Below are 71,731 nucleotides of genomic sequence, written 5' to 3' on the forward strand. Positions count from 1 at the left end.
CCGCTGTTTTGGTGGGAGGAGCGGAAAACGACCGCCGGAGCACCGGAACCCCACCAAATCTTGCTTGTGGGCCTATGCTATGTGTGAAAGTGTGGTGCAAGGTGTAATGGTGCAAAAGTAGCTCCCCTAAACCCTAGACCCTAGCCCTAACCCTACGCCTAACCCTAACCAGTAGATCAGGCACACCGTCGATCTTGTGATAATGGCTCGAGCTGCGGGTGTATGTGCCAAAGGGTCCCAATCTTGGTTATCCATGTGTATATGTCCTAAACAAACCTAAAAGAATTAAAAAGTACATTGGTTCACCCTTGCGCGGAGAAATCTAGGGGGTAGACCCGCCGGGGTACACGTTCCGCTGTTCTGGGGGAGGGGGGAGAACGACCGCCGGAACACCGGAACCCCACCAAATCTTGCATGTAGGCCTATGATATGTTTCAAAGTGTGATGCAATGTGTAATGGTGCAAAAGTAGCTCCCCTAAACCCTAAACCCTAGCCCTAACCCTACACCTAACCCTAACCAGTAGATCAGGCTCACCCTCGATCGTGTGATAATGGCTAGAGCTGCGGGTGTATGTGCCAAAGGGTCCCAATCTTGGTTCTCCATGTGTATATGTTCTAAACAAACCTAAAAGAATGAAAAAGTACATTGGTGCACCCTCGCGTGGAGAAATCTAGGGGGGTAGACCCGCCGGGGCACACGTTTCCCTGTTTTGGGGGGGAGGGTAGAACGACCGCCGGAGCACCGGAACCCCACCAAGTCTTGCATGTGGGCCTATGCTATGTGTGAAAGTGTGGTGCAAGGTGTAATTGTGCAAAACTAGCTCCCCTAAACCCTATACCCTAGCCCTAACCCTACGCCGAACCCTAACCAGTAGATCAGGCACATCCTCGATCGTGTGATAATGGCTCGAGCTGCGTGTGTATGTGCCAAAGGGTCCCAATCTTTTTTCTCCATGTGTATATGTCCTAAACAAACCTAAAAGAATGAAAAAGTACATTTGTGCACCCTCGCGCGGAGAAATCTAGGGGGGTAGACCCGCCGGGGCACACGTTCCGCTGTTTTGGGGGGAGGAGGGGGAGAACGACCGCCGGAACACCGGAACCCCACCAAATCTTGCATATGGGACTATGCTATGTGTGAAAGTGTGGTGCAAGGTGTAATTGTGCAAAAGTAGCTCCCCTAAACCCTAGACCCTAGCCCTAACCCTACGCCGAACACTAACCAGTAGATCAGGCACACCCTCGATCGTGTGATAATGGCTCGAGCTGCGGGTGTATGTGCCAAAGGGTCCCAATATTGGTTCTCCATGTTTATATGTCCTAAAAAAACCTAAAAGAATGAAAAAGTACATTGGTGCACCCTCGCGCGGAGAAATCTAGGGGGTAGACCCGCCGGGGCACACGTTCCGCTGTTTTGGTGGAGGAGGGGGAGAACGACCGCCGGAACACCGGAACCCCACCAAATCTTGAATGTGGGCCTATGATATGTGTCAAAGTGTGATGCAAGGTGTAATGGTGCAAAAGTAGCTCCCCTAAACCCTAAACCCTAGCCCTAACCCTACACCTAACCCTAACCAGTAGATCAGGCTCACCCTCGATCGTGTGATAATGGCTAGAGCTACGGGTGTATGTGCCAAAGGGTCCCAATCTTGGTTCTCCATGTGTATATGTCCTAAACAAACCTAAAAGAATGAAAAAGTACATTGGTGCACCCTCACGCGGAGAAATCTAGGGGGTAGACCCGTCGGGGCACACGTTCCGCTGTTTTGGGGGGAGGAGGGGAAAACGACCGCCGGAGCACTGATACGTCTCCGACGTATTGATAATTTCTTGTGTTCCATGCCACATTATTGATGATATCTACATGTTTTATGCACACTTTATGTCATATTCGTGCATTTTCTGGAACTAACCTATTAACAAGATGCCGAAGTGCCAGTTGCTGTTTTCTGCTGTTTTTGGTTTCAGAAATCCTAGTAACGAAATATTCTCGGAATTGGACGAAATCAACGCCCAGGGTCCTATTTTGCCACGAAGCTTCCAGAAGACCGAAGAGGAGATGAAGTGGGGCCACGAGGTGGCCACACCATAGGGCGGCGCGGCCCAAGCCCTGGCCGCGCCGACCTGTAGTGTGGGGCCCTCGTGTGGCCCCCTGACCTGCCCTTCCGCCTACTTAAAGCCTCCATCGCGAAACCCCCAGTACCGAGAGCCACGATACGGAAAACCTTCCAGAGACGCCGCCGCCGCCAATCCCATCTCGGGGGATTCAGGAGATCGCCTCCGGCACCCTGCCGGAGAGGGGAATCATCTCCCGGAGGACTCTACGCCGCCATGGTCGCCTCCGGAGTGATGAGTGAGTAGTCTACCCCTGGACTATGGGTCCATAGCAGTAGCTAGATGGTTGTCTTCTCCCCATTGTGCTTAATTGTCGGGTCTTGTGAGCTGCCGAACATGATCAAGATCATCTATCTGTAATTCTATATGTTGTGTTTGTTGGGATCCGATGAATAGAGAATACTTGTTATGTTGATTATCAATTTATATCTATGTGTTGTTTATGATCTTGCATGCTCTGCGTTACTAGTAGATGCTCTGGCCAAGTAGATGCTTGTAACTCCAAGAGGGAGTATTTATGCTCGACAGTGGGTTCATGTCTCCGTGAATCTGGGGAAGTGACAGAAATCTCTAAGATTATGGATGTGCTGTTGCCACTAGGGATAAAACATTGGTGCTATGTTCGAGGATGTAGTTACTGATTACATTACGCGCAATACTTAATGCAATTGTCTGTTGTTAGCAACTTAATACCGGAGGGGGTTCGGATGATAACCTGAAGGTGGACTTTTTAGACATAGATGCATGCTGGATAGCGGTCTATGTACTTTGTCGTAATGCCCAATTAAATCTCACTATACTCATCATAATATGTATGTGCATGGTCATGCTCTCTTTATTTGTCAATTGCCCAACTGTAATTTGTTCACCCAACATGCTGTTTATCTTATGGGAGAGACACCTCTAGTGAACTGTGGACCTCGGTCCAATTCTCTATACTGAAATACAATCTACTGCAATACTTGTTTTACTGTTTTCTGCAAACAATCATCTTCCACACAATACGGTTAATCCTTTGTTACAGCAAGCCGGTGAGATTGACAACCTCACTGTTTCGTTGGGGCAAAGTACTTTGGTTGTGTTGTGCAGGTTCCACGTTGGCGCCGGAATCTCTGGTGTTGCGCCGCACTACATCCTGCCGCCATCAACCTTCAACGTGCTTCTTGACTCCTACTGGTTCGATTAAACCTTGGTTTCTTACTGAGGGAAACTTGCCGCTGTGCGCATCACACCTTCCTCTTGGGGTTCCCAACGGACGTGTCAACTACACGCATCAAGCAAATTTCTGGCGCCGTTGCCGGGGAGATCAAGACACGCTGCAAGGGGAGTCTCCACTTCCCAATCTCTTTACTTTGTTTTTGTCTTGCTTTATTTTATTTACTACTTTGTTTGCTGCATTATATCAAAACATAAAAAAATTAGTTGCTAGCTTTACTTTATTTACTGTCTTGCACTCTATATCAAAAACACAAAAAAATTAGTTACTTGCATTTACTTTACTTGATTCATCATGTTTCCTTTTAATTTTACCACGAAAGACATACCGGTAGGACGTGGGTCTATAATTGGGAGAAATAATATAGAAGAATTTTTCAATCATGTCAGTACCGTTGAAGATTTTGAAGATAGACACTTGGTAGAACTTGCTCCTACTTATGAAATTGCCGCTGCTGCTTTAGTTCGTATGATGGAAACTAAATTTGTTAATCTCAATCCTATAATCCAACACATGTTTCTTACATTCGGTGATATGGAAGAAGGGGAAAAGAAAGATTTTGTTTTAGAAACCCTTCTTAGAGAATTTGGTGGTATAGCAAGAGAGGCTAGAAAGGTCTTTGCTAAATATGATATGCTTGGTTCTTATACCAATTTTGTTAGTCTCCTTGAAAAGATGGATATGGATAGAATAAAGTACATTAATAATATTAATGATGGTGGAGAGATCAAAGAGCCGATACCATGTAAGCTCCTAGCGATAAATGAAGCGCTAGAAAATAACTATGCTTGGCTTGTTCCTGAAAATTTGTTTGATGAGAGTAGCAAGCCCAAGACTAATGAAAAGGGGGACGCTAAAACTTATGTATCTAATATACTATGCCTGGTTGAGAAAACTCCGCATCCCGCTGTAGATGCACCATCTCTTGATAATACTTGATACACACTTTCTGCGCCTAGCTGAAAGGCGTTAAAGAAAAGCGCTTATGGGAGACAACCCATAGTTTTTACTACAGTATTTTTGTTTTATATTTGAGTCTTGGAAGTTGTTTACTACTGTAGCAACCTCTCCTTATCTTAGTTTAGTGTTTTGTTGTGCCAAGTAAAGTCGTTGATAGTAAAGTTCATACTAGATTTGGATTACTGCGCAGAAACAGATTTCTTTGCTGTCACGAATCTGGGCTGTTTTCTCTGTAGGTAACTCAGAAAATTATGCCAATTTACGTGCGTGATCCTCAGATATGTACGCAACTTTCATTAAATTTGAGCATTTTCATTTGAGCAAGTCTGGTTCCTCGATAAAATTCGTCAATACGAACTGTTCTGTTTTGACAGATTCTGCCTTTTATTTCGCATTGCCAGTTTTGTTATGTTCGATGGATATTTCGATTCCATTGACTTTCAGTAGCTTTGTGCAATGTCCAGAAGTGTTAAGAATGATTATGTCACCTCTGAACATGTATATTTTGATTGTGCACTAACCCTCTAATGAGTTGTTCTAAGTTTGGTGTGGAGGAAGTTTTCAAGGATCAAGAGAGGAGTATGATGCAATATGATCAAGGAGAGTGAAAGCTCTAAGCTTGGGGATGCCCCGGTGGTTCACCCCTGCATATTCTAAGAAGACTCAAGCGTCTAAGCTTGGGGATGCCCAAGGCATCCCCTTCTTCATCGACAACATTATCAGGTTCCTCCCCTGAAACTATATTTTTATTCCATCACATCTTATGTGCTTTTCTTGGAGCGTCGGTTTGTTTTTGTTTTTGTTTTTGTTTGAATAAATGGATCCTAGCATTCACTGTATGGGAGAGAGACACGCTCCGCTGTAGCATATGGACAAGTATGTCCTTAGGCTTTACTCATAGTATTCATGGCGAAGTTTCTTCTTCGTTAAATTGTTACATGGTTGGAATTGGAAAATGATACATGTAGTAATTGCTATAATGTCTTGGATAATGTGATACTTGGCAATTGTTGTGCTCATGTTTAAGCTCTTGCATCATATACTTTGCACCCATTAATGAAGAAATACATAGAGCATGCTAAAATTTGGTTTGCATATTTGGTCTCTCTAAAGTCTAGATAATTTCTAGTATTGAGTTTGAACAACAAGGAAGATGGTGTAGAGTCTTATAATGTTTACAATATGTCTTTTATGTGAGTTTTGCTGCACCGGTTCATCCTTGTGTTTGTTTCAAATAGCCTTGCTAGCCTAAACCTTGTATCGAGAGGGAATACTTCTCATGCATCCAAAATCCTTGAGCCAACCACTATGCCATTTGTGTCCACCATACCTACCTACTACATGGTATTTCTCCGCCATTCCAAAGTAAATTGCTTGAGTGCTACCTTTAAAAATTCCATCATTCACCTTTACAATATATAGCTCATGGGACAAATAGCTTAAGAACTATTGTGGTATTGAATATGGACTTATGCACTTTATCTCTTATTAAGTTGCTTGTTGTGCGATAACCATGTTTCTGGGGACGCCATCAACTATTCTTTGTTGAATATCATGTGAGTTGCTATGCATGTCCGTCTTGTCTGAAGTAAGAGAGATCTACCACCTTATGGTTAAGCATGCATATTGTTAGAGAAGAACATTGGGCCTCTAACTAAAGCCATGATTCATGGTGGAAGTTTCAGTTTTGGACATATATCCTCAATCTCATATGAGAATAATAATTATTGCCACATGCTTATGCATTAAAGAGGAGTCCATTATCTGTTGTCCATGTTGTCCCGGTATGGATGTCTAAGTTGAGAATAATCAAAAGCGAGAAATCCAAAATGCGAGCTTTCTCCTTAGACCTTTGTACAGGGGGCATGGAGGTACCCCATTGTGACACTTGGTTAAAACATGTGTATTGCGATGATCCGGTAGTCCAAGCTAATTAGGACAAGGTGCGGGCACTATTAGTATACTATGCATGAGGCTTGCAACTTGTAAGATATAATTTACATAACTCATATGCTTTATTACTACCGTTGACAAAATTGTTTCATGTTTTCAAAATCAAAGCTCTAGCACAAATATAGCAATCGATGCTTTTCCTCTATGGAGGACCATTCTTTTTACTTTTATGTTGAGTCAGTTCACCTATTTCTCTCCACCTCAAGAAGCAAACACTTGTGTGAACTGTGCATTGATTCCTACATACTTGCATATTGCACTTATTATATTACTCTATGTTGACAATTATCCATGAGATATACATGTTATAAGTTGAAAGCAACCGCTGAAACTTAATCTTCCTTTATGTTGCTTCAATACCTTTACTTTGATTTATTGCTTTATGAGTTAACTCTTATGCAAGACTTATTGATGCTTGTCTTGAAGTGCTATTCATGAAAAGTCTTTGCTATATGATTCACTTGTTTACTCATGTCATATACATTGTTTTGATCGCTGCATTTACTACATATGCTTTACAAATAGTATGATCAAGGTTATGATGGCATGTCAGTCCAGAAATTATCTTTGTTATCGTTTTACCTGCTCGGGACGAGCAGAACTAAGCTTGGGGATGCTGATACGTCTCCGACGTATCGATAATTTCTTGTGTTCCATGCCACATTATTGATGATATCTACATGTTTTATGCACACTTTATGTCATATTCGTGCATTTTCTGGAACTAACCTATTAACAAGATGCCGAAGTGCCGATTCTTTGTTTTCTGCTGTTTTTGGTTTCAGAAATCCTAGTAACGAAATATTCTCGGAATTGGACGAAATCAACGCCCAGGGTCCTATTTTGCCACGAAGCTTCCAGAAGACCGAAGAGGAGATGAAGTGGGGCCACGAGGTGGCCACACCATAGGGCGGCGCGGCCCAAGCCCTGGCCGCGCCGACCTGTAGTGTGGGGCCCTCGTGTGGCCCCCTGACCTGCCCTTCCGCCTACTTAAAGCCTCCGTCGCGAAACCCCCAGTACCGAGAGCCACGATACGGAAAACCTTCCAGAGACGCCGCCGCCGCCGCCAATCCCATCTCGGGGGATTCAGGAGATCGCCTCCGGCACCCTGCCGGAGAGGGGAATCATCTCCCGGAGGACTCTACGCCGCCATGGTCGCCTCCGGAGTGATGAGTGAGTAGTCTACCCCTGGACTATGGGTCCATAGCAGTAGCTAGATGGTTGTCTTCTCCCCATTGTGCTTAATTGTCGGGTCTTGTGAGCTGCCGAACATGATCAAGATCATCTATCTGTAATTCTATATGTTGTATTTGTTGGGATCCGATGAATAGAGAATACTTGTTATGTTGATTATCAATTTATATCTATGTGTTGTTTATGATCTTGCATGCTCTGCGTTACTAGTAGATGCTCTGGCCAAGTAGATGCTTGTAACTCCAAGAGGGAGTATTTATGCTCGACAGTGGGTTCATGTCTCCGTGAATCTGGGGAAGTGACAGAAATCTCTAAGATTATGGATGTGCTGTTGCCACTAGGGATAAAACATTGGTGCTATGTTCGAGGATGTAGTTACTGATTACATTACGCGCAATACTTAATGCAATTGTCTGTTGTTAGCAACTTAATACTGGAGGGGGTTCGGATGATAACCTGAAGGTGGACTTTTTAGGCATAGATGCATGCTGGATAGCGGTCTATGTACTTTGTCGTAATGCCCAATTAAATCTCACTATACTCATCATAATATGTATGTGCATGGTCATGCTCTCTTTATTTGTCAATTGCCCAACTGTAATTTGTTCACCCAACATGTTGTTTATCTTATGGGAGAGACACCTCTAGTGAACTGTGGACCCCGGTCCAATTCTCTATACTGAAATACAATCTACTGCAATACTTGTTTTACTGTTTTCTGCAAACAATCATCTTCCACACAATACGGTTAATCCTTTGTTACAGCAAGCCGGTGAGATTGACAACCTCACTGTTTCGTTGGGGCAAAGTACTTTGGTTGTGTTGTGCAGGTTCCACGTTGGCGCCGGAATCTCTGGTGTTGCGCCGCACTACATCCCGCCGCCATCAACCTTCAACGTGCTTCTTGACTCCTACTGGTTCGATTAAACCTTGGTTTCTTACTGAGGGAAACTTGCCGTTGTGCGCATCACACCTTCCTCTTGGGGTTCCCAACGGACGTGTCAACTACACGCATCAAGCACTGGAACCCCACCAAATCTTGCTTGTGGGCCTATGCTATGTGTGAAAGTGTGGTTCAAGGTGTAATGGTGCAAAAGTAGCTCCCCTAAACCCTATACCCTAGCCCTAACCCTACGCCGAACCCTAACCAGTAGATCAGGCACACCGTCGATCTTGTGATAATGGCTCGAGCTGCGGGTGTATGTGCCAAAGGGTCCCAATCTTGGTTATCCATGTGTATATGTCCTAAACAAACCTAAAAGAATGAAAAGTACATTGGTGCACCCTCGCGCGGAGAAATCTAGGGGGTAGACCCGTCGGGGCACACGTTCCGCTAGCTGTTCTAGGGGGAGGAGGGGGAGAACGACCGCCGAAACACCGGAACCCCACCAAATCTTGCATGTGGGCCTATGATATGTTTCAAAGTGTGATGCAAGGTGTAATGGTGCAAAAGTAGCTCCCCTAAACCCTAAACCCTAGCCCTAACCCTAACCAGTAGATCAGGCTCACCCTCGATCGTGTGATAATGGCTAGAGCTGCGGGTGTATGTGCCAAAGGGTCCCAATCTTGGTTCTCCATGTGTATATGTCCTAAAGAAACCTAAAAGAATGAAAAAGTACATTGGTGCACCCTCGCGCGGAGAAATCTAGGGGGTAGACCCGCCGAGGCACACGTTCCGCTGTTTTGGGGGGAGGAGGGGGAGAACGACCGCCGGAGCACCGGAAGCCCACCAAATATTGCATGTGGGCCTATGCTATGTGTGAAAGTGTGGTGCAAGGTGTAATGGTGCAAAAGTAGCTCCCCTAAACCCTAGACCCTAGCCCTAACCCTACGCCGAACCCTAACCAGTAGATCAGGCACACCGTCGATCGTGTGATAATGGCTCGAGCTGCGGGTGTGTGTGCCAAAGGGTCCCAATCTTGGTTCTCCATGTGTATATGTCCTAAACAAACCTAAAAGAATTAAAAAGTACATTTGTGCACCCTCGCGCGGATAAATCTAGGGGGGTAGACCCGCCAGGGCACACGTTCCGCTGTTTTGGGGGGAGGAGGGGGAGAACGACCGCCGGAGCACCGGAACCCCACCAAATCTTGCATGTGGGCCTATGCTATGTGTGAAAGTGTGGTGCAAGGTGTGATTCACCAAATGGTGCATGGCATGGATCCCCGGTCTGACATTCCTCACCTTCGGGCGATAACACTTAACAGATTCCTGGACGTGTACGGTGAAGTGTCCCGCCGCGGGTATATCGGGCGCTAGACTGTGCCAAAGGGTGCCACACATGGTTTTCCATATGTCCATGGACTAAACAAACCTAAATCTATGAAAAGGTATATTGGTGGAACCTCGTGCGGAGAAATCTAGGGGGTAGACCATCCGGGGCCCACAGACAGCCGTTTTTAGGGGGGAATGACCCCCGGAGCACCGGAATACCACCAAAACTTGCAAGTGGACCTAAAACCTAACCCTAACAAACCTAAAAGAATGAAAAAGTACATTGTGCACCCTCGCGCGGAGGGGGACGGCCGCCGGAGCACCGGAACCCTGATATATGTGGGGGATGAACATGGAGACTAATTTTGTATTGCACATAGTGTAATAAATAGTCATCAAAAAGAAAAACTAATTAACAAAATAAATATAAGTATTAGATGAAATAAAATAGTTAGAAAAACAAATAAAATGTATATTGGCGCACGGCAAAGTGCGCAGCGCACGGCAAAGGACCCTTTGCCGTGCAACTAGTCTGTCTGCACGGCAAAGGGGCGAGCCACGGCAGTGCCCAGGCCTTTGCCGTGCATTGTTTCTTTGCCGCGCGGCTTGTAGGGCCTTTGCCGTCCGCCTATCATTGTCGTGCGCTGCTCCCAGACTTTGCCGTGAGATATTGCTTTGCCGTGCGCCAAGTCTTTCTTTGCCGTGCTTAGTTTCATTGCCGTGCGCTGCTCCCAGACTTTGCCGTGCGTATTGTCGTTACCGTGCGGTCTGCTTGCTGCGCACGGCAAAGAAATCTTTGCCGTGCAGCGGCGCACGGCAAAGATAGGCTGCACGGCAGCGCCTGATTTTCCCGTAGTGAAAAATTTATTAGGAAAACTAAGCAGAAAACTTTATTATGACCGGAGCATGGCTAGGTCAAAATGCCGCATCGACAAAGCCTTGCGACCAAAGGGATCGAGGAAAACTCTTTGACGAAAGGAACGATGATTGATTGATTGATTGGTGATGTGATCCCACTTCCCTGAGGCTGCAACAACCAGTGCAAGGCTCTAACGCTTGCACCAACAAGCCTCGCAGCACGACAAATAAATCTCCATTGCTCGAAGAGGCCTTCAAGGCGACGCCTCTAAATAGGTTAACAACATTGCAACATGCAATTGTTACCCAATCAGGCAAAACCAGATCTACGGTTTTGATCCACAGAACCAAGACCACGAGATATAACAAATATGCGTTGGCACATCGCCACACTAAATTTGTCATTTTTTTTCTTACCTCCTATAGATTTGAGATGTTGGTTCTACATGACATAGTAATCAGATTCCAAGACACTATGAAACCCCGAGGTTTGCTGATTAAGCACATGTGACATGTACGACAAGCTTGCGTCAGCTTCTTTTGAAGGATGCCACGTAGAAATTTTACTAATCTGGAGGGTAATTTCGGTTTAATTACTATATGATTTTTACACAACTTTTTTCACATTGTATAGATGTTGTTTCTAACTTATCCTCACATATGACAACGACCAAGTATATCCTGTTTATATATAGACAGAATTTTGCAGCGTTGTTCTTAAATGACATAGATGGATACACATTGTCTAGTTTTTTATTTTTTATTTTTGCGGGTTTCCAACGCGTCGGAGCACATCAGCACATTGAACCCGAGACAACTCAACCTCACAGAGTTTCTGCCAAGCACATTGCATACAAGATGTTGGTAGACCATCCACAGACCGCAGAATGCAAACCTTGATTATACTACCAACTAACCGGCAAGATATCCGCTGGACAAGCAACTTGAGCCTAGCTTACTGTAACAACCTTTTTCTGCCGGGATTTCCCCATGACCTGAGATATATTCAAGAGGTTAGAGGATAAGAGAGAGTCATCTCTGAAAGAGACGCTGGTTTATCCTACACGTAGTTCGACTCAAATTCTGACCAAACAAACATCGCGGTCTCCCTGCCCATGTTGTGCCCAGCACCCAATCCGCATGATCCCCGGTGTTGTCCTTCATCATGTAGCAAAGCAAGGACACCCGGTGGTACCCTTCCTGATGCTTCACATGCCTAACTCGTCTAGTAAATCTTGCCGTCTTGCTCTAAGATGTTCCAGTGGCAATTCGTATGTTGAGAAATGTCATTCCTAGTCTCCGTGCCTTTATATATAGAAAGAGAATACGTGAACTGCTTACTAAATGGCCACCAACCATCTAGTCTATATCCCAAATGCGATAACCGCGCAACAAGTGAGCATTACATAGCAATCTCCGTGGCACTATATAAATTTTTCGATAAAGTGGCACTATATAAATAGGAGATCTTATATTATATATTCACTGACCATCTACATTCTCAATTACAAACAACTGTGCAACAAGTGCGCATGCCATTGTAACACCCCCTTGCCGCTGACAATTGCTACGGCCTAAATCGAACAGAACTATGTGGGAATATTGGGAGAGAGACTACGGGGCTGGGAACAGACAAAGGGGGAACAAGATTAGATTTCATTCAATCCATTTATGCCTTACGTAACAGTCTACATACTGCACAATACAAGCAATTACCCCATGCGTGCTTGTTGAGGAAAAAAAGCTTCTGCTATTACAGATGTACACAACTGTTGCAGCGTTCGTTGAGTAGAGCTAGCAGTGTAAAATATACAGTGCATCGACAAAGAGCTGACTATCAGCTTCATAGCACCTCATCAATGGTGACAAAGCGGCCTTTCTCAATCGACAACTGTCCAGCCACGCCGATCGCAACAGATAGTAAACCGTCATCCAAGCTGATAGTTGGGCAACAGGCACCTTGACCTCTGATGGCAAAAAAGAAATTGAGATGCTCCAAGTAGCTAGATCCATGGTGGAGCCCCTGGTACCTAAACAATGTACAGGTCGTCAGATATATACATGAAAATTTGATGCAGAACCATGGTAAATCACTCATCTTGAAGTATAGAAGCGAGATTTTATTGAAAGCTAGTAGAAGGTCTCAACTCTAAGCCAGTTGATTCTCTTGAACAACTACAGGCGACGTGTCTATAAAAAGAATCTGATATTTTGTTGTTGAAATGTTAAGATCAACAAAATGTTGATAGTATATTGTTGCAAAGTAGAACATACTTGATTCGGTCATCTTCAGCCTTTACCGTTTCCACTCCATCTCTGCCTCCTGCTCGTTTCCCAACCCTCACAATGCTCTGTGGAACAAAAGCCTCACCCTGTTCGGGAATTTCTATTACAAACGGAGACTAGAATTTCATAAATTGAATTGATATACAAGCCTCACATATCTGTATTGGAGTGCCTAAAGTATGACTCTTTTAGCCTAAGCATGCAATTAAAATTCTTTTATCCTACACATGCAATTAAAATTGTAAGAGGTTATGAATAGCATATGTGTTGGAGGACAGGCAGATCCATTGATCTGACAAAAACAAACACGCAGAATGCTTTCCCCTTGCTCCGGTTGCAATGCACCAACTAAATAACCTTGGTCTTTCAGCGAGAAGCAAGTTTTCTGAAATCCTAATGATGAGAGAAACGGAGCATCAGCTTCATGTACAACTTGAAGTTCATTTCATGATGCCTCCCTTTCTCATCTGATTCCACCATGTAATTATTCTTTCATGGCTCATGACATTATCTCCTTGCATGCTCTTGGTTCTACACAAAGTCAATCTTTTGTGTGGTGCTACAGTGTAGAGATGCATGTGATTTATTTTCAAGGGTTGTGGTAACCATTGATGATTCATTCATAATAGATTCACCGGTGAGCTGCAGCCTTTATGAAGACTTGAGCATGCACAATGGCTACTCTAGAAGATGCAATATTACCCTGGCAGACCCCCACATTTGATACAGTTTGTACTACGTCTGATATGCATCAAATGTAGCGATGCATATGCATGTGATATATGACAAAGGAATGGGGTCACCTTTGATGATCCTTTCGTAATAGATTCACCGGTGAACTGCAGCCTTTCTGAAAAGCTGAGCATGCACTATGCCTCACCTAGAGATGCAGTATTATCCAGACAGGCCCCGCATTTGATACAGTTCTTACTACAGCTGATATATATGCATCTATTATGGATGGTTTATAGGTAGGCCAGCCCGTTTATAGCATAAGTATTGATAGGGTGTTAGCAATTAATAATCATAATGGCGTTAGGAGATAGAGATAAGTTAATTGGGAAGAATTGTCGTATTAGGCAAGACCAATTTAGTTAGTTAGATAAAGATAAAGTTTGTGTCTTGCGAGACAAGTGGAGTTGCCAATATGAAGAGCTACCTTGTACCTCTTTGAACTAAGTGATGAAACAGAAAAAAAATTAAGCCTCGGAACCTCTCTTCCTCGTCAGGGACGAGCCATGTCGCTGGATTTTTGAGAGTGAATGGCTTATTCCCAGTCTTCGGACCTTTACCCTACCCAAGTTATCTCCTTGTAGATCCAGGTTCATAATAGCATCAGTGACTGAGATCATGCTGAACAAATATTTGCAAATCTTGCAGCACGGTATAAACCAGGTAGGCTGCTAGCACCAGGAGGATGTCAAACAGAAATTACTGTGTTGTGAGTTGGCAAAGATGTCAAACAGAGATTACCGTGTTGTGAGTTGGCAAAGCCTATGTACAGCTACGATAGCAAACGGTGTAATCGTTATTTGGCTATAACATTGTGCAAACCTAGTAACCTACACATTTCATGGCTAGGAAACGTATTATGTGTCTCCAACATCCATATAACAAATTGTTTCTGTTTCCTTAAATGTGACTGTGTCGAAATTTAGCAAAGTAAGCTGGTAATCAGTAGTTCAATCATATGCACAAAACATACATGTCATATTTACAGATGTTTTTCTTCTTTCAATAGAATTTATTATGTAGATTCAGAAATGCTATTCATAATCTCTGAATCATTAAGTTTCTTAGAAATGGATTAGTGTAATTTGAGGAGTATCTACCTGTAGTTATTATTAGACATATAAAAAATTCATATGATTTACCTGGAGTTCAATTGCCTTTAAACGAAAATCATAAATATGTAAATTTTTCTATAAACTATACATACTCCCTACCAAATACATATCGTTAAAGAAATATGGGGGTGAAAAAGAAATATGATAAATGACACCAGACCGCAAACTGGCCAGACCAGACAACACATATCTAGAGTTATTTCATATATGCATCTAATTTAAAATATTTAAATAGCAAAAGCATCTGGTTCTACCTTTCCAATGTCACCAACAACAGAAATTTCCTGCTCATTTTTACTACCTTCTGCAAACATGCAGAGATCAAGCATGCCACGACAGCCATTATCAAATTCTACGATTACATATGCATTATCAATTATATCTGGCACCTGCATCCAGAGAGAAAATTTTAGAAACCAAGTTACAACTGTTTTAACTTTAGTGTGCCTACTATAATCAGAACTTCAAAAGAGCTCAAAGATTGCTTGATAGCTTAAAAATCTATATATCATGGTCACTTGTTGAATTCGAATCCCATCCAGTATTCCATAAATCAGACAGAAAATATTAATAAGGAAATTCTCCTTTTTAACTTGGTTTTAAGGTGGAATAAAAAGATGCGGTTCGCAAACACCTTTCTGGATGGGCAAGTCATATAGCTGGTATTCTTAAAAAGGAGAAGCTTTGTCTATCATCTATCATATATGAGTTAGAAGCGCTTACTGAAGTGAGACCGCTAACGAGCATCGAATTGGATTTGAAAAATCAATCTAATACTCATTTAGCGGGTCTCCGCCGGGAAGAAGAGTTGAAATGGTACCAACGTTCAAAATCCCAATTCATTCTGGAAGGAGATTCAAATACGAGATATTGGCCGGAAAAAACGTATACAATCTCTAGTACAAGATGGGGGTCTGATCGAAGGCCATGAGCAACTCAAATCTTACATTACTAATTATTATAAGGGTCTATTTGGTCCACCAGATGAGAGTTCCTTCTCTGTGGATGAGTCCCTAGCAGATATACCCCAAGTGTCTCAGGAGGAGAATGTTGTTTTAACGGCTCCTTACTCGGAGGAGGAAGTTAACAAGGCTATTTTTCAAATGGAACATAACAAAGCCCCGGGTCCAGATGGTTTCCGTGCTGAATTTTATCAGACTTTTTGGGGTACTATCAAAGATGACCTTCTACAAATGTTCAGTGTTTTACACGCTGAACAGCTAGAATTATTCCTTCTAAATTTTGGTGAGGTTATCTTGTTACCCAAAGTTAAAGAAGCGGAAAGGTTCCAACAATATAGACCCATTTGCCTCTTAAATGTAAGTTTCAAGATATTCACGAAAGTGGCCACCATTAGACTGAATACCGTGGCTGATCATGTGGTAAGACCGTCGCACACCGCTTTCATGCAAGGACGCAATATCCTAGATGGGGTTGTGGTTCTACATGAGGCGGTTCATGAACTGCATACGAAAAAGATGAATGGGGTAATCTTAAAACTTGATTTTGAGAAAGCTTATGATAAAGTCGGGATGAAAGGTTTTTCACCAGAGTGGAGAGCGTTGATCGATAATTTTGTGTATGGAGGAAGTGTTGCGATTCATGCCAATGATGATACGGGACGCTTCTTCCAGACACGAAAAGGTTTACGCCAAGGCGACCCTCTATCACCACTTTTATTCAACATTGTGGCGGATATGCTCGCTATATTAATCGAACGAGCTGAATCTGATGGTCAAATTGAAGGAGTGATCCCACATCTTGTTGATGGGGGTTTATCAATCCTTCACTATGCCGACGATACAATTTTATTTATGGAACACGATCTCGATAAAGCTCGAAATCTAAAGCTGATTTTGGCTGCTTTTGAGCATTTATCGGGTCTCGAAATAAACTTCCATAAAAGTGAACTGTTCTGTTTTGGCGACGCACAGGACTCAGTCGCCGAATATTCGGAACTGATTGGTTGTGGGCAAGGCCAGTTTCCTATCAACTATCTGGCTATCCCGATTCATTATCGGAGATTAACGATGGCTGAGTGGAAACTAGTCCAGGAAAGACTTCAGAAGAGACTTAGTAGCTGGAAAGGTAAAATGCTATCCCTTGGAGGAAGATTGGTTCTCATTAATTCAGTACTCACCAATATGGTGTTGTATATGATATCTTTCTTCATATTGCCAAAAGGTGTTTTACACAAGCTCGATTATTATAGATCGAGTTTTTTTGGCAAGGGGATAGTGAAAAAAAAAATATTGACTGGTCAAGTGGTATGTCGTATGCCGACCTAAAGATATGGATGGGCTAGGAGTTCACGATCTTGAAATCAAGAACTCAGCCTTATTAGGTAAGTGGCTTTTTAAGCTACTAACCGAAGATGGCGTATGGAAAACCATGGTTAGAAGAAAGTACATCGGCGACAAAGCGCTATCCCAGATCCTTTGAAAACCGGGAGATTCACATTTTTGGGCTGGCCTAATGGCAACGAAGAAATTTTTCTTCAGATATGGTACTTTTATTATTAAGGATGGATCGTAGATACGGTTGTGGAAGGATACATGGCTAGGGAATAGGTCTCTCTCTCTGAACAATATCCAGCGTTATATAGTATTGTTCGTCGTAAAAGTGATACCATTGCATTAGTAATGGCATCCTCACCTCTGACTGTGACGTTTAGACGAGATTTAATCGGTCCGAGATTCTTGCATGGAACGCCTTACTGGTGCGTTTGGAATCCATCCAGTTGTCTGAAGGGCAAGATGAATTTCGTTGGAACTTACAATCCAATGGAAAATTCTGTGTAAGTTCATTGTACAATGCCATTATCCAACCGAAAATACCAGTTGAGAAAAACAAGAAGATTTGGAAGATGAAGATACGGCTCAAAATTAAGATTTTTGGCTGGTATTTACGTCGAGGAGTAACCCTAACCAAAGATAATCTTGTGAAACGCAATTGACATGGGAGCACGCAGTGTGTTTTTTGTCAACATGATGATACGATTAAACACTTGTTCTTCCAATGTCGCTTTGCCAGATCTATATGGTCATGCATCCAAGTAGCTTCTGATCTGTATCCCCCAACTAGTGTGGCCAACATCTTCGGTAATTGGCTTCACGGGATCGATCACAGATTTAGAACGTTTATTAGGGTGGGAGCGCTTGCCATTCTATGGTTGCTATGGCTGTGTAGAAATAACAAAGTTTTTAATGATAAGAATTGTTCTCTCTTGCAGGTTATCTACAGATGTACCGCTACTCTCCGTTCGTGATTTGCGCCGCTGAAGGTGGAGAACCGCGACCTGTTTACGGAGGTCTGTACACGGTTGGAGGACACGGCGAGGAATACGTTTTCCGTACATGGGTGGCAGCATAATCTACGGATTGGGCCTTCACCTTCACTTTAGGCGTTTTACATTTGCGCATATCTCATATGTAATTCGCCTTTTTTAGCACTCCAGACTTTTGAGACTCTTTGAACGGCTATGTGCATCTTAGCTATGCAGAGGTCGGGTGTAATTACTTTTTATGAGTAATAAAGCGCCATTATCAAAAAAAAAGGAATCACTATCACTGCACTATTAGTTCAGCACACATACTTTTTAACTTGCAAGACCATAATGAGTAGCACTGTGCAAGGAGAGCGCTTGAAGTCAATGAACCTGACCTTTCCATCATAAATCTCATCTTTGTGGTTAACATCAATAGCTCCAGAGGCCATCACACGAATAGGGTTCGCATCTGCAAACAATCTCAACAAATCAAAAAAGTGGCAGCACTTCTCAACCAGAGTCCCCCCACTGTTGCAATTAAACCTATTCCAGTTGTTCACCTGCAAGAGGTTTAGGAGTTAAAGACACAAGAAAATTATTAATTACCACAAGTGTCACAGTTTTGGGTCTCGTACCTTAACAAGGAAAGGAAATCGGTGCTCACGGATAGCCACCATTCTGACATGCCCTAGTGTACCACTTTTAACAATATCTATCAGCTTAGCCACCGGAGGCATATACCTGTACTCTAATCCAACTTGCACAAGTATGTCCGGTCTCTGTTTAGCAGCTTCTATGACCTATACATGAGAATAAGAAGTTTCAGATATCCAAAGAATAAGGTTGAAGAAATTTAGAGGAGTCGCAAATCGTAATCATTGGTTGATAAGAGAACAAATGAACATCACCTAAGGTCTGTAGCACTTCATGACAGATAAACAAATACACAAGATCGATCCATGTGGATTCAATACCAAATACCATGAAATCAGTGTGTTCGGCAATGTGGCTAGCCCACTTTCTCTCATATTTCTCTGGGAATGATACTCATTTCTCTTAATTTACTCTTTCTGCTATCACAGTTAAGTTGTTCAACAAATGTCTAAGATTATTAAAAAAAAGGTAGTAAAAGTCTACAAGATTCAGATGGAACAGTCTTCCAAGAAAGTATGAGATGTTTGCTGGTAGAAGGAAAAAATATTTCAAATAAGTATTTACAACAGGTTTCTAGGGTTCTTGAATTTCTTTCTTGGGAGAAAAGCTAGTATCCCTGGATGTAGTTTAACTATTGGAATTGATGTGCATACCACCATTCTTTATATGATACTGTTACGATCAGACACATTGCTGTTTCACCTTACGTATAGCAGCTCTCTTTAATTATTTAGTCAACAACATGTGCGTCACTATACGTTATGATCAGATCTGAATTAATTAAAGGCAACAAAGTACCCAGCTACACATCTACAGTATTCCAATAGTAACACTGGTCTCTCTAGTTAGGACAATGAGAAACTATACAGCAACAAACAAAAGACATTGAGATGATATCCTGCTCCCTTCATGGTCGCCACTTCAGCGTATGGAAGATCGAGATCTCTTTACGGAGGTGTCTACACGGTTGGAGAACACGGCCACGGAGTTTATTTCTCAATATGGGTGGCTGCATAGTCGGAGGATTGAAGCCAACGGAGTTTTATAGTAGTTGGCTTTTTACATCGTTCTTGCTATCTCTTTTTTATTGATACTGGACTACTAAACGGCTGTGTGCATCCTAATTATGCAGAGACTGGGTGTAATGCTTAAAACTATTTTGAGTAATAAAGCGCCCCTTATCGAAAAATTGAGATGATATCCATAAAAAGTAGGAAAGTTAAAATTCATCAGCAGCACTTGTTATTCTAATATTATTGCTTTGATGTTTTACTCAAGATCGAATGGAACTTTTCTTTTGAGATGTTTTTGATGTACGCTTGAGCAGGCTATGTCACTAGGCATTTTTGTAAATTACTTTTTAGTTCCTGTAAAGGTTTCTTATGCCTCCCTTACACAGTTAAAATATACCAGAGTTTCCCCTCCTCTATCAAAAATGTATTTTACATTTACAGCAGTTAATGAGTGCATTGCATCGCACAACCCTGACAAGAATGTGGCCTCACCTTCTTACAGTCCTGTACCGTGGTGCACAAAGGCTTCTCAACAAGAACATGGTGTGGCCTGGCGCAACCAATGATATCCATGAGTATTTCACAGTGTGTCATGTTTGGCGACGACACAACAACGGCGTCACATAGCCCGCTGTCCAACAACTCGCGGTGACCTGAAAATGTCTTGAAAACTTCTGCTTTTTAAGGATTTGGTGATAGACCGAAACATGGCACAAATGCACGGTAAATATACAGTCTATCATTAGTGATGTCAGTAATTGTGGAACAGCTAGACTTTGTATACTGTTTCCATACATCTAGTACGATTCAGATGGATCGAAGTACCAACGGGAGATTACAGAACCTAGCTGGTTATGTATGACTGGCTCGTACAGCGAGCAAGGCAGCGATGGTACCATATTCATGTGACTAGAGGCTGTGTCATGTACCTGCGGAGCTGGGAGGCCAAGCTCGGCGGCGAGGCGGAGGCCGAGGAGGAGGGACTCCGGGTGGGGGTCCGCGAGGCAGGTGACCCGGACGCGGACGGACTGCTCCCGCTCGACTTCTCCGGCGAGGTGGGCGAGGTTTTGGAGGTGCTCTCTACCCATCATCCCCACCCCAACTATGCCGTACCTCACCACCGCCGCCGCCATGGCTGCCTCTCTCCCTCCCACTTGCGTCTCTCCGAAAGAATCTGGACGGGGTTTCGACTTTCGAGTGACAAGTAAGGAGTGGATGCGTGGTGGGAACCCGTTTTTGATGAACGGCCGTTGGTAGTTGGTAGTTGGTAGTAATACTCCGTACCTACTTCGCTGAGTATCAAAATGTGCGAACAGGTTTTGCTTCCAGCGGTTGGATCGTGGATGAGAGTCATATCTCCGTCCATAAGAGCATCTCTAGGAGAGCTCGTAAATTGGCTAAAACCGAATAATAACCATAAGTTTAGGGGATTCGTTTCAAAAATTGGCGCAGATTAGCGATCGTATACTAGTCAAAACTGAAAAAAATCGACATTGAAACCCCAACTTGGCATGTATTTGTAGGGGTCAAACGAGCGAACCGAACGCAACCCGAACGAAACCCTAGTTTGCGCGCGACGGAACTTTCACCTCCTCCCAACTGCCGCCGCCGCCGATCTGCGCGCCCTCACCATCCTCTGCGCTATCGTCGCTCGATCTCGCCGGCATGAGTCTCGAATCGACCCCGTTGGCCGCCGAAGCTAGCTCGTAGGCCCCGCCACCCTCTCCCGTGGCCGCCGGAGCTCCCGCCACCCCCGCCGACGTCGCGAGCTTCCTCAAGCGGTGGCGCGCGGGAACGCACGTGGTCCCGCTAACTGGTGTCGCGGCCACCGATAGTACGGCCACCGGTGATGTCCCAGCTGTCGCCAAAGGGGCCACCACAGCTAAGCCGACGGTGAAGACATCCCGCGCCAAATCGAAGACTTCGACGCCGAAGAGAACGAAGTCAAAGACGACGACGAGACGTGGCGCCCCGCCCCCGCTCCCATCCCCGTTGCTGTCGCCGGTTGCCAACGCGAACGACGCCCAGGACGTGCTCGACGACGGGTCAACAAGGTAAAAATTTCAACTCCAATTCATTTTAAACTGCGAACAGAAATTGAGGCTAATTATTGGTAGGAACGGCAACACCTCGTACATGGAGATGTTAGACGAGGTAAACATTGCTCCACTCGCTCCGTTCGACGTTGAAATGGGCGCAGATGGGATGGAAGACGAGGAAGAAGGGGAAGAAGGGGACGATGGGGAAGAAGATGAAGGTGTGATTGAGGTCGAGGCCAATGGAAAGAAGAAGAAAAGAAAGTCCAACAACTACAAGGTAGAAGACGCAACATTGTGCCGAGCTTGGGCCGCCGTGAGGATACATGCAGTCTCCAGCACCGATCAAATCGGGAAGCGATACTGGCAACGCATCGAGGACAAATTCCATAAATTGATGCCTCGCATTTGTCATCCTGTCGATCGCACGTACCGATCCATCCAAGGGTGTTCGGACGCGATCAAATCGGTATGCAGACGGTGGACGGCGGCACTAGATCAAGTGGTGTCGAATCCTCCTAGCGGCGCAACTGTGGATGGATATGTGAGTGAATTTGCTTGCTTTCTGTTTGCGCAATTTTTTTTGTTTGGTGACCACACCTAGACGAGTTCATCTTTATTTTGCAAATGTAGGACCGCATTGCCGATGCTAGGTATAGAGACATGGCCAGCAGCAAGGAAAAGAGCTTTACAATGAGACATTGCTTTGATGTGCTTCAACACCTCCCCAAGTGGTAATTGAGGGACGAAAAAACAACACCCAAGAAAGCTGCAATGGTTGCGTTGGACGATACCAAAATGAGAAGGAGGGCTGGAACAATGACAAGCCGGAGGGAAACAAGACGACCAAAGAGAGGCTGAAGCTCGAGGGCGGAGGCAGCATTTTTGAGGGACAAATTTGATCAAATGATGAAGTCGAAGGAGGTGATAGCGGCCAAGATTTTGGAGACCAAGCTTGTCATCATCGAGAAGAAGAAATAGGGAGTCTCGCCAAGGTTGAAGCCAGCCGAAAGGAAGCAAGGAACAAGGCCAAGTTGGAGGAGATGAGGATTAATGTGAACAAAGCCAAAGCAATGAAGCAACTATTGGCCGAATAGAGGGAGATCATGATGATAAACACAAAGGACATGAATGAGCAATAAATGGAGTGGTGAAAGGACGCCTCGGCGGAGACCATGGAGCGACGAAGACTAGCTCATGAAGGGGCAAATGGTGGTGCATCGGTGACGCATGGAGGTGGTGGCAATGATGGTGACGATGTTCCTACCTCCCTTTGATGCCGGTGGTGAGAGGAGATCGTGAGGAGACTGAGCAACTTTGTGCCATGAACTGTGAACGATTTGCTATGATTGTGTCATTTGTTGTAAAACTATGAACTATGCATGAGTTGTTTGTATTTGGTAGTTTCATCATATGCCAATCCTGTGATAAACCCTACCTTTACAGATTTGGAAGCTGTTGTTCCACACCAACTCTTTCTATTTTAAAGTTTTGGTTTACGGGCTCTGTTCTGCACCACCTCTTTCTCGACCCATAAACACAAGATCGGTGAATCAAACTCCCACTTTTCGGTTTTGCTATTTACGGGATCTGTTAGAGATGCTCTAAATATATATAAGACCTGAACTTCTGGTAGCTTAATTAGACTAAAAATACTAGTGAATTTATGTTTAGGAACAAAGATTGTACTAGTTGTCTTACCTTTGTCTAGTACCTGTTAGATTATTAGGCAATTTTCGAGTAATTTTAATCACCGAAAGCAACATTATAGATGCACTAGCATATTTAACTATATACACCATACCAAGCACATCTGAACATGAAACAAGTAGCAGTGCAAGGTAAAACAGGAAAAGTACGTACATCGCGACCGGGAAGCTCGCTCCAGCAGCAGCACCACAACCTTCATTGATGTCGCCCATGGTGCAGTCAGATTTGTGGAGGAAGCAGTCAAACCGGTGAAGAAGAACACGAACAGCAGCGAGCGATCGCGCCGGGACACTCCCTAAAAATCTTATCCCCCGCCTCCCGGTGCAGGATCTCAACGAAAGGAATTTCGGAGGCCTGCTCTCCCGGACGACCGTGCGCGCGGTCGCCGGGATGGGAAAGACTAGAGAGTAACACTGAAAGTGCATGGAGACCCCATGTGTGGTTTTGGTAATTAATGACAATCCCTATGGACTAATGTTTGCATTGAGTTATATTTGTAGGAGTTGTCCATAGGCAATGCTTGAACCATATGTTGGCTTCAAGGTTGCAATAAGAAGAAATTGGTGAAGGATATCAAGTGTCAAGTATGTCTTGAAGATGAAGATGAAGTGAGCCCTCAAGTTACTTCAAGACATCAACATGATGAAGAATGAAGAAATGGAGTGCAAGTTCAAGATGAGCCAACTCGGAGAGATCATATGCTTGAATCTTGCCATCCATATGGTGATCATGATTATGTGAAGATGCATCGAAGAAGAAGCTCTCCCGTAGTGGAGTATGGGGGAGAGCTCTCCCATAGTGGAGTATGGGGGAGCATTTCGCATGTGTTCATCAAGCAAGCACAATGAAGAAAGGCGTTCCATCTTGTTGAGGTCAAGACCGTCATCATCAAGCTCAAGTGGAATGCGCAACGTTAAGATTTGCTCTTGATAGGGTTTCTTTCTCATCGGTCTCATGGTGTAGTTGGAGACCGGTTTATAGTTTAGTTGCCGTACTATCAAGAGGGCTCTCGAGTGAGTAACTCGATCGTATCCTTCGGAGAGGTTAAACCTTTGCATCCTTGCATCATCTTTCTTGGTTGTTATTTGGATCTTATCCATGTGATGTTTTAGAGCTTGTGCGTATTCTCATGACAAGCTCTAGTTTATCAAGAATGGTTTTTGCATGGGCAACTTGTTGCATTTTTGAGGTTGGAGGTTTCACCGGTATGTCTTTCTTAGATAGGTCAAACCTTTCATCATTTGTTTCTATAATCCTTTGCTGGACTATGATGGTTCCCTGCATGATCTTGTAGAGCTTGTTACTAGCTTCGAAACGAGTCCAAGATCATCAAAATCGGAGTCCGGATACTCAAGTTATGTTTTTTCTAAGTATGCCCAAAGAGAGGAGTTTGGACTGGCCGGTAGTACCGCCCGAGCACAGCCAGTAGTACCGCCCGTGCACGGCCGGTAGTACCGCCCGAGGTACCGCCCGCGGTACCGGAAAACAGGCCGAGCCTCACAGATGGTTTCCAGTGAGGTTGGGGCGCTCGGCGGTACCCCGGCCGGAGGCTCCGGCCTCCCCCTCCCGGCCCGCCGCTCCAATGCCTCGCTCTCCCTCTCGTGGGCAGCTCTCACGGGTGGTAGTACCGCCCCTAGCTGGCCGGTACTACCGGCCCCAAATGGAGGCAGCCCCAACGGGCAGAAAATGTGCCACCCTTTTAAGCTTCTCTTTCTCTCTCTCTTGGCACTCCTTCTTCCTCCTCTCTGAAAGTGCATGGAGCCCCCATGTGTGGTTTTGGTAATTAATGACAATCCCTATGGACTAATGTTTGCATTGAGTTATACTTGTAGGAGTTATCCATAGGCAATGCTTGAACCATATGTTGGCTTCAAGGTTGCAATAAGAAGAAATTGATGAAGGATATCAAGTGTCAAGTATGTATTGGAGATGAAGATGAAGTGAGCCCTCAAGTTATCTCAAGACATCAACATGATGAAGAATGAAGAAATGAAGTGCAAGTTCAAGATGAGCCAACTCGAAGAGATCATATGCTTGAAGCTTGCCATCCATATGATGTTCATGGATTTGTGAAGATGTGCCGGAGAAGAAGCTCTCCCATGATGGATTATGGGGGAGCAATCCACAAGACTTCATCAAGAAAGCACAATCAAGAAAGGCGTTCCATCTTGTTGAGGTCAAGATCGTCATCATCGAGCTCAAGTGGAATGCGCAAGTATAAGGTTTGCTCTTGATAGGGTTTCTTTCTCACCGGTCTCATAGTGTAGTTGGAGACCGGTTTATAGTTTAGTTGCCGTACTATGAAGAGGGCTCTCGAGTGAGTAACTCGATCGTATCGTTCGGAGAGAGCTCAAACCTTTGCATTCTTACATCACCTTTCTTGTTTGTTATTTGGGTATTATCCATGTGATGTTTTAGAGCTTGTGCTTATTCTCATGACAAGCTCTAGTTCATCGAAAACGGATTTTGCATAGATCTCTTGTTGCGTTTTCGAGTTTGGAGATTTTCTCGGTTTCTCATGTTGAGGTGTTGCACCTCTAAAATTAATAGAAAATCACCCCCAACTAGTTTCCATATTTGGTGTAGCTCTTGTCGTCTTCTTTCCAACAAAATTGGTTTCGTCTTGATCCGAGTTTCCAAACTCTAGATATTGTCTTTTGAAGTTTGTCTTTATATTTGGGTTTAAAAGAAAGAAAAGTAAAAGAAAGGAAAAGGAGAGGAGGGGCAGCCGCCGGAGGCACGGGCGGTACCACCGGCCTCACCATGGCCGGAGCCTCCGGGCTCGGTACCGCCCGCGGTACCGCTAAGGCGCCGAGTGCCACAGTGAAGCTCCAGGGCTATGGGGAGGTTCGGCGGTACCCCGGCCGGTACCATGGCCGGAGGCTCCGGCCTCCCCCTCCCTGCCCGCTGCTCGCCTCCTCCGCCGCCTCCTGCCATCTCTGGCCGGTAGTACCGGCCACCAAGGGCCGGTACTACCGGTCCCCTTCTTCCCCGCGCGCAGCACTCCAACGGGCAGAAATTGGGGCATCCTTTTAAGCCCCCTCTCTCTCCTGTTTTTTTACTACTTGCTCCTTCTTCTTCCTCCTCTCTCTCAAGCCTCTCTCTCCTCCATTGTTGTTGACATTTTGAAGCTTGAGATCTTTCTCCCCTTCCCATGATTCTTGCATCTATTTGAGAGAAAGATTGAGGGGATCTAGATCCACACTTTGACCAAACCAAATCATCTCTTTGTGAGTGAATCTTTGGGATCTAGATCTTGGAGAATTTTGTATTCTCCTCTTTGTTCTTCCTCTCTTATTCCCCCAATAGCTTTTGTAGCTTTGTTGGAATTTGAGAGAGAAGGACTTGAGCATCTTTGTGGTGTTCTTGCCATTGCATTTGGTGCATCGGTTTGAGTTCTCCACGGTGATTCGTGGTGGTGAAAGCAAGAAGGTTGTTACTCTTGGGTTCTTGGAATCCTAGACGGATTCTAGGCCTTTGTGGCGATTTGTTGGGAGCCTCCAATTAAGTTGTGGAAGTGTGCCCCAACCTTTGTGTAAGGCCCGGTTTCCGCCTCGAAGGAAATCCCTTAGTGGAACCGTGACCTAGGCCTTCGTGGCGAGGGTCACCGGAGATTTAGGTGAGGCGCCTTCGTGGCGTTCGGTGTGTGGTGTGAGTACCGCATCTTGGGGTGAGGCCTTTGTGGCGTTGGTGTGCATCGAGCAACCACACCTCAAGGTGAGCCTCTTGTGGCGTTCGGGAGCACTAAGCAACCGCACCTCTCCACCGGAGATTAGCACTCGCAAGAGTGTGAACTCCGGGATAAATCATCGTCTCCCGCGTGCCTCGGTTAACTCTATACCCGAGCTCTTTACTTATGCACTTTACCTTGTGATAGCCATCGTGCTTGAAGTTATATATATCTTGCTATCACATACTTGCTTGTATTGCTTAGCATAAGTTGTTGGTGCACATAGGTGAACCATTGCTTAGAATAAGTTGTTGGTGCACATAGGTGAACCATAGTATATAGGCTTTGGGCTTGACAAAGTAAACGCTAGTTTTATTCCGCATTTGTTAAGCCCATCTCGTAAAAGTTTTAAATCGCCTATTCACCCCCCCCCCCCCTCTAGGCGACATCCGTGTCCTTTCACTCTCTCTCTCAAGCCTCTCTCCTCCATTGTTGTTGACCTTTTGAAGCTTGAGATCTTTCTCCCCTTCCCATGATTCTTGCATCTATTTGAGAGAAAGGTTGAGGAGATCTAGATCCACTCTTTGACCAAACAAAATCATCTCTTTGTGAGTGAATCTTTGGGATCTAGGTCTTGGGGAACTTTGTGTTCTTCTCTTGTTCTTCCTCTCCTATTCCACCAACAGCTTTAGTAGCTTTGTTGAAATTTGAGAGTGAAGGATTGGATCATCTTTGTGGTGTTCTTGCCATTGCATTTGGTGCATCGGTTTGAGTTCTCCACGGTGATTCGTGGAAGTGAAAGCAAGAAGGTTGTTACTCTTGGGTCTTTGGACCCTAGACGGCTTAGTGGCTTTTGTGGCATCTTTGTGGTGTTCTTGGGGACTCCAATTAAGTTGTGGAGATTCTTAAAGGGCAAGGCCTTAGTGGCATCTTAGTGGTGTTCTTGGGGACTCCAATTTAGTTGTGGAGATTCTTCAAGGGCAAGGCCTTTGTGGCAATTTGTTGGCAGCCTCCAATTAAGTTGTGGAGATAGCCCCAAGCTTTGTGCGGGTTCGGTAACCTCCCTAAGGTTACATAGTGGATCGAGGACATCCCTCTTGGTGGGAATTCTCGAGGAGAATACGGTGGCCCTCGTGCATTTGGAGTGACTTGTCCTCCACACCGCTCCAACGGAGAGTAGCACTCGCAAGAGTGTGAACTTCGGGCTACATCGTCGTCTCCCGCGTGCCTCGGTTATCTCTATACCCGAGCTCTTTACTTATGCACTTTACCTTGTGATAGCCATCGTGCTTGAAGTTATATATATATATCTTGCTATCACATAAGTTTCTTGCATTGCTTAGCATAAGTTGTTGGTGCACATAGGTGAACCATTGCTTAGAATAAGTTGTTGGTGCACATAGGTGAACCATAGAATATAGGCTTTGGGATTGACAAAGTAAATACTAGTTTTATTCCGCATTTGTTAAGCCCATCTCGTAAAAGTTTTAAATCGCCTATTCACCCCCCCTCTAGGCGACATCCGTGTCCTTTCAAACACAACAAAAGAAACTTCGCGAGAGAGACGAAGAAGAGTGTAGCGTTCTACATCTGTTCTGTCTCTCGTCTCCTGGTATAATCTGGGAGGAGACCCGACAGAACCGCATCGCCATGTGTAGGAAGCCAGGGACACGCGACGAGCATGCGCACGCACGGTCGACACGTACCCAGGGACACGCGATGAGCGTACACAATGCACGCTGACACTTACCCAACTCAAGTCACGAAGCGCGACGTGACACGTGTCGGTCGGTGGAGGAGGAGGAGTGTGTGAGGGCTCCTTCTCTTCTCACTCACTTGGAAGGACTTGAAGAGCAGCGCTTATAAACCACTCCAACTCCCTCTCAAGTAGTAATGTGGGACTAAAATTTGTCCCCAAACTGCCAACGTGATGAGCATGAAGATTTCAGAAATTGTAGGCTATATGGGCTGACTTATTGGGCTGCAGCCTTTCTACATGGAACATTACTTAGACACACTTTAGTTATAGATACATCTGCATTTCAAACTCTGAAAAAAAACTGCATTTAGAAAAAGTTGAGAGATCTATTTTTAGATGGAGGAGTAGATGATTGAAAAAAACATATTTAACAATAATAGTGAATATTCTTCTATAAAATTGATACAACATACATTACCATGTCACAAATTTCACATACAAATTGGACTCACGGCTAAAGGAATGAAAATGAAAAATATGTCCTTGAATAGTATCGATGTGAGACTATTCGTTCAAATTTGAGTTTGGCATTGTTTATTTATAGTCAGATTTGTCCATTTGGGTTTTAAGGAATGAGAGGAATTTGAACATGGAAATTCAAACGCGGTATAGCGTGGATACGGTATTGCATCTGTCTTGATTTTCTTCAAATCAAAATATCATGTCTCTTTTAAACAAAAGGAGACCAACTAGAAGTCTAGAACTAGCCCTTGTTGGCATGTTTTTAATGGAGAAAGTATTCATTAGCGAGAATTTTAGAAATTCCTTTCGATGAGAGTGGAAATTCATAAGCAAATTTAGTGAGTTGGACATTTAGTTACTAGTGAAGTTACTCCCACTATGAGCAATCTTACCATCATATCACACATTCCAATGAAGAATGGGTCTACAAAGTAATAAATATGACATTCTATGTTACTATATCTATGATAATACCCAATATGAAAGTAGTAGCAAGTGAACTTCACTAGTAACTTTCGTTGAGATCCTTAATAACATTAATAGGGTAGTAGCAAGTGCATGTTACTACCTAACACTGGCGGAGCTACGTAGGGGCCGAACCGGGCCACGGCCCGCCCAGGATTTTGGCAAAACAAAAATGATCTACTATGCATCAGATGTACAAACCCAACTGCAGCCCACGAGATGACCACCACGAGTCTAGATTCCAGAACGTGCACCATCTCTGCCTCCTTGACTCGCAGTCACAGACTCACAGTATCTCTGCCTCCTTGACTCGCAGTCACAGTTACTCAAGTAGTCGACCAACACCACGAGTCGTTCCTCGACAGGAACAATGGAGACACCTCGGCAGAGCTAGGTTGAGAAATTAGAAGAGCAAGACCGGGGAAAAGGAGCGGAGGCGGAGCAGGGCGGCACAATAGCAGCATCGCTGGACCGCCGCCCGCAGCCAGGGACACGCACAGGTTGCTGCTCCTCCAGCCGGCGAGTTGTGGCCGTCCAGCAATCCCAAGCCAGCGGCAGGCGGCCAAGCAGCTAGCTATAGTCCTCTATCTGCTCCAAATTCCATGCTCACCTGCTGCAGTTTTTCCAGGCAAATAGAGGACATGCGCACGCTATTGAATCATCTCAACCACATGAACCTTATCCTACAACAGCTTTGTTTGAAAGTAAAATCATGTGGATCTGACCTGATTTTCAACTATTGTGAACCACACAAGTAGTTTTGAATGTATGTCTTACTATGTAATTTGGATTTTTTTGTGCTCTGAGTTAGCTTGGCCCGCCCAACATTTTGCTTGAAGCTCCGCCACTGCTACCTAACATTACTCTCCACTATGACTAGTCTGAGAGGGATATATGGTGAGTGATATGTGGGCCCCACCTCCTACCGCCCAGTAGCCATGATTCAAAATTTCAAAGTCACACTTGAAAAGGTAGGTGTTCCATATGTCCCTTGCTTGCCCAACTTCTTTAGGCCCTATTTCATTCACATGATTCTACAGATAGAAAATTAGGAAAAATATAGGATTGTAGTGGCATGCCCACTTTAATCCTATAATTTCATATGCACCAAAGTTTGCTTGAGTCCACCATAGAAAAAACAAAATATTCTAGTAAAAAAAAAGTGTGTTAGATTTCCTAAAAAAAAATCTACTGTGAAGGATTTCTTAAGAAAGTTTCAAATAGAATTCAATCCTACCTATCAAACAAACACAATAGTATAAAAAAATAGTGATAAGAATTTAAATACTCAAAAAAATCTAATATTAATTCAAAGAGGCCCTTAGTAGGGCGGGTAGCTTTGGATTCCAGTTCAAGGAGCTAGTGCACTGACGTCTACGTCTGCATAAGGGCAGGGTTGGGTGGATATTACCAGCCGTGAACAGAGTTGTTTTTTCGACAAATAAAGATAAGACATAAACCACATCTTTTGTCTACATCTCGCATATATATTCTACCTATATCTCAACATTTTCATCCCCGAATCTCAATAGATTAATTCTGTAGATCAGACAAGACATGTATGAGTGGGCAAACAAAATCATCAGATGTGAATCTAGAAAACTAATGCATGGCTGCACAACTTGCTGCACGCCTTGGCGTAAGTCTTGACAGTGCTGATTGCTGAACAAGTGGAACCACTCGTAAACATTTTGTCACGCTTGGAGTTGACATTCTACATAAAACCAAAAGCCTGTGCGAACCATGGCAATTGCAGCAGGAAGATAGTACATTCTTGCAGAACATTTGCAAGGGCAGGTAGGAGCAGTCAGTGAAGACTGTGCGAACAATGGCAATTACAGTAGGAAGATAGTACAGCATTTGCAAGTGCAGGTAGGAACAGTCAGTAGTCATCAGGATATCATCTTCTCTGCATCTTCTCTGCATCTTTTTCTTTACTCAGCATCTGCAGCTTCAGCAGCTGCGATCTCCGAGTCCAGTAGAGAGATGAACCGTTGGCTTACATGCTTGGCCACAGATATCATATCGAAAATAACGCTTGGATCCAACCCTGCGCCTCCCCTCTTGGTCATCCCACATATTTGGCCAAGCCTGTTGACTGAAACTGAAACCGCAGAACTCATCTGGGATTCCTCCTCCGAAGTGGCATCGACAATATAGTGCTTACCAACCTGGCATAAAAAAGGTACTTTACAAAAGCAGAAAAGAAAATACAGATAGACAAGATTATACTTACAAACATACGATTAAAGTTGTGAACACAATCAAATAATGAGGGAAATTATTCAATGCAATCCAAATTTTAACACAGTAACAGTTTACAAACACTGGTGCCACATGACAGTTTTAAACATTTACTACCTCCGTCCCAAGGAATAAGGCGCACGCGTATTCCAAGATGAACTTTGACTATAAAAATTGAGCAACAAAATCTTGGTTATATTATATGTAATTAGTATCGTTGGATTCGTATTGAAAAACAATTTCTAATGATGTTAATTTTATACGAACAATCTTTATATATTTGAAGTAATACTTAGTCAAATGAAAAGCACGTAAAACGAGGACGCCTTATTCCTTGAATCGGAGGTAGTACTTGGTAGGTGGTGGATCATTGATTTAAGTGAACTAAAAAAAAGCTGGTGCCACATGACAGTTTTAAACATCAGGTGGTGGATCATTGATTTAAGTGAACTATAAAAAATAGACCTAACTTTGGATGACCATCATGTTCCTGTCCATTCACATTAATGCCACGGCATTTCTAAACAAATCGATTATTCCTTCTTGGCACAGATGCATAAAAGTTACTCAAAGGGAAAATAAACACACAGACCTTGGTCAATGTAACTATAACAGGCACACTGGAAGTGTCGAATTGCAAAAAATCTTCATCACTGATATCAAACTCAGGCTCCCCATCCGTTTCAGCATTCAGGGAAACATTAACTTTTGGAATACCTGTATCACTCAAAGCAACCTGCAATAAGCATATAGATTATTAGCACCCAACAATTGCACCGCTCTTTTGTCCTAATTATGTCAACAATGCAATGTACACTAGACAGCACACCACAATCACGGATCATAACATGAATAGTTGATACTGATAATAACATGTGTACAAGAAAACGCTAAAATTTTTTAGCAATAACCAGTGGTTCCTTGATATCCCAGCAACAGCTCAAATTTGGCTGTCAAGTGTCAACAGGCATCAAAATATCACCAATCCATCCAAAATTTATAAAGTACATCCAATTTATGCCTGATTACTGATTCCTACCTTGCTCTGTGTTTTACATTCTAAAAATCCCATTTGTTCCAAATATCACAATTCGGGAATCTACCGAGAAATTCAAGTAGTGTAGCGTCTGAACTTGTCCATTTGACAGGATCTTAGGCATAAGAGTTTCCGCCCCGAAGAATTATGCAACAGTAGAAACTATAATGGCTGGCATCAACAAACTAATGATTTATCTTTCGTAGATTTGTTTTGCTGCTATGCCAGCAAATAACACAAAATAAGATAACCATTTATTACTATTTGGTGCCCAACTCATCTGGTATTGATAAGCTCTGCCTGCTAGTATAAGATCCAGAACACAGAAGTAGATATATGAACAAAGTTTTCATTCTTGTTTTTATTTTAAGAGGACTGGGGAAGTATAACAGCCTTCCATTAGTTGATTTTATGTATTTCTCAGCAATGGCAAATAGGATCTTAATTTGAATAACCATTACAGTGGACTATAATAAGAAAAAAAATGATGACACTTCTTATAACCAATAAATATGCTGACTTCCAAGTTAATATGGCATCACCAACACTTGCACCAAAAGATATAACTTGAAATTACAAGGGATGCATCTGCTGAATCAATAGAAACCACAGATTACCTTTATCGCAGCAGCTAGTGCATCAAGCAAATTACCATCAGAACTGACGACAAGTCCATCAATGTACAGATCCCAGCAAGCTTTTCCCTCAATGACGATTAGGGACGACAAATCAATTGCAGCCCCTGCAATATAGTTCGTTAAATTTGGGTCAATAAGTGGAAAAAATTACTGATAGCAAGAGTGATAATCTACTTTTGTGGAGGTTTACTGAAGCAAGAAGAGGGCATCAGAAACGGAGCTGAATTTGGTTAAATCACTAAATTCTAAATGAGATCTCTCTTGACGGTTACACAGGAATTGACCAGACACAACTTTGGCGCATTGGAAGGCTAAAAGGAACCTACAGGTAGGGTATTCATTCTGGAACAAATTACCATGCTGCTTTCCATTGGTCGATAACCCCCTGATATTTCCAAAGCAAGCTTAACTTTGAGGAATAATCGTTAATTGCCTGAAACATCGGAGTATTCATTCGAATATGACTCGCTATCCACACCTATTTCCTACCAGCTAACCAATGAAAACCCTTGCCAGCAGACAGGCAGCAATGGGAAAAGTGTGGAAAATTCATATGGAATATAAATTGTAGTTTTTGTATCTTAGGAAATTCAGATTGGTGCACCTAAATTCCAAACACCAATTCACTCGATAACACAAGTTTAACGTAATAAAGTTACAGACGTGTAATTTTACTTCCAATTGTCAGCAAATGTATAGTTCAAATGAGTTTAAATCAATTTTCCAGTAGGCATAGTTGAAACGAACAAGAAAATGTAATAAGACTACATGAAGCTTTGGAAAATATTCAAATACAGAAGAAAAAATGATTACAAGTATAAAACTGCATGAAATCAGTGTGCATAGCAATCCTAACGAAGCTTCATCAGACACTGGTTATATTCAGTGAAGGATGCAAACAAAAAAAAGAGGCTTGCAGTATTTGTTTCTTGAGCCACAAACCAACAACTATAAGCAATAAAGTAGGTCCCAGCAAATACCAAAACGAGATATTGGGCACATGCTAAAATGCGATATGAAACACAAAGATAAGTGGGAATTAACAAATTATATTTCACCTGCCCCACTTTTACCACCCAGTAAACATCTTTGCAGCGCAACAGAGAGTTCAGCCGACAATTCTTCAGAACCTCTACCCTAGAAATTTCAATTAATGAACATAAGTCAATCATTGTGCACAAAAAACTTCCAATGGAATACGATCAGAAAGGGAACAAATGAAATGCAGCCAATGGGTTTAATAAAGCAAATCTAGCAGTGTTTTAAAGTCAAGGCTGGTCAGTCAGCTTCTTCTCTTGCATAGCAGTCCAGTGCTCTGCTGTGCAACCCTGCCCTATGAGTTTGTGCTTTTAGCTAACAAAAATAGTAAACAGATATCATGGTATACATGCTTGTACTTATAACAAGCTTACATGTCATTCGACTATCGTAACGAGGGCATGGTTAAGGCTTAAGAGGAGACCGATCAACAAGGCTGTCTTCTAATAATAAAATATCAAATAGCTTAAAGAGTTTCTTCACATTATTGCTAATGATCACATTACTCTACATGGCGAACAATCCCATGATTCATCATCAGATTGCCGGTATCCATTATTCAATGAACAAAAAAAATGTGTAAACTGATTCATGTCTAGAAGGTCTAGATGACATAACCTAGGTAACACAGAAATAATAGCTGATTTAGATTAATACTAATCCAATGCGAAAGATCATTGGGTTTTTTGAGTCTGATCCAAGTAGAAGGAATTGCCAACCTCAAACATAGGCGCAGCAGTTGGACTGCAATCAACATAAATGGAAACTTTTCCTTTGCCAGGGTGAAGAATTGTGGGTTTCCCCAACTCAGCCTGCAGGTGAGTAATCACAGTAAGAAAAAAAAGAGTAAAATAGAACGAAAACAGAAGAATAACTAGACTGGCACATGCCAATGGTTTCTAACAAACTCTAAGCTCTCTACATGAACATATTTATCAATAAAAATCACATCAGAACAATATTAGAAGCAATATTAACTTGGCAACATAGGTCTTGCTGGGTTATAGTCAGTTAATTGTTAAGCTCAATGCCGGAGGACACAAGAACCTTTTTCAATTTTTGCTAGTATAATTTTCGAAACAGGAAAGCGTAGTACTCCAAGATTTCTTCATTAGGGCACGGCTTATGGTAGACAAATACAGAATATGGCATAGCTCAAAGGCCAGTCAAGTGCAAGGAACCAAGGAAGCATACCTTGACGCTGGCGATGACTTCGGTCGCACCCATCCTAACACGCGCCGAGCCGTTCGCCTGCGACCACCAGTTGGGAGAAAAATTAGGGCACGGACGGTGGCAGCGCGTAAGGAACGCGTGAGGGTTCTTGACGTACCTGGGGGATGATTCCGGTCTCGACGGTGACGGCCCGGAACTGCAGCCGCGTGCGGCCGTCTGCCCGGAGGTCCTGCGCGATGCCGCCGCGGATGAAGTGCTTCTCCCCCTCCGAGAGCCCCACCATCGTATCGGGCGGGCGCGGCGCGGCGCGGCGCGGCGCAGGAGATCCTGGCGGCGGCGGCGCGGCGGGAGGGACGGAGCGGGTGGAAGAGGGAAGGTAGGGTACTGCCGGGGTTTAGGTAGGTCCCCGGAGATTGGAGAGGAGGAAGCGGCGGCGGGTGCGTAGGACGCTGGTGACTCTGTCTGAAGGCCCGAACAGAACAAGGTGGCCGCTCGAATAAAGGCCCACGGTCTCTTTCCTTGCGCGCGCTGACGAGCGAGTGTGGGCCAAGTTGAACACGGGCCGAATACATGATGCTTGCCTCCCCGACTGTACGAGGTCCTTCCCGAGAAACTTGGGCCCCAGCCTACCTTCGTTTGTGTGACTCAAGTCAAATAAAGGTCTGCCTTCATCCAAAAAAAAAAAAGTTGTCCTAAAAAAAAAATCTAAAAAAAAGTCTGTCTAAATTTGAATATATCTAGACGTAATTTAGTATATAGATACATCTAAATTTAAATGAAACTGACACATCCTTAATTGGCCAGAGGGAGTACATTCGATTAAAGCCTAACGGAGATGCTAAATATAGAAATAAAAAAAATCATCTACACAACACATTCTTAGTAGAAAGCTCTATATATTTTTGCGCCAACGAGAAATTTGGTATCTCTCTCCATCTTTCCATGGTACTTGTTTCGAGGTGGAACTTTAAAAAAAAAATTTGATCCAAAAAAAAGGCGTGTCACATGGTACAAAATTAATACAATTATATTTATATTTCAATATTTATTCAATGGTATAACTTTTTTAAAGCATGCCATGTATGTTATTGGTCAAACGAATGATCAAAATGAAAACACGTAGAAAAAAACGCCACGGTAAATAAGGTAGTACAAATTAAGGAGATCGGCTACGGTGCAATGTTGGGCGTAAGAATGGGGTTTACTCGACTCATGTTCCACCTTTATCCATAGTTTACGGAAGGGTGAGGGCTCATCTAGAGGTTGGTCTTCTAGAATAGTGGATTTAGTTATGTCTTCGTGTCTTGGTGTTTCTTCTCAAATCGACTAGGTTTAGCTTCGAGATGGAGCTATTAAGTTTAGAGGGAATATTCATTTAGTGGAAGGCGACATTGCCGTCAACAGCGGGCCGTCTATGGTGACTTCGTCAATTTCAAAATTTGATATGTGGATTAATCTCACAGAGGTGCTCATATAGATAGGGTGTGTGCGCACGTTCATAGGGGTGGGTGTATGCGTGTGTATGTGAGCGTCTGCGTTTGTACTGTGTTTCTCAAAAAAAAAAGTTTAGGCTGAATTTGTCTGGCTAGATCTTGGGCGGTCGTTCATCCCTCTTTATTACATTCTTCTTGGGGACGGCAATATGTTTCTCAGGTGGCCTTGTTACCAATCTGGCCAAAACTGAGGTTTTCGCTGTTAGGTGCGACGACTTGGATCTCCATGACATCCTTACGGACTTCCCCGCCAAAATCGCCACCTTTCCGGGAAAGTATTTAGGGCTGCCTTTACATCACCGTCGTCTTCGCAAAGTGGATCTGCAACCTCTCATCGACAAGATCGCTAGGAAACTTCCGGGATGGTTCGGCAAAAACCTCGCCCGGCCCGGACAGATCACGTTGGCAAAGTCTGTTCTCATGGCAACGGCAACATACCACGCCACGGCCATTCCTCTCTCAAAATGGGCCCGTGACAAGATCAACAAGATCGCCCGTAATTTCTTCTGGGCGGGTGATGATGCCGAACACGCGTCCGGTGGGCACGCTCTGGTGAATTGGAAGACGGTCTGCAGACCTAAGGACTTGGGAGGTCTGGGCATGACGGGCCTCGAACGTTCAGGCCGCGCCCTGCGTCTTAGATGGCCCTGGCTTCAGTGGACCGACCCACATCGCACTTGGGCGGGGTCTAATCTCCCTTGCGATGAAGCTGACATGGATCTCTTTAGGGCCGCCACGAAGATCACTATTGGGAATGGCGAATCCACCAAGTTCTGGTCTGACCCATGGACGGAGAGGGGGCCGATCCGGCTTTGGGCACCTGACCTTTATAAGATGGCCTCAAGAAAAGGCAGAACGGTGGCCAAGGAGATGCTCAACGACAACTGGATTCGCTCCGTCGCTAGGTTGTCAACGCCGGTACAGCTGGACCAATACCTGCAGGTCTGGGAGGTCATTGCGGGTACGCATCTCACCCCGACGATCGCGGATACCATTTCTTGGAAGATCAACACTCAAGGTGTCTACTCCGCCAGCTCCGCTTACCACATTCAGTTCTTGGGTTGCTACCCCAAGTTCGATGCCAAGAAGATTTGGTCAACGCACGCCGAACCCAAATGCAAGCTTTTCGCTTGGCTCGCCCTACACCGGAAGCTCCTCACTGCGGACATGCTTGCCATTCGAGGATGGCCTCATGATCCGGTCTGCCCCCTCTGTTTGTCGGCTCCGGAAACCGCTGATCACCTCTGCAAGGACTGCCCCTTCACCTCGGCCATCTGGACTTGTATACAACAGGATTACCCTGACGTCCCCGTCACGCATGGATAAACTTTCGGTTCCACCTCCGACTGGTGGGACGAGATCATTGCTGGGAAGCCCATGGACTACAAACGCCGGCATAGCGGACGTCTCCTATATGTCCTTTGGAACGCCTGGAAGGAGAGAAACAGACGCATTTTCACGGGTCGGCGCCTGACCTTCCTTGAGGTGGCTTCACTCGCAAGGGACGACATCGCGCAAAAAAATCTTGCCTTCGCCGCCTTCAGGCAGAATATCCCGGCTGAGCCGGATTAGGGTTTTATTTTTGCCTCTTTCGGTGATTTCTCGCATGTTTACACCTTAACACAAACATGCAACCCCTTTGTACAGTTGTATAATTTTCCCTCTTGCTTAATGAAAAGGCAGTGCTCCTGCCGGTTGCTCCAAAAAAAAAATATGTTTCTCACATCATTGACATTGACGTCTCATGGCTTCTATCGGCTACTTCCTAGATGATATACATTTACAATGTTTGCCTGGCTCTGGCATTGTTCGGAGGTCCAAAGGCAGCATTGAACTTCGCTCACGCCGAATCACCGGCGAGTGCAGGAGATAAGATGTCGATTTCCCCATGGCCCTGCGTAATCTTCGTTTTCTTGATGGATTTTCCTCTAAGAGTTTGTTGTTCCTAATAGAGTGAATTCCACCTTTTCTTCTAGTTGTTCATTTATGAGTTATGACACATATTGCTTCATTTGCTGAAAATTCTACCAAAAATACCTCCATATAGGAAATTTTGAACACGGTTTTACCCCTGTTTTAGCATTCACTATGTTTTGTTAGATAAGACCAGCTTGTTAGGTTGATATGGCACGAAAAAATGTAAAGATGGGCATGTGTAACCTTTCTTCACCATTTCTTTCATTTCTCGTTGTCGTCCTGATATTTTGAGCCTCAATCTTCACCTCACACATTTGCCCTTTTCAGAAAAAATACTCCAAATTAGGACATATGTAAACCTCTGTCTGATCTTCTTTTCTGAGGTGCACCTCTGTGTGTTCTAATCGAGAGTGGGAGCGCAAGTAAAGAAGCTTCTCCTTTCGTCGGCCGGCCGACTCACTCGAGTCGATCGCTTTCCAACCAAAAAATTCACAAAAGAGAAAGGCGGCGAGATGAGTGCGAAACGATCAATCCGTTGGCACGCACGCGTCCGACAAAACCCAATCCCGCGCGTGTCTCATGCATGATGCGTCCATCCATCCCTAGGTCCGCCTGAAAATGGCGTGATCTTTCCTGCATCTGTGTATGCTGCTATTCTCTCTTCTCCTCTCCTGCTTTTTGGCCACGCCATGCATGCCATGATCCGGCCACTCGATTCACTCCTATCTGGGGGTCCAAAGGCTGCAAAATTAACATCATTCCTCCTAGCTAGCTCGTTCCCAGGACGAAATCAACAGCCTCGTTTTTTCAAACTTCCATCTGCGATCAATCTTGCAAGGCCAAGAAGATGATGCCGTCTATAGGTGGAAAACGGGCCGAGAGTTCTTCGGATAAGAAGGTCGATTGGTTCCAACAAAAAGGTGGGGAAAAAACTCTGTAAAAAGTTCAGAATACTATGCATTTTGTTACTCCTTCGACGATAGAAGTTAATACTAACATATGCTCTCAGCTCTTATGGTGTGTTACATCATGCTTAGCGTTTGTTGCATATCAGAAAGCAATACAGAGCACGATCATCGTGGGTGGTGGCTACTGAATGTAGCAAGGTAGTTAGATCGACATCACTGATGATTATATCTTTCTTATGAGCACTCACTCACCTTGGGAATGAAGATTAATTAGCATAGCCTTTTCCAGATTTGTTTAGTCTTGGCACATAAGGGATTGGAAAGCTGCTGCATGTGAGCTTCTAATAATCATCACCTTTTGCCTAGATGGCCCTGTCATTCAGCTAATCCCTTGCTTGCTACTTTCATCAGTAAAAAGCATTCTGCTAATTAATCAGGCGTTTAATCAAGCTTTACATTTTGAGACTGAGGAGTACATTTTTTTTTAACATGGGGCACTTATTGGCAGTTCGGCACACATACATAGCTAGTACTTGCCTTTCCACCTCTGGAATTAATCTATTGCCATGTAAGAGTTCTTGTTTCCTAGCTATTCCTCCGTTCCATGATGCTGTCGTGTGTTTCAAATTTAAACTAAAAATACGACAAAAATTATGAAACGGAAGGAGTACCGATCTATTTACTCTTAAATAGTATAGGAGTCCAGGAGACCGGTGACAGTTCTCACAGGTTTGCAACGGTTCTTCAGACTCTTGGCTGGTTAACTGAAAACCGTGGTCCAAGAAATGGTGCAATGTTTTGTTATGGCAGCATCTATCTGGTTAACTGAAAACCGTGTTCCAAGAAATGGTGCAATGTTTTGTTATTACAGTATCTATCTGGTTAACTGAAAACCGTGTTCCAAGAAATGGTGCAGTGACTGCCAATCTAATTTTATTTTAAGAACCATAGGCACACACCCAATGTTATCAACAGTTGGATGATATATGTGTTCACGACCCAAACAGGTTAGCAAAATTTTAATACTATGTTGACTACAAGCGCTGATTGTCCAATTAAGCCCAATCATTGGAGGATTAAATATTGAATAATTAATGGGGATGAAAATAATACTAATACAGTATGCATCCAAAGGTTTGAAATAAAGAACTCTGCACCTCCTTTAAACTACTATATAGGTCCACACTATCAGCAAAGCTCTTCCTTCTCTCTGCAGTTTGCTATTTTCTGTCTGCTAGCTGCCGCATGCAGTCGCTGCAGACAGCGCACTGCAAGAACCTACATCAAAATGTGGTCAAATGTGCAGCTTAATATATTTGTTCCAAGTGAAAGAACAAGATGGGTGCTTTGTTTTGGACAGCTTAATCGATCTGATCAGGTTCTTGGATCAGCACTGGCGGGCCGATCTGTTGCTGCATGCGAGCTATGATTAAGCTGCATTGCTTTCTGCACCCAAAATGCATCGAGAAGAACATAGGACGGGTGACAGTTTGTGTACACTTGAGTGCTCGATCTGTCTGCAACGTAAGATGAGTGACTTTCACTTCAACCTATGGCGTGATTACTCTCAGTATCATATATGTGTATGTTGGGTGATGCTTGGGAATGGTGCTTGTTGATCAGATAATCAGTGTGTAGAAGTGATTTTGTTATTGTGTAAAGTTGATCACATCAGTCCAAGTGAACTTGTGATGAATTAGTGAAGTATCCAATATAATTAATTTATCATCACCTCTTGCTGTGTTTCATTGCCCTTCTAACAAGAATAAGATTTATTTCGGTTTATGATTAACTTTTGGTTTATATATGAATAAAAAGGTAAATAGAATTCAGCGGTACCATACGAAGTGGATTTACATGCAACTACTATATTTTCAGTTAAGACATACAATGAAGTACTATTGATTAAGCCGAAGAGAGACAATGCTGACTAAAAGATTCCAGCAAAAATCTTTTAACGCTCCACTTTAGTAATGTTTAAACAACTAGTTCTGTCCAAAAGTTGCTCCATGCAGTCTGGTATTTGTGTCTGCTTGCTTCCGCTCGCATAGAGAGGCTGCCGCATGAAGACACTGCACTGCAGGAAGCCGAGGTCAAATCTGCAGGTTATTTTACTTGGTTCAAGAAGACAAGATGAGAGTTTGTAGTAGCAAGACTTAAGTTCTCGGATCAGCAAGGGGGCTACTAGCAGTATGATGTGCCTTGATTTCTGCACCCAGGATGCATCAGGAACACAAAGGGCAGGTGACAGTTTGTACACTTGAGTGCTCCATCTGGTATATACCTGGAGTAACTTTTACTTAAACCTTTGGCAGCTTGGGAATGGTGCTGGTTGAGCAGAAAATTAGTGCGACAGAAGTCAAGATCTCTGCCACATGATTAAGGTATTATGTGCTGCTGATCACAACAGTACCTAGTTTTAGGATGACAATGTGGTTGTCATTCTAACCATTGTCTTCAAGCAGGCTGTAATTAACATCAGAGAAATAACCTAGCTGTAGGGAGAGTCAGCTGCTAAGTGAGCAGATTAGAACTCACACTAGCTTTCGGACAACAAGACCTGACATGTCAAATGTACAATCGGATGAGCCAAGACAGACAGGGTGTACCAACGTTACAAAAGGAGCACCTGCAGTGTGGAAGGATCAAAACCTTGGCATGGCCATCGAGTACATTCTCCCCATGCCATGCCTCCTCGCACAAAAGCAATCGAAGATGGATCACCACCGTCGCTGCCAATGTGGGCACCCCTCTCGCATGGTCGCCAACAGATCGAGCTCTTTTTCCTTGAGGTGAACTTGCTAACTTTAATTCCGAAAAAGGGAGAGGAGGGGGAGGAAAAGGACGGCAACCCGTAGCTAGATCAATCGATCCATTCATGGAAAAGTGACAGAGACAATTAAATGGGGGACAAGGAGATTGGAGATGTTGCACTGCCGCATACATGAAAGGCTCAAAAGCTCGCATATCCTAAATTCATAACACTAGCTAGCTAGTTATATTCTCCAATATGATCAAATTCTAACTTTCAGCGATAAATCGTCGAGTAGTATTTTGGTCTCTAACCAAATTCGATGCCTGGCGGAAGGAAAAGGACCACAAAACTGCTATTTTTTTCTAAATAATAGGTTTATTTTAATTAAGACCACAAATATTACATAAATCGGCGGTTTGTCAAAAGTAATATGGACTTGGCTAACTATTGGCCGATAGGGCCTTATCGGCTAACTGATGGCCGGGCAGGTGTGCAGCGTTGTCCAATCCTCTGACTTTTGGCGTCTAGATGGCCGATAGTACCTATTGGCCACTAGTTGGCTGAGAAGGTATTATTGGCGTCTAGTTCGCCAACAAGGACTAATTAGCGTTGATAGCTGAAATGTTGCATGATTAATGCACCGTGTCCGAGTTTAGCCTATACAAGCTGTTTTCCCCGCCATATCTCGCCCCAACTTCTTCCGCCATTTCTCATCGCATCTCGCCTAATTCTTCCCCCATTTCTCGATGTTTTGTCTATAAAAGCATCGAAATTGTCGTTGCCTAATCTACGGTACCCCGGAGGAGGGATCCTCACGAAAGGGGAAAAAGTGGGGGCCATAGGGCGGAGAGCTATTGGGAGGGTGGTACGCGGATTACCTAGCTTCGGAACACGCTCCTCGGAGACAGGGCCTGCTGCTGCTTGTCTGGAATTATCTGGTCTCTTTCGCGTTGTTACAATAAGTTGTGGTTGTGCCTCTAGGACTTCCGGGATCCGGCTTATAAAGGCGCCAGGATCTAGGGTTTACACGGAGAGTCCTAGCCGGAATACAATCTTGCCTAGCTACGGAATACTACATTGTCGTGCACGTCAAGGATCCGCCTATTACCTAAAACGGTAGTACCGGATCTGGGTACCTTAATGGGCCTTGCCGGGTCCGACTCCTGGCGCAAGTCGAGCTAGATACGGCTCCTTGTTTCTGGGCTGGACTTCTACCATCTTGATCAACAATAATTGGGCGCCCAGTGAGCCGTAAGCCACCACCACCATCTGTGGGCCACCCGGGCTTGCCGGATCTAGGCACCATCGATGGTACACTCATTATGTATACCCACAACAGTAGCCCCTAGATTTCTCCGAGGTTCACCATATCTTCCGTCTTGCTCATGCCTCTGAATTCTCCGTCTAGCTTCAGGAAGTCCTTGAAATCTTGAAGAACTTCGGCTTCAAAAAATTATCTTTCTAGCTTCTTTGCCAGAAAGTCTTCTCTCCACGGGACATCATCCATCGACCAAATTTTCAAAATTGTTCTCCGGATAACTATCACTTAGATTTCAAACTAAGTACCTTGGAGTTTCCCGGATCCTCTAAAGAGATGATATGGTTCCGCCAACTCAGGCTCCAGTTTCGGGTAATTCCCACTGGTAACTTACTCCTTTTGACGATTTCACCGCTAGGGGTTAGGACATGTGTCCTTCATCCAACGGCGTGACGCTTGCATTCCGACAACAAGATGCGCAGCACAAATCTCATTCACAGGCTACAAATATCACCGCCGTAGGGTTTAACCCTTTAATCCATTCATTTCTCCCCTCACATCGCACTCAGTTCAGCGCCGCCTCCGAGCTCTCATCGCCGCCGCGCCGGAACCTCGTTGGAGTCTCGTCGGAATCTCTCCGCCGTGCTGTGTTAATCGACTGTTCTTAAGTCCGACGAGCCACTGCGCCGAAACCTCGCCGCCGGCAACTTTGACCATCGCGTTTGCCATTACCGGTAAGATCTCCGGCTCCAAGCTTTGATCGGACCTCGCAGGGATGAATGAACTGTTGGAGATATGCCCAAGAGGTAATAATAAAGTGGTTATTATTATATCTTTGTGTTTATGGTAAATGTTTGCATCCCAATGCTATAATTGTATTAACCGGAAACATAAATACTTGTGTGTTATGTAAACATAAAAGAGTCCCTAGTAAGCCCCTTGTTAAACTAGCTTTGATTAATAGATGATCATGGTGTCCTGATCATGAACATTGGATGTTGTTAATAACAAGGTTATGTCATTAGGAGAATGATATAATGGACATACCCATAGTAAGCGTAGCATAAGATCAAGTCATTGAGTTCATCTTGCTATAAGCTTTCGATACATAGTAACTTAATCCTTCGACCATGAGATCATGTAAATCACTTACACTGGATGGGTACTTTGATTACATCAAACGCCACTTCGTAAATGGGTGGTTCTAAAGATGGGATGAAGTATTCGGAAAGTATGAGTTGGGGCATATGGATCAAGAGTGGGATTTGTCCATCCTGATGACGGATAGATATGCTCTGGGTCCTCTCGGTGGAATGTCATCTAATTAGCGTGCAAGCATGTGACAAGGTCACAAGGGATGACATACCACGGTACAAGTAAAGAGTACTTGTCAGTAACGAGGTTGAACTAGGTATAGAGATACCAATGATCAAACCTCGGATAAGTAAAGTATCACGCGACAAAGGGAATCGGTATCGTATGTTAATGGTTCATTCGATCACTAAGTTATTGTTGAATATGTGGGAGCCATTATGGATCTCCAGGTATCGCTATTGTTTATTGATCGGAGCGAAGTCTTGATCATGTCTGCATAGTTCATGAACCGTAGGGTGACACACTTAAGGTTTGATGTCGTTTAGTAGATATGGAATATGAGTTGGAGAACGAATATTCTTTCGGAGTCTCGGATGGGATCCAGGACATCACGAGGTGGTCCGGAGAATAAGATTCATGTAAGGCAAGTTATTTTTCGGGGTTCGGAAAAGTTCGAGATTTTTCCGGTGGAAGATCAGGAAGCTTCTAGAAGGTTCCGGAGGGTCCAACCATGGGCCCACGACCCCGGGAGGGGCCAACTGATCCGAGGGGATGCTGCGTTGCCCTAATGGGCCAGGCGCACCCACCCTCAAGGCCCAGGCCGGCCATACCCCTAGGGTTTAAGGGAACCCTAAATAAGGTAGGCTTTGGGGGAGGAAAGTTCCCCCTCCCCCTTCCGCCGGCCCTAGATGGGTTTGGGCTTGGGGGGGGCAACCCTAGCAGACCTCCCCCTATACAAAGAGGGGAGGGGTGGCCAGCCAAAGCCCCCACCAGAAACCCTAAGTCTGCCACCTCTCCTCCCTCCCAGTTTCTCCTGTTCAGGCTTAGGCGAAGCCCTACAGGAATTCTCCTCCACCACCACAACCACGCCGTCGTGCTGCTAGGATTCCGAGGGTATCTACCACCTCTGCTACTCGATGGAACGGGGATAGGAAGGATGTCATCGACACCGTGCGTGTGATCGAGTACGGAAGTGCTACCGGATTGCAGCACCGAAATGATCGTCTACATCAACCACGAGATCTGATCTCGTTAAGGCTTTGGATCTTCTAGGGTTAGTATCTCTTCTTTCTCGTTGCTCCGATCTCATAGATTAGACCTTGGCTTTTCCATAGATTGGATCTTGGATTTATTCGTCTTTGCGGTAGAATTTTTTTGTTTTCCATGCAATGAACACTGGTATCAGAGTTGTGTCTATGCATAGATCTGTTGCACGAGTAGAACACAGTGGTTTTGTGGGAGTTGATGCTTTTGTTGTCGCTTGCTTTTCGTGTACTTTGCATCTTGCGGGATGGGGGGGTGAAGCGGCTCGGGCTAACCTTACATGACCGCGTTCATGAGACTTGCTCCACGCTTGACATGCAACTAGTATTGCATAAGTGGCTCAGCGGGTGTCAGTTTCTCCCACCATAGTTAAGATCCAATTTACAATCTGCACTTGACAACACTTGTATCAGCGTTGTGGTTCTTGTTCGTAGGTAGATCGGATCTTACTCGAAAGCCCCAAACCACGTAAAACATGCAAACACTTTTTAGAGGCGTCTAACTTGTTTTTGCAGGGGCATGTGATGTGATCTGGCTGTGTGATTGTGACTATATTTTATGTATGAGATGATCATTATTGTATTATGGCAACCGGTAGGAGCCTAATGGTTGTCTTTAAATTTGTTAAGACATGTGTGTCTATTCATCATGTAATAGCTTTATTTCAAGTAGTTGTTATAATTGCTATTAGCGATGGACAACCATGAAGCGGGGCCATTGACCTTGACGCCATGCTGGTGATGATGGAGATCATGTTCGTGCTTTGGAGATGGACATCAAAAGCACAAGAAGAAATACCATATCATATCACATATTATGAATTGCATGTGGTGTTAATCCTTTGTGCATCTTATTTTGGTTAGATCATGACGGTAGCATTATAAGATGATCCCTCTCACTAAATATCAAGATGATAAAGTGTCCATCCTTAGTATGCACCGTTGCTATGACTCGTCGTTTCGAAGCATCACATGATTATCGGGTGTTATAGATTCTACGTGTGCATACAACGGGTGCAAGCCAGATTTGCACATGCGGATACTAAGGTTAAACTTGACGAGCCTAGCATGTACAGACATGGTCTCGGAACACGGGATACCGAAAGGTAGAGCATGAGTCATATGAATGATATGATGAACATGTTGAATATTCGCCTTTGAAACTGCATCTTCTCTCGTGAAGATCGGACTTGGTGTAGTGGATTTGGTTCGTGTTATCACTAAGGCAACGTGAGGGATGTTGCTTTGAGTGGGAGTTCACCTAGTTAATTTAAGAATTAAAATTGAACTCAATTTATCATAAACTTAGTCTAAACTCTTTGCAAATATGTTGTAGATCATGACGGCCCCCACCATCAATTTTAATCAGGTCCTACATAAAGAAAAGCTTAAGAACAATGGAAGCAACTTTACGGACTGGTTCCGTAATTTGAGGATTCTCCTCATTGCTGGACAACTGCAATATGTGGTCGATGCCCCACCTGCATGAATGTTTACCTCACTCGGAAAACTCAATACTCCACAGTTCAGTGCGCCATCTTGTATGGCCTAGAGGTAGAGCTTCAAAAGAGCTTTGGAAACCATGACCCTTGTGAGATAGTCCATGAGCTCAGAGCGATATTTTAAACTCATGCGGCCGTGGAAAACTGTGAAGCCTCAGAACAGTTCTTTGGTTGTAAGATGGAAAAGGGCAGCTCAGTTAGCGAGCACGTGCTCAAGATGTCCGGGCACGCGAAGAAGCACGATGACTTGGGAATAGTGATTCCTAACCAGTTGGGTATTCATCGTTTCCTCCAATCACTGTCACCTAGTTATAAGAACTTCGTGATGAACTATAACATGCAGTGCATGAACAAGGAGTTGCGTGAACTCTTCTCCATGTTGAAAACTGCCGAAGTGGAGATAAAGAAAGAGCATCAAGTGTTGATGGTCAACAAGACCACCAGTTTCAAGAAGCTTGGCAAGCCTAAGGAAAAGGGCAACTACAAGTAGCGCGGCATGAAAGTTGTTGCGCCTCCTAAGAAACCCAAGGCTGACCCTAAGCCTGATATTGTGTGCTATTACTATAAGGGTGATGGGCACTAGAAGCGCAATTTCCCTAAGTACCTGGCTGATCTGAAGAGCGGCCAAGTCAAGAAGAAAGGTATATTTGATATACATGTTATTGATGTCTGATGACCCACAAGTATAGGGGATCGCAACAGTCTTCGAGGGAAGTAAAACCCAATTTATTGATTCGACACAAGGGGAACCAAAGAATATTTGTAAGCCTTAATAGCGGAGTTGTCAATTCAGCTGCACCTGGAAACAGACTTGCTCGCAAGAATTTATCAGTAGCAACAGTTTTATAGCAGTAACAGTAGTGAAATATTAGCAGCAGTGTAACAAAGACAGCAGTAGTGATTATAGTAAACAGCAGGATTAAAATACTGTAGGCACAGGGATGGATGAACGGGCGCTGCATGGATGAGATAACTCATGTAACAATCAAGGCAGGGCATTTGCAGATAGTAATAAAATAGTATCCAAATACTAAACAACCATAGGCATGTGTTCCGTATATAGTCGTACGTGCTCGCAATGAGAAACTTGCACAACATCTTTTGTCCTACCAGCCGGTGGCAGCCGGGCCTCTAGGGAATCTACTGGTAATTAAGTTACTCCTTTTAATAGAGCGCCGGAGCAAAGCATTAACACTCCGTGAACACATGTGATCCTCATATCACCGCCTTCCCCTCCGGTTGTCCCAATTTCTGTCACTTTGGGGCCTCGGGTTCCGGACAGCAATATGTGTATACAACTTGCAGGTAAGATCATTAAGCAATGAATATCATCATGAATTGATAACATGTTCAGATCTGAGATCATGGCACTCGGACCCTAGTGACAAGCATTAAGCATAACAAGTTGCAACAATATCATAAAAGTACCAACTACGGATACTAGGCACTATGCCCTAACAATCTTATGCTATTACATGACCAATCTCATCCAATCCCTACCATCCCCTTCAGCCTACAACGGGGGAATTACTCACACATGGATGGGGGAAGCATGGCTGGTTGATGGAGAGGCGTCGGTGGAGATGATGGCGATGATCTCCTCCAATTCCCCGTCCCGGCGGAGTGCCAGAACGGAGTTTCTGGTCCCGAGACGGAGTTTCGCGATGGCGGCGGAGTTCTGGATGTCTTCTGGAAATTTCGTCTAACCCCCGTGCGTTTTTAGGTCGAAAGCCTTAAGTAGTCAAAAGGGGAGCGTCGGGGGGTGGCCGAGGCGCCGCCTTGTGGTGGGGGAGCCTCGTGGCCCCCATCCGTCTCGTCTTCTGGCTCCGTCAATCTTCTATGAAAATAGGCCTATTGCGAGTATTTCCGGGGGTTTTCCTGAAAGTTGAGTTTCTGCACAAAAATAGGACACCAGGGCAATTCTGCTGAAAACAACGTTAGTCCGTGTTAGTTGTATCCAAAATACACAAATTAGAGGCAAAACAATAGCAAAAGTGTTCGGGAAAGTAGATACGTTTTGGACGTATCAACTCCCCCAATCTTAGCTTATTGCTTGTCCTCAAGCAATTCAGTTAACAACTGAGTGTGATAAAAGAACTTTCACGAACACATGTGTTCATATGATGTAAATATTCTCATGATATGGACAAGTACTTAGGCGATTCATAATAAGATACATGCAAATAAAGTCATCTAATAGCTATGTCAATCATGGAAAAGGTACCAACAAATTAATAATAAGCATCATGAATCATGTCTATCAGCAGGATTGCAATGTTCATAAAAGGATATGATAAAGTGGTATCTTGCTTGCCCGTATTTGTACAGCAAAACATAAATGCTCGGGCACCTTTGAAGTTCATGGAAAGACTGGAAGTAGAGATTATCAAAGATAAAAGCATCAAAGTTATACCACAGTTAATCACATTTTGGGATAAGCATATTATACTAAGAATGCCAGTTGTGCTCTCAAGAAGGTGCTCAAAGAAAGGATGGTGACTCAACATAAAAGTAAAAGATTGGCCCTTCACAGAGGGAAGCAGGGATTAACATGCGCTAGAGCTTTTCATTTTTAAAAACAGAAGTAAAATTATTCTAAGAGGTGTTTGTTGTTGTCAACGAATGGTAGTGGGCACTCCAACTACCTCGTCAACCAGACTTTCAAGAGCGGTGATACGTCTCAAACGTATCTATAATTTCTTATGTTCCATGCTACTTTATTGATGATACCTACATGTTTTATACATACTTTATGTCATATTTATGCATTTTCCAGCACTAACCTATTAACGAGATGCCGAAGAGCCAGTTGCTGTTTTCTACTGTTTTTGGTTTCAGAAATCCTAGTAAGGAAATATTCTCGGAATTGGACGAAATCAACGCCCAGGATCTTATTTTTCCATGAAGCTTCCAGAAGTCCGAAAGGGAAACGAAGTGGGGCGACGAGGCGACGCCACAGTAGGGCGGCGCGGCCCAGGCCCTGGCCGCGCCGGCCTAGCGTGTGGGCCCCTCGCGTCGCCCCTAAACCTACCTCTTCTCCTATAAGAAGCCTTCGTCGATAATAGTTCCAGTACCGAGAGCCACGATACGGAAAACCTTCCAGAGACGCCGCCACCGCCAATCCCATCTCGGGGGATTCAGGAGATCGCCTCCGGCACCCTGCCGGAGAGGGGAATCATCTCCCGGAGGACTCTTCACCGCCATGGTCGCCTCCGGAGTGATGTGTGAGTAGTTCACCCCTGGACTATGGGTCCATAGCAGTAGCTAGATGGTCGTCTTCTCCTAATTGTGCTATCATTGTTAGATCTTGTGAGCTGCCTAACATGATCAAGATCATCTATTTGTAATGCTACATGTTGCGTTTGTTGGGATCCGATGAATAGTGAATGCTATGTTATGTTGATTATCAATCTATCATCTATGTGTTGTTTATGATCTTGCATGCTCTCTGTTATTAGTAGAGGCTCTGGCCAAGTTTTTACTTGTAACTCCAAGAGGGAGTATTTATGCTCGATAGTGGGTTCATGCCTCCATTAAATCTGGGACAGTGACAGAAAGTTCTAAGCTTGTGGATGTGATGTTGCCACTAGGGATAAAACATCAATGCTATGTCTAAGGATGTATTTGTTGATTACATTACGCACCATACTTAATGCAATTGTCTGTTGTTTGCAACTTAATACTGGAAGGGGTTCGGATGATAACCTGAAGGTGGACTTTTTAGGCATAGATGCATGCTGGATAGCGGTCTATGTACTTTGTCGTAATGCCCAATTGAATTTCACACTACTCATCATAACATGTATGTGCATGGTCATGCCCTCTTTATTTGTCAATTGTCCAACTGTAATTTGTTCACCCAACATGCTATTTATCTTACGGAGAGACACCTCTAGTGAACTGTGGACCCCGGTCCATTCTTTTACATCGAATACAATCTACTGCAATACTCATTCTACTGTTCTCTGCAAACATCATCATCCACACTATACATCTAATCCTTTGTTACAGCAAGCCGGTGAGATTGACAACCTCACTGTCACGTTGGGGCAAAGTAATTTGGTTGTGTTGTGCAGGTTCCACGTTGGCGCCGGAATCCCTGGTGTTGCGCCGCACTACACTCCACCGCCATCAACCTTCAACGTGCTTCTTGGCTCCTACTGGTTCGATAAACCTTGGTTTCTTACTGAGGGAAACTTACTGCTGTACGCATCACACCTTCCACTTGGGGTTTCCAACGGCCGCGTGCTGAACGGAGAGACACACGTCAACTACGCGCAAGCAAGTAAATTTCTGGCGCCGTTGCCGGGGAGATCAAGACACACTGCAAGGGGAGTCTCCACTTCCAATCTCTTTACTTTGTTTTTGTCTTGCTTTTATTTTATTTACTTCTTTGTTTGCTGCATTATATCAAAACACAAAAAATTAGTTGCTAGTTTTACTTTATTTGCTATCTTGTTTGCCATATTAAAAACACAAAAAAATTAGTTACTTGCATTTACTTTATTTTATTTCAACATGTTTCCTCCTAAGTTTATTCTTAAAGATGTACCGGTAGGCCGAGGGTCTATCCTTGGGAAAGATAATATAGAAGATTTTTTCACTCATATTAGTACGGTTGAAGATTTTGAAGATAGACATTTGGTAGAACTTGCTCCTACTTATGAAATTGCTGTTGCTTCTTTAGTACACGCGTTAGAAGCTAGATTTGTTAATCTCAATCCTGTGATTCAACATATGTTTCTCGCACTCAGTGATATGGAAGAAGGAGAAAAGAAATATTTTGTGTTAGAAACCCTTCTTAAAGAATTTGGTGGCGTAGCAAGAGAAGCTAGAAAAGTCTTTGCTAAATATAATATGCTTGGATCTTATACCAACTTTGCTAGTACCCTTGAAAAGATGGAAAAAGATAGACAAAAGTACACTAAAACATCAATACCTTGCAAGCTCTTAGGAATGTGCGAGGCGCTAGAAAATAATTATGGTTGGCTTGTCCCTGAAAATTTGTTTGATGAGAATAGCAAGCCTAAGACTAATGAAAAGGGAGCCTCTGAAACATACATAGATAAGATACAATGCATAGTTGAGAAAACTCCGAACCCCGCTGTTGATGCTTCATCTCTTGATAACACTTGATACACACTTTCTGCGCCTAGCTGAAAGGCGTTAAAGAAAAACGCTTATGGGAGACAACCCATGATTTTACTACAGCACTTTTGTTTTATATTTGAGTCTTGAAAGTTGTTACTACTGTAGCAACCTCTCCTTATCTTAATTTTGTTGCATTGTTGTGCCAAGTAAAGTCTTTGATAGTAAGGTTCATACTAGATTTGGATTGCTGCGCAGAAACAGATTTCTTGCTGTCACGAATTTGAGCAGTAGGCTCTGTAGGTAACTCAAAAAATTCTGCCAATTTACGTGAGTGATCCTCAGATATGTACGCAACTTTCATTCAGTTTGAGCATTTTTATTTGAGCAAGTTTGGTGCACCTAGAAAATTCGTCTTTACGGACTGTTCTGTTTTGACAGATTCTGCCTTTTATTTCACATTGCCTCTTTTGCTGTGGTAGATGGATTTCTTTGTTCCATTGACTTCCAGTAGCGTTGTGCAATGTCCAGAAGTGTTAAGAATGATTATGTCACCTCTGAACATGTGAATTTTGATTATGCACTAACCCTCTAATGAGTTGTTTTGAGTTTGGTGTGGAGGAAGTTTTCAAGGATCAAGAGAGGAGGATGATACAATATGATCAAGGAGAGTGAAAGCTCTAAGCTTGGGGATGCCCCGGTGGTTCATCCCTGCATATTTCAAGAACACTCAAGCATCTAATCTTGGGGATGCCCAAGGCATCCCCTTCTTCATCGACAACATTATCAGGTTCCTCTAATGAAACTATATTTTTATTCCATCACATTTTATGCGCTTTACTTGGAGCGTATGTATGTTTTTGTTTTTGTTTTGTTTGAATAAAGTTGGATCCTAGCATTCATTGTGTGGGACAGAGACACGCTCCGCTGTTGCATATGGACAAATATGTCCTTAGGCTTTACTCATAATGTCAATGGCGAAGGTTGAAACTGCTTCGTTAAATTGTTATATGGTTGGAAACGAGAAATGCTATATGTGGTAATTGGTATAATATCTTGAATAATGTGATACTTAGTGTCGTGGATGTGACCACGGCAGATGCTACAGGGGGTAGCACTTCGTTGATGCGAGGGGAAGGGAACATCGCCATCTACGGGTCGAGGTGCAAGAGACGCAAGGGTTTTACCCAGGTTCAGCCCCTCCGGAGAGTAAAAGGCCTATGTCCTGCTAGATCTTTATTGCTCAGTGGAGAATTACAATGGGGTGGCTCAGTCGGCGGCTACGCCGAGAGCTTACAAGGGGAATTAGATCTCGAGTAAGGTGTCCTCTAGGGTTTAAGCTCGGGGGTTTATATAGGCACCCCCGATCTAGGGTTACATGGAGATAACTCCGAATCGTATCAGTTGCTACTAATCCGGGATCCGCTAACCCTCTTGCAAGTAATCTCCCTTATCTAGTCGCGTAGATCACCCCCTGGGGGTTACGGCCCAGTCGCCGCGGAGCCCAGTCGCTTGGGCGACTGGCGATCCTCCTGGGCCTTCGTCTTCATGGCGAGTGGGACTGGCGACCCACCCCCTATGGGCATATCCCCATCAGTAGTCCCCGAGCGCGGTGGTGATGAAGTGCAGATCTAGAGCAAGTCTTGGAGAGGCACAGTGAGGGATCAAGATGAATTGCCGCCGGGCTCCCGAAGATAAAGTTGCAAGCTTGGCGCCAGTCTCCAATCGTCAATGCTTGGTCAGTCAGTCGGCGTAGGCCAGTCGTCGTTTGCCAGTCGGCGTATGACAGTCGGCGTCAGCCAGTCGTCGTTTGCCAGTCGGCGCGCATTCGCCATAGAGACACATGGAAGAGCCAACGGCTAGATTTCACGTTGACCGAGGCACGAACCGTTTGCATGCTGTTGACCGTTGGGCCTGACGTGACTGCTAACGGCTAGCTTAACGGCTATTCAGCCGGAGCCGGCGCAGATCTTGACCGTTGATTGCGGGGCGGCGATTCCGGGGCGAGTTAACGAACGGATTTCATTCTTAATCTGGGCGAGTGCGGGCGGTATAAAGGGTCGCCCCTGGGATTAGGGTTCACCACTCCCCCGCATTCTTCTCTTATCTTCTCCTCATCTCATCCTCACTCCAAGCTCCACACGCATCCATGGCGGCGAAAGGCTGGGGCAAGTCGAAGGTCACGCGGGAGACTCTCCTCCCGTACGTCGCTTCCGGAATCATCCCGGAGTTCAAGCAAGAGCGGTGGCGAGTTCCGCCGGTGAACGAGGTGGAACCCCTCCCGCGGCCCGGGGAGTTCGTGATCTTCTTGAGCTTCCTTGACCGCGGGTTCGCTCTCCCCACCTCCGATTTCCTCCGGCAGTTGCTAGCTTTTTACAGCATCAAGGTCTCCGACCTCGGGCCGCACAGCGTCCAACAGATTTCACTGTTCGTGGCGCTGTGCGAATGCTACTTGGGCTGTCCGCCCTACTTCCCACTGTGGGTGTCAATCTTCCACGGGCGGGCGACTCGGGCCAGCAAGAACAGCGAGGCGCTCATCCCGAACGGTGGGATCACCTTCCAGGTGAAGTCCGGGGAAAGCTTCATCGACATGGCGCTCCCCAAGAAGGCGCAATCGCTGTGGTGCCGCTTCTGGTTCTACGCCAAGGAGTACACTCCCCCCGGCGAGGTCTGCATTCCTCAGTACAGCCCCGAGCCCAGCATCCCGCGGCGCCTCAATGTCCGGTCGCTGCCGCGCGAGCAGGAGGAGGTGGTGAAGGAGATGCGCCAAGCGATCCAGGCGCTGAAGGATAGCGGCCTGACGGCGGTCAATATGTACAACTGCTGGCTCGGCCGGCGGCTGATCCCCCTGCGGTGCCGAGCTCACCCCATGTGGGAATACCGGGGGCAGAACGACTGCACCCGGTCGACAGCAACCGAGTGGGACGAGAGCGAGTACCGGAAGGCGCTCGCCAAGATCACCACGGCCACCTTTACCTCCTTCGAGGACGGCCTGCAGCCCTACTCCGAAGATACCCCGGCGCCTCAGGTAATGCTTTGTATGGTGACTCCGCATGGCTTGGCCGCGTTTCTTCCTTTCTGACTTGTTCCTTTGATTCGACTATAGCGCTAGCAGAAGATCGCTGACCACCTTCCCCCCCTCGCCGGGAAGGAGCCTCCGGAAATGACCGAGGGCGAGGAGGAAGAGGTCGACGACGAGGAGGAGCGCACCGAGTCGGACTCCGAGGCGCGGGATTTCATCAGACTCCCACGCGGGTCGAAGAGGGGTACCGAGTCCTCGTCCCAGGGCGCAGCTGAAGAGGAGGCGACCTCTCGCCCGGAAGTCGAGGCGGAGCCCTCCAAGGAAGGGGCCGAGCCGCTGTCGAAGCGACTGCGCCCCACTCTCCTGGAAGGTTCCATGAGGCTTCAGCGCCCCTTGAAGGACGCGATCGACGCGGGAGCTCGGGCCGGTCCAGGCGTAAAAGCGATCCCCACGGTGAGGTAGGTGCTCCTTGCCGAACTTGTTCTCCTTGCGGCTGGATTGGGTGTCGATTTACCTCGTCTCCCTGTAGGTCCAAGAAGAAGACCTTGGCGAAGCCGCCCGCGGCCGGGGTGGCGGCCACGAGGGCGGCTGAGGCGAAGAAGAAGGCCGCGGAGAAGAAGGCGGCGCCATCCGACCTTGGGGGCGCGGGGTCGGCTCCAGAAGAACCCGTCACCGCGAGCCAAGCTGAGAAGGTGAGCACCAGCCGCGCCGAGCCCACCGCCGAAGTCTTTCCTCTACCCAGCATGGTTCGCGGGGGCATGGCGAGCGCAGCGATGGGACCGGATGTCGTTCCACCCGTGGTGGAGGAGGGGTCGATGGACGTCGGGTCGACCGAGGGGCAGAAGGCGCCCGAGGTCGAAGAGAACATCATCGAGGAGGGCGGCCTCTCGGAGCCGCTGAAGGAGCGCCGGTCCAAGGCCGCTAGGGACCGAGCCCCGCCCAGTGACGCCGACACGCGGACGGGCGAGGTGCCGTCGACTGAGGCGGTGATGCAAGCGGAAGAGGCGACCGAGTCACGCCATCCGCCGCCCTCTACCTTGACCTTCACCGAGCTCCACACGGCGCTTGGTGAAGCACACGTGGTGAGTGTCTCTGAACTCGTAGTCTAGTCACCCCCAGTCCCCGAGGGTCGACTTGGTCTGAAAGGGCGAGTCGAGTCTCCTTTTTGTCCGTCTGTTTTTCTTTTGTTGACCTTGGCATTGTTTTTGGATTTCCGCAGGCGGAGGTTAAGCGATTGACCGCGCTCGTGGAGGAGGCGGCACAGAAGAACCGGAAGCTGATTGCTCTGGGCAGTAAGTCATGCCCGCTCGCCGTCCTCTCTCGGTATCACTAGCCCTAACTTTCGTTCTCACCGTCTTCTTTTTTGTAGCAGAGGCGCAGGCAAAGGCTCTTGCCGAGGCTCGGGAAGGATTCGTCAAGGAATCTTTCTACCGTGAAGCCGAATTCCGGGCGCAGCAGGCCGAAGAGGCCCGGAAAAGGGCAAAAGCGGAGGTGGCGGAATTGACGAAGGTCCTGGAGCAGAAGGGCCGGGAACTGGAAGACGTCATCGCCGAGTACAAGGTAAAGCTGGAGGCCGCGATGGATGCGCGGGACTCCGCGCGCGGGGCTGCCGCGTCTCTGCGGGAGGAGGTTGCGGCCTTGAAGCAGCAGCACGCCAAGGAGCTTGCTGCGGAAAAGGAGGCATCCGAAGGCATCGTCCTGGCAGTGCAGGCCGAGAAGACCAACTTCGAGGCTTTCGTCAGAGAGATGTCGCGGCAGATTCTTGGTAAGTTCCTGTCTTCGCGCTTGCTGTTTACTTGCCGGGGATTCGAGTCTCCGAGCATGGCGAGCCGGCTTCGGGGGCCAGTCCCCAAGCGTGGCGAGTCGGCTTCGAGGGCCAGTCCCCGAGCATGGCGAGTCGGCTTCGGGGGCCAGTCCCCGAGCATGGCGAGTCGGCTTCGGGGGCCAGTCCCCGAGCGTGGCGAGTCGGCTTCGGGGGCCAGTCCCCGAGCGTGGCGAGTCGGCTTCGGGGGCCAGTCCCCGAGCGTGGCGAGTCGGCTTCGGGGGCCAGTCCCCGAGCGTGGCGAGTCGGCTTCGGGGGCCAGTCCCCGAGCGTGGTGAGTCGGCGCTGAAGGGGAGTTCTCATTTTTTCTCTTCCTTGTGTTGTTGGTTGCAGGTACGTGCGACTTCGTGGAGACGGCGACTCCGCGGGAATGCCTGTCGACCGCGACCGCGCGTATCATCGCCTGTGCGGGGGAGATACTAGCCGCGCTCCAGTACCTGAGTCCGCGGGAGGTGATTCCGCGGGACACGCCGTCCGTCTTCAAGGCCGTGTCCAACATTCCGGCCGTTGTTGACTGGCTTCGCCGCTCCTCCTGCCGTGTTGGCATTACCATGGCTCTGAGCATGGTGCTGGCGCACTACTCCGAGGGATTCGACGTGGAGGAGGTCACCGCTGGCTTCCCCTCGGAGACTGGCGAGTTCGACATTGCCGAAGTGCTGCGACTGATGGATGCGGTGCGCCCCTTTGCCGACCGAGTACTTGCGACTGCGGACTTGGAGACTCACATCCCCAGCCAAGCGGCGCCTGGGGACGCGGAGAAGGAGCCAGGCCCGGTGGACTACCCCGCGGAGCGCCTCTTCCATGCCGCGGCCGCCGGCTCGTTGTCTACGTATCCGGTCGTGCTGTACACGCCGAAGTTTCGTCACGGCGATGATGGCGTCGAGCCTATCGTAGAGGGGGCTCCGGGGTCGTCCTCGTAGTTTTCTGAGTCCCTGCGTAAGAAGTAGCTTGGATTCCCGCGAGCGGGTGTCAGTTGTAAATAAAGTGATAACTTTTGCTTAAATATAATTCGGTGGTTGCTTTTGAATTTGCGTTATTTGTGGCGGCGATCCGTTGGAGTTGGTTCCGACTATCCATGGCCTTCAGGCCAGTCGCCTTGCGACCCCGATGAAGGCTATCGACTTGACTGTTTTCCTTTTCGAGCTGGGCGTCCCCAGTCGCAGTACGTAGTCGTTATAGTACGAATAGCGGCCTCATGGGTGGAGTAGCGGTGAGTTGTAGTTTGCGCTGTTCATATGTAGCGCGCCACTCGTCGTGGCTCGGTGAGCCAGTCGCTAGGCGACTCCAAAGGGGGTCATTGCGGGCGTATTTTCCTTGGCGAGCCGCGGGTCCGTTTTGCGGGGTCCCTAGTCGAAGTACTTAGCCACGCAATTCGCCAGCCTAAGGTAGAGGAGGGCATTGGTGTGCTGTATAGCGTAGCACAAGACGGTCGCCGTGGCCCGTGGGGCTGGCCGGGCATGCGGCCCTGCTGTGGGTTCCAGTCGCCGTTTTCACCCGACGGCGTAAGGGGTGGTGGGTGGCCGGACCTGGTGTTGCGTCCGGTCACGCCGCCAAGCCCTTGTTAGCCCGGCTACTTGGCCGATCGTGGACTTCGCTCTTCCAGCAGCGGCGACCGGAGGTCTCTCAGTACCTAGTCGCTTATCGCGGCGACTGGGCCGGTATGTGCCGGGATGAGAGATGGGGATATCTGGCGGGTGAAGGAGAGGCAGTCGAAGCTGGAGATCAAAATGGTCGGCGATTTTTATTAACCTCTGAATTTGCGGGCTACATTTTTGTCCTTAGGTATAAAACCGTCGGAGGAGGTTGACGTTCCAGGGGCGCTCCACCTCTTTGGTGAGTGGCTCGCCTTTGTCATCCTTGCGGACGTCGATGAGGTAGTAGGAGTCGTTGCCGAGTACGCGGCTGACGGCGAACGGTCCTTCCCAGGGGGGGGACAGCTTGTGCATGCCTTTCTTGTCCTGGATTAGCCAGAGTACCAGGTCGCCGACTTGGAAGGAGCGACTCCGAACATGGCGACTGTGGTAGCGACGGAGGTCCTGCTGGTAGATGGCAGTTCTGGAGAGTGCGAGGTCTCTGGCCTCGTCGAGGAGGTCGACGTCATCTTGGCGAGCTCGCTCGTTGTCTTTTTCGGCATAGTTGGCGACCCGAGGCGATGTCCGTAGGCATAACGGCTTCGGTGCCGTACACCAGGAAGAAAGGCGTGAAGCCGGTTGACCTGTTAGGCGTTGTGCGGATGCCCCATAGTACTGAAGAGAGCTCCTCTGCCCAGCAACCGGCTGCGCGCTCCAGGGGCACGACCAGGCGCAGTTTGAGTCCGTGAAGGATGCTCTGGTTTGCCCTTTCTGCTTGGCCGTTCGACTCGGGGTGGGCGACTGAGGCGAGATCGAGTCGGATGCCCTTCTCTTCGCAGAAGTCAGCCATTTCCCCTTTGGCGAAGTTGGTGCCATTGTCGGTTATGATGCTGTGAGGGTAGCCATATCGATAGATAAGCTCGCGTAGGAACTTTGTGGCTGTCTTCCCGTCGCACTTCTTTATGGGCTTTGCTTCTACCCATTTGGTGAACTTGTCCACCGCAACCAGGAGGTGAGTATATCCGCCGGGGGCCGTTTTGAATTTTCCCACCATGTCCATGCCCCAGACGGCGAAGGGCCAGGTGAGGGGAATGGTCTTCAATGCCGATCCTGGCATGTGCGACTGGCTTGCATACTTTTGGCACCCGGCGCACGAACGGACGAGGGCGATTGCATCTTCGTGGGCTGTTGGCCAGTAGAAGCCGTGACGAAAGGCCTTGGCGATGATTGAACGCGCGCCTGCGTGGTGGCCGCAGTCCCCTGCGTGGATGTCGCGCAGAATGTTGCGCCCTTCTGCGGTAGCGACGCATCATTGGAACACTCCCGAGACACTGCGCTTGTATAGTTCATTGTTGATGATGGTGAAGGACTTGCATCTGCGCACGATGGCCCGTGCTTTGGCTTCATCCATTGGCAGTGTCTGGCGCTCGAGGTAGCTTATGTATGGCTCGGTCCAATCGATGCTGTCGGCGGCGAGTGCGACTAAGGTGGAGTCGGGAGCAGGTGGCTCGGCAATGTCCAGCTCGCGGGGTGCGCGTACCGAGGGGTGGCTGAGGATGTCCAGGACGACGCCCGGAGGAGGTTGGAGTCGCTTGGACCCGATTCTGGCTAGCGCATCGGCTTCTTCGTTCTTGCGCCTGTCGACCCATTCGATGACGTGGCCGGCGAAGCCAGCGCCGGCTTGGTCGACGGCGCGCTTGTATGCGATCATGTTGGCGTCGGTGGCGTCGCAGGTGCCGGAAGTCTGGCTGGCGACTAGGTCGGAATCGCCGAGGCAGCGCAGCCGTGTTGCGCCCATCTCTTTTGCGACTCGCATACCGTGTAGGAGCGCCTCGTATTCGGCCATGTTGTTGGTGCAGGGCTCGAATCTGAGTTGTAGGACGTACTTCACTGTGTCGCCCTTTGGTGATGTGAGGACGACTCCCGCGCCCGCCCCTTCGAGGTTTTTAGAACCGTCGAAGTCCAGTGTCCAATGTTTGAGGTCCGCGGGGGAGCTTGGCTGCTGGGCCTCTTCAAAGTCGGCGAGGAAGTCGGCGAGTGCCTGAGATTTGATGGCATGGCGCGACTCATAGGTGATGTTGTGGACGCCGAGCTCGACTGCCCACTTGGCGATCCGGCCAGTTGCGTCGTGGTTGCGGATGATGTCGGCGAGTGGTGTTGATGCGACTACCTTGATGGGGTGCTCGTGGAAGTACGGGGCCAGTCGCCTCTGGGCCCTGAGGACTGCGTACACCAGCTTTTGGTAGTGCGGATATCGCTGCTTGGATTCGATTAGAGCCTCGCTGATGTAGTAGACCGGGCGTTGTACCAGTTGCTCCCTTCCCTCTTCCTTCCGTTCGACGACCATGACCGCGCTTATGGCGCGGTTCGACGCGGCGACGTATAGGAGCATAGTCTCTTTTGGCAGCGGGGCCGCGAGGATAGGGGCATTCGAGAGAGCGTGCTGGAGTTCTTCCAGGGCCTGCTGCGCCTCGTCTGTCCACTTGAATGATTCCGACTTCTTGAGCAAGCGGTAGAGTGGCATGGCCTTGTCGCCGAGCCGGGGTATGAAGCGACTGAGGGCGGCGACTCGGCCGGCGAGTTTCTGCGCGTCGACTAGGCAAGTCGGCTGCTTGGTGCGCATGACCGCCAGTGTCTTCTCCGGGTTTGGCTCGATGCCTCGTTTGGAGACGACGTAGCCTAGCAGTTGTCCAGACGGAACCCCGAAGGTGCACTTCAAAGGGTTGAGCTTGATCTTGTACCGCCGTAAGTTGGCGAACGTTTCGGCGAGGTCATTGACGAGGTCGGTCTGGTGAGTCGATTTGACCACCACGTCGTCGATGTAGACATGCACATTGCGGCCGATCTGGCTTTCCAGGCAGCTGTTCATGCACCGCTGGTATGTTGCTCCGGCGTTCTTGAGGCCGAAGGTCATGGACGTGTAGCAGTAGGCGCCTAGGGGCGTAATGAATGCTGTCTTCTCTTGGTCTTCCTTGGCCATCTTTATTTGATTGTACCCGGAGTACGCATCAAGGAAGCATAGCGACTCGGACCCAGCGACCGCGTCGATAATCTGGTCGATTCGCGGTAGGACGAATGGGTCCTTGGGACACGCGCTGTTGAGGCTTGTGTAGTCGATACACATTCGCCACGTCTTGTTTTTCTTTAGCACCAGGACTGGGTTTGCCAGCCATTTTGGGTGTTTGATTTCGATGATGAAGCCGGCAGCGAGTAGCCGGTTTACTTCTTCGGCGATTGCGCGTCGCCGTTCTTCTCCCACGGGGCGCATTGCCTGCCTAACGGGTCGCGCGGTGGGATCGACATGTAATTTGTGCTCAGCAAGTTCTCTCGGGACACCTGGCATGTCAGACGGTTTCCATGCGAAGATATCTCGATTCTCACGGAGGAACTTGATGAGCGCGCTTTCCTATTGGGCGGACAGGCCCGTCCCAATGGTAACTTGCCTACTTGGATCGTTTTCTACAAGATCTACTTGGCGAGTGCCTGTTGCGGCCTTGAAGGTTGCTGCGGACGAGTCGAGCTCGGTTGGCTTCTCCAGGATGGCGGGGTCGTTGCGGTCTACTGGGTACTTGGCGAGCTCGGCGGAGTTGTCTTGTTCGTCGGCGATGACGGCGTCGGCGAGCTTGGCGCTGTCGTCCTCGCATTCCAGTGCCATCTCCGGGTCGCCGTGGATGGTGATGACGCCTCGAGGCCCTGGCATCTTCATCATGTTGTATGCGTAGTGGGGGGTCGCCATGAAGCGGGCGAACGCCTGTCGGCCGAGTACGCAGTGGTAGGAGCTGCGGAAGTTCACCACCTCGAAAGTTATCCGCTCGGTGCGGTAGTTCACGGGCGTGCCGAAGGTGACCGGCAACGTCACCTTGCCGATTGGGAAGGCCTTCCGCCCAGGGACGATGCCGTGGAACGTAACCTTGGTGCTCTCGAGGCGCGAGTCTGGTAGACCAAGCCGCTGGAAGGTTTCGTAGTACATAATGTTGATGGAGCTTCCCCCGTCCATCAGGGTTTTTGGGAGCCAGTAGTCGGCGACCTTGGGCCTGACGACTAGCGCCACTCGCCCAGGGTACTCGATGCGGGGGGCGTGATCTTCGCGGCTCCAGGTGATGCTTTGCTCGGACCAGTTAAGCCACCGAGGCACGTCAGAAAGTATGACTGCGTGTACCGCTACTGCCCTTGCGAGGACCTTCCTGTCCCGCCGGTCGCCGACCCCAGTGAAGGTGTGGAGCGAGCCGGCGCTGCGACCGAAGCCCTCTCCCTTGTGCTGGTCTTGGTCTTTGGCGCGGTCTTTGTGCTGGTTACCGCCGTCGTTTTCCTTGGCGCGGCGGGCTCTTTCTATCTGCTTCAGGGAGTAGCAATTTCCCGTCGTGTGATTGGCGGGCTTGCCCTCCTTGCTGTGATAGATGCATGGTGCATCTAGGAGGCTGTGGGCGTCGAAGCGCTTTGGCTGAGGCCGATCCTCCCGTGGTGCGCGAGTGTCGCGCCGGAACGATTTTGGCTCGCGCTGCTCGTAATCGGTGGTGGCGACCAGCTCGTTGTGTCCTCCCTCTCCGCGGCGCTTGCCGTTGTTAGACCGGCCGGCGAATCGGTAGTCGCCACGCCGAGGCTCCGTGTGCGCAGGGCGGCGATTGCGTCGCTGACCGTACTCGTCGTCCGAGTCGACTGTAGGGTCTTCGTCGGCGTAGCGGGTGGCGATGTCGAAGAGCTCGGAGATTGAGATATTATCCCTGCTGACGCGACGGAGCTTGGCGCTTAGTGGTTCGTACCAGCAGCAGCGTCGGAAGCAATAGATTGCCGTGTCCGTGCTGATGCCGCTGGAGGTCGTCCACATGTCCTGCCAGCGCTGCACCCACCGGCGGGTCGACTCGCGCGGGCCTTGGACGCAGCGATCCAGGTCTTCTATGGTTGTGGCACGGGTGTATGCGCTGGCAAAGTGCTGGATGAATGCGGCGCGGGCTTCTTCCCAGGAGTCGATGCTGTTGACGGTGAGGGTGTTGAACCAGTGGCGATTGACGCCGTCCATCATAAGAGGCAGGTAGCGTGCTGCGAGCAACTCGGAGTGGCCCTGGATCCCCATTGCCATGGCGTACGAGTCGATCCAGACGGTAGGGTCGATGTGTGTGTCGTACTTCTCGATGTCGCGTGGTCCCTTGAACCCCACAGGGTACGGCTCGCCTCTGATCATTGGCCCGAAGCAAGCGGGGCCGATTCGAGTGAACGCGCTCTGGCGCGGGGCTTCATCGGCGTGGCGGTCGTTCAATCGATTACGCGCCCGCCATTCTTGGTCGTTGACGATGTGGGTTCGGGCGTCGACTGGCTGTCCGTTGGCGGCGACCATCACCCGCGCGGGGCGCGGCTCGATTCGGTTGTTAGACGAGTGGGCCGCGCGCGGTGCTGGTGGCGGGCCGTTGTTGGCGTTGACGATTGCGCGGTTTGCCGCGTCCGACGACGCCGCGCGACTGACGGATGTGCGCGAATAGAGTCGCCCTTGCGAGTCGGCTGCGGCGTGCTGCTGCTCCAATGCCTTGGCTACCAAAGCCTTGGCGTGCTGGACAAGGATTGCACCGTCTCCCGTTTCGGGGATTCTTGCGAGGACGGCCTGTGCAGCTGCAACGTTGTCGGCTGGAGACGAGTGCAGTGGTAGGCCGTTGGCGTCGACTTCTGCCCGAGGAACTTCGGGTGGTGGCGGTGGGGGTGGCGGGGGCGCTCCGCGCGCCGCTCTATCTGCAGCGGCCCGACTTCCTTCTGGGATGTCAGGGTTCTGGATTCGGGCGACCCGGATTTCTCCGTCTGGGTCGTCGAAGTTAAGGCGCGCGCTGGGGAAGTCGTTTGCGCGGGCGCGCTCCATGCGCTGGCGGTTTCGCTGCTGACGATAGTGGGATACGGCTCTCACTTCATCTTGCTCGAGGCGAAATTTTTGCCTTTCGGCGAGCTCCTTTTTCCTCTGCTCCTCGAGGGCCGCCCGGTGCGCCTCGATCTCGGTCGCGGTGGCGGTTGCAGGGAGGGGAGTGGTGAAGGCGTCGATTGGGAGCTCTTCTTCACCCCCTGCCATGAAGACTGCGGTCGGGTAGCGGTAGCGCGGTGCCTCGACGGAGTCCGAGTCGGAGTCGCTGCCGAAGAGGGAGAGGATGGAGTCGTCCTCGAAACCACCTTCGAAGTCGCTTGGGTGGGAGACCAAGGAGATAGAGTCCTTGGTTGACGCCGTGGCAACAGAGCGGGCAGTCGGGGACGCGGCGGTGGACCCAGCAACCGACGTTATAGCGATGATGTCGGTGAAGTCGGCGTCGATCGCGGCGATGACGGAGTCGATGGCTGGAACGGTGTCGGTGGAGTCGGCGGCTGGGACGGTGTCGGCGGAATCGGCGGCTGCCGAGGCAACGGTGGAGTTGGCGGTTGGCATCACGACCGCCGACTCGGCGTCGTCTTCCAGGGCCGTCTCAGCCTCCGCGTATACCTCGCCGGTGACCGGGCGAGTAGCAGTGAGGAGCTGCCCCGGTGCGAAGGGGTCGTGCGACCGACCGGGGCGAGGCTCAGAGGGGTCGCTGACGCCGGCGAGCCCAACGAAGAGGTTGATGGAGCCGATCGGCACCATCCAGGCGTGCTTGAGAGGCGACGAGGCGGGCCGGTAGGTGCTCGGTTGGATGTGGAAGAAATTGCCGGTGGCGATCATCCTGCCGGAAGCAACCGGCCGCCGCACTGGCGAGTAGGGCCTCGCCGTAGCTCGGAGGCCTGATGTCCCATGCCCCACAGTGGGCGCCACTATCGTGGATGTGACCACGGCAGATGCTATAGGGGGTAGCACTTCGTTGATGCGAGGGGAAGGGAACATCGCCATCTACGGGTCGAGGTGCAAGAGACGCAAGGGTTTTACCCAGGTTCAGCCCCTCCGGAGAGTAAAAGGCCTACGTCCTGCTAGATCTTTATTGCTCAGTGGAGAATTACAATGGGGTGGCTCAGTCGGCGGCTACGCCGAGAGCTTACAAGGGGAATTAGATCTCGAGTAAGGTGTCCTCTAGGGTTTAAGCTCGGGGGTTTATATAGGCACCCCCGATCTAGGGTTACATGGAGATAACTCCGAATCGTATCAGTTGCTACTAATCCGGGATCCGCTAACCCTCTTGCAAGTAATCTCCCTTATCTAGTCGCGTAGATCACCCCCTGGGGGTTACGGCCCAGTCGCCGTGGAGCCCAGTCGCTTGGGCGACTGGCGATCCTCCTGGGCCTTCGTCTTCATGGCGAGTGGGACTGGCGACCCACCCCCTATGGGCATATCCCCATCACTTAGCAATTGTTGTGCTCATGTTTAAGCTCTTGCATCATATATTTTGCACCTATTAATGAAGAAATACATAGAGCTTGCTAAATTTTGGTTTGCATGATTGGTCTCTCTAAGGTCTAGATATTTTCTAGTAAGGGTCGAACAACAAGGAAGACGGTGTAGAGTCTTATAATACTTACAATATGTCTTTTATGTGAGTTTTGCTGTACCGGTTCATACTTGTGTTTGTTTCAAATAACCTTGCTAGCCTAAGCCTTGTATTGAGAGGGAATACTTCTCATGCATCCAAAATCCTTGAGCCAAACACTATGCCACTTGTGTCCACCATACCTACCTACTACATGGTATTTCTCCGCCATTCCAAAGTAAATTGCTTGAGTGCTACCTTTAAATTTCCATTCTTCGCCTTTGCAATATATAGCTCATGGGACAAATAGCCTAAAAACTATTGTGGTATTGAATATGTACTTATGCATCTTATCTCTTATAAGTTGCTTGTTGAGCGATAACCATGTTCCTGGGGACGCCATTGACAAGGGATTAACTTGTCAATGCCTACGGGTTGTAGACTAGGGTTTAGTTAGAAGTAGAGGGCAAGTAGATCTCGAAGGTTTCAGCCGAAAAGTACTCGACGATGTGAAAACTAGGGTTTGTGAGACAATGATTCGATGCTTTCTTTGTCCCTCGACTCCCCCTTATATAGGAGGTGGAGTCGAGGGATTCGTATTGTACAAGTTACAGAGTCCGGGAGGGTTTCCAACTCATCCCGCAAGATTACAAATATTATCTCCTAATAGAACTCTAGCTTTCCTTAATAACAACTTGGGCTTCCGATTCTTCTTATTCTTCGAGTCGTGGGCCTTCAGTAAACCACGGGTACTATCTTCGGCAGGCCCATTAGGGATGCCTATGTAAGTAGCCCCCGAGATTTTGCTGGAATCGTAGAGTCAAGGAAAATCTCCACTGTTTATATTTACTCGATAGCTCTGAACTTCTCCATATTTCTTTGCATATGAATTTCTATACTGTACAGGGATAATGGTAGTTGGGGCTAGTTCATCTGAAGGATCAGGTACTAGTTAACTGCTCTAGTGGCAATCCGCAAAAACCTACTTCAAGATCACGTCCCTGGACATGATCTCGGGATACTGGTGTAAACTTCGACAGGTGCCGCTTAAGGTCTTACCATTCTGTCGAGTCCTTGTCATATTTATCGGGTACCTAATGCGTCTGTTAGGATTTTTCTTCGTATCTATTGATACGGATAAAAGGAGCGAACCGACGTCAGAGACGGCGCCACGCCACACAGAACGGATCTGGGGTCTTACCTTCGCAAAGTTTTGCGGCATTCAGAAATTGTTCGCAACTTTGGCGTTCTGAGAATATATTGTTGAGTGCTTATTCGGCTGTTGGAATGACACATTTTATTGAGTCAACGGATGACTTATATTGTTCTCCCGATGGGAGTATATGTAGAGTTTACTTATAACTCGAAATATACTCTCTTGTTTTTCTATCTTTCTTTTTTATAATTTCATCGGGTACGCGAACAGCGTTCCCGATGGGAGTAGCCCCCGAGGCTACAGCCAAGGACTTGTGCTTGGGTGTAGGCTCCACGCCTTATGTCGCTATATTTTCTTTCTCTCTCGAAATTTTTCAAATCTCTCGGGTGCGCGAACAGCGCTCCCGATGGGAGTAGCCCCCGAGGCTATGAGCAAATATTTGTATTTGATCATAGGCTCACACCATTTCTATTTTGTCTTTCTCGAATTTTTCATTTTTCCAAAGTAGCCTGATGTCTACGGGAGCTTCTATTCTTGTAGACTGATAACCCACAAGTATAGGGGATCGCAACAGTCTTCGCGGGAAGTAAATCCCAATTTATTGATTCGACACAAGGGGAGACAAAGAATACTTGGAGGCCTTAACAGCGGAGTTGTCAATTCAGCTGCACCTGGAAACAGACTTGCTCGCAAGAGTTTATCAGTAGTAACAGTTTTATAGCAGTAGCAGTAGTGAAATAACAGCAGCAGAGTAACGAGAGACAAAGAGTAGTGATTTTAGTAAACAGCAGGATTAAAATACTGTAGGCACGGGGACGGATGACGGGCGTTGCATGGATGAGAGAAACTCATGTAACAATCATAGCAGGGCATTCGCAGATAATAATAAAACGGTGTCCAAGTACAAAGCAATCAATAGGCATGTGTTCCAATTATAGTCGTACGTGCTCGCAATGAGAAACTTGCACAACATCTTTTGTCCTACCAGCCGGTGGCAGCCGGGCCTCAAGGGAAACTACTGGATATTAAGGTACTCCTTTTAATAGAGTACCGGAGCAAAGCATTAACACTCCGTGAACACATGTGATCCTCACATCACTACCATCCCCTCCGGTTGTCCCGATTCTTGTCACTTCGGGGCCATTGGTTCCGGACAGCAACATGTGTATACAACTTGCAGGTAAGACCATAAACAATGAATATCATGATGAAACAATAACATGTTCAGATCTGAGATCATGGCACTCGGGCCCTAGTGACAAGCATTAAGCATAACAAGTTGCAACAATATCATCTAAGTACCAATTACGGACACTAGGCACTATGCCCTAACAATCTTATGCTATTACATGACCAATCTCATCCAATCCCTACCATCCCCTTCGGCCTACAGCGGGGGAATTACTCACACATGGATGGGGGAAACATGGCTGGTTGATGGAGAGGCATTGGCGGTGATGATGGTGATGATCTCCTCCAATTCCCCGTCCCGACGGAGTGCCAGAACGGAGACTTCTGGCTCCCGCGACGGAGTTTCGCGATGTGGCAGCGTTCTGGAGGCTTTCTGGCGACTTCGACTTCTCCCCGTGCGTTTTTAGGTCGAAGGCAATTTATAGTCCGAAGGAGGGCGTCGGAGGCCGGCCGAGGGGGCCACACCATAGGGCCGCGCGGGCCCCCCCTAGGCCGCGCCGCCTTATGGTGTGGGGCCCTCGGGCCTCCACCTTACTTTTCCTTCTGGCTCCGTCAGTATTCTGGGAAAATAGGGCCTTCTGCATAAATTCCGAGGATTTTCCCGAAAGTTGGATTTCTGCACAAAAACGAGACACCAGAACAGTTCTGCTGAAAACAGCGTAGTCCGTGTTAGTTGTATCCAAAATACACAAATTAGAGGCAAAACAATAGCAAAAGTGTTCGAGAAAGTAGATACGTTTTGGACGTATCAACTCCCCCCAAGCTTAGCTTATTACTTGTCCTCAAGCAATTCAGTTAGCAACTGAGCGATAAAAGAACTTTCACGAACACATATGCTCATATGATGTATATATTCTCATGCTATGGCTAATACCTAAGCAGTTCATAATGAGATACATGCAAATAAGATCATCTAACAGCTATGTCAATCATGGAGAGGTACCAACAATTAATAATAAGCATCATGAATCATGTATATAAGCAGGATTGCAATGTTCATAAGAGAGCATGATAAAGTGGTATCTCGCTTGCCCGTATTTGATTGGCAAAATATAAATGCCCAGGCACCTCTGGTGTTCATAGAAAGACTAGAAGTAGTGATTGTCAAAGATAAAAGCATCAAATTTATACCACAATCAATCATATTTTGAGACAAGCATATTATACTAAGAATGACAGTTGTGCTCTCAAGATAGTGCTCAAAGAAATAACGGAGACACAACATAAAAGTAAAAGATTGACCCTTCGTAGAGGGAAGCAGGGATTAACATGCGCTAGAGCTTTTCATTTTTGAAATCAGGAGTAAAATTATTTTGAGAGGTGTTTGTCGTTGTCAACGAATGGTAATGGGTACACCAACTACCTCGCCAACCGGACTCCCAAGAGCGGCTCCCATGAATTATTTGCATATTTATGTGGCACTCCTTCCAACCTTTCTTACACAAACCATGGCTAACCGAATCCTCGGGTGCCTGCCAACAATCTCATACCATGAAGGAGTGCCTTTTTATTTTAGTTTTATTATGATGACGACACTCCCCCCAACCTTTGCTTACACAAGCCATGGCTAACCGAATCCTTCGGGTGCCGTCCAACAATCACAAACCATGGAGGAGTGTCTATTTAAGTTAATTAATTTGGGACTGGGAATCCCATTGCCAGCTCTTTTTGCAAAATTATTGGATAAGCGGATGTGCCACTAGTCCATATGAGAGTCCGTCAAAAGTAAATGACAAGGTTGAAAGCTAAACACCACATACTTCCTCATGAGCTATGAAACATAAACACAAATTGAGAAGCATTTTGAAGGTTTTTAAAGGTAGCGCATGATAATTTACTTGGAATGGTTTGAAATGCCATGCATAGGTATTTATGGTGGACACTTTGGAACAACTTGGTTTTCAGGTGTTTGGAAGCACGAGCAGCGTTCCCGCTCAGTACAAGTGAAGGCTAGCAAAAGACTAGGGAGCGACAAATCAAGAGAGCAAGAATCGTCATAATCATGCTTGCGGCAAAATAAATTAACGGAGGCATAAAAGTGATACAAGAACTCTGAAGCAATATAAATCATCGAGGCTTAATTGACTTTGGTTCAGTCATATGCATGCGTGAGCATGTGCCAAGTCGATATAAATGAATTATTCAGAGGAGGATACCACAATGCCATACTTACTTATGAATAAAACAATGCAAGCAAACATCCATGACATGCTACTCATATTAATAAATTGGAGCTAAACATGAGAGATCATGAACTACTAGACTTTCTCAAATAACATATACCTCACATGAACCAACTAAGCATGCTCACATGGATGAGTATATGTACAAAAATGAAAACAAATAGAGTTCATACCAGCCTCTCACCACAATCCAATTGTCGCAGATCGTCATTATTGCCTTTCACTTGTGTAGCTTGGATAATATGAAATGAAAACCACGCTCCAGCCACCGAAGACCATTGAACTCATAATGAACTTT

The 71,731-nt window shown here is 46.8% G+C and overlaps 2 protein-coding genes across 4 annotated transcripts; both read right to left on the reverse strand.

Moving 5' to 3' along the window:
* Positions 1-12,152: 12,152 nt before the first annotated feature.
* On the reverse strand, positions 12,153-20,810 carry LOC127314770 (uncharacterized). 3 transcript variants are annotated; one of them, XM_071824533.1, is made up of 7 exons: positions 20,509-20,809; positions 20,072-20,242; positions 18,548-18,712; positions 18,308-18,472; positions 14,899-15,033; positions 12,786-12,883; positions 12,153-12,541 (listed from the first exon to the last, which is right to left on the reverse strand). In XM_071824533.1, exons 1-7 carry the CDS (start codon positions 20,710-20,712, stop codon positions 12,355-12,357), a joined length of 1,125 nt encoding a protein of 374 aa, XP_071680634.1. In that variant the 5' UTR covers positions 20,713-20,809; the 3' UTR covers positions 12,153-12,354. The 3 variants fall into 3 exon arrangements, with proteins under 3 accessions (XP_071680634.1, XP_051201254.1, XP_051201252.1); XM_051345294.2 differs by having other exon boundaries at positions 20,072-20,232; positions 20,509-20,639; XM_051345292.2 differs by lacking the exon at positions 14,899-15,033 and having other exon boundaries at positions 20,509-20,810.
* Positions 20,811-31,340: 10,530 nt separating this feature from the next.
* Positions 31,341-36,270, reverse strand: LOC127314771 (uncharacterized). The gene is made up of 7 exons (XM_051345295.2): positions 35,968-36,270; positions 35,832-35,888; positions 35,357-35,449; positions 34,658-34,736; positions 33,579-33,703; positions 32,518-32,661; positions 31,341-31,852 (listed from the first exon to the last, which is right to left on the reverse strand). The coding sequence occupies exons 1-7, from the start codon at positions 36,091-36,093 to the stop codon at positions 31,616-31,618; spliced, it is 861 nt and encodes a 286-aa protein (XP_051201255.1). The 5' UTR covers positions 36,094-36,270; the 3' UTR covers positions 31,341-31,615.
* Positions 36,271-71,731: the final 35,461 nt, after the last annotated feature.

The sequence above is a fragment of the Lolium perenne genome, chromosome 7, assembly GCF_019359855.2.
Source record: "Lolium perenne isolate Kyuss_39 chromosome 7, Kyuss_2.0, whole genome shotgun sequence".
NCBI classification, from domain to species: domain Eukaryota; kingdom Viridiplantae; phylum Streptophyta; class Magnoliopsida; order Poales; family Poaceae; genus Lolium; species Lolium perenne.

What these genes read in the sequence shown, in the direction of transcription:
- LOC127314770 (XM_071824533.1), bottom strand. Translation starts at nt 20,712, where the DNA reads ATGGCGGCGGCGGTGGTGAGGTACGGCATAGTTGGGGTGGGGATGATG. An exon ending in TTGGCCTCCCAGCTCCGCAG is followed by an intron (nt 20,243 to 20,508) that starts GTACATGACACA and finishes GAAGTTTTCAAG; the next exon opens with ACATTTTCAGGTCACCGCGA. An exon ending in ATGAGATTTATGATGGAAAG is followed by an intron (nt 15,034 to 18,307) that starts GTCAGGTTCATT and finishes CTCTGGATGCAG; the next exon opens with GTGCCAGATATAATTGATAA.
- LOC127314771 (XM_051345295.2), bottom strand. Translation starts at nt 36,093, where the DNA reads ATGGTGGGGCTCTCGGAGGGGGAGAAGCACTTCATCCGCGGCGGCATC. An exon ending in CACTAGCTGCTGCGATAAAG is followed by an intron (nt 32,662 to 33,578) that starts GTAATCTGTGGT and finishes TGCTTATTGCAG; the next exon opens with GTTGCTTTGAGTGATACAGG. An exon ending in TTATAGTTACATTGACCAAG is followed by an intron (nt 31,853 to 32,517) that starts GTCTGTGTGTTT and finishes TTTTTATGCCAG; the next exon opens with GTTGGTAAGCACTATATTGT.